At 65.3% G+C, this 61783-nt stretch overlaps 2 protein-coding genes across 6 annotated transcripts; one reads left to right on the forward strand and one right to left on the reverse strand.

The window, feature by feature from the left end:
* The first annotated feature begins 694 nt into the window (after nt 1–694).
* Nucleotides 695–16462, forward strand: PANK4 (pantothenate kinase 4 (inactive)). Of its 5 annotated transcripts, none has more exons than XM_047725905.1 (19): nt 695–836; nt 4575–4657; nt 4971–5185; nt 5671–5854; nt 6091–6183; nt 6530–6683; nt 6771–6952; nt 7510–7591; nt 8093–8193; nt 10260–10415; nt 11074–11186; nt 11376–11463; nt 13268–13419; nt 14240–14295; nt 14417–14466; nt 14837–14941; nt 15261–15361; nt 15444–15512; nt 15992–16339. In XM_047725905.1, exons 1-19 carry the CDS (start codon nt 713–715, stop codon nt 16203–16205), a joined length of 2322 nt encoding a protein of 773 aa, XP_047581861.1. In that variant the 5' UTR covers nt 695–712; the 3' UTR covers nt 16206–16339. The 5 variants fall into 5 exon arrangements, with proteins under 5 accessions (XP_047581861.1, XP_047581857.1, XP_047581858.1 ...); XM_047725901.1 differs by having other exon boundaries at nt 703–836; nt 14837–15026; nt 15992–16462; XM_047725902.1 differs by lacking the exon at nt 14417–14466 and having other exon boundaries at nt 703–836; nt 14871–15026; nt 15992–16462.
* A 2065-nt stretch (nt 16463–18527) lies between these two features.
* On the reverse strand, nt 18528–52223 carry PLCH2 (phospholipase C eta 2). The gene is given in 24 exon segments (XM_047725900.1): nt 18528–20149; nt 21686–21983; nt 23881–23960; nt 24405–24551; nt 24766–24850; nt 24929–25053; nt 25611–25718; nt 26068–26250; nt 26331–26428; nt 26808–26890; nt 27291–27377; nt 29641–29799; nt 30943–31050; nt 31419–31590; nt 33108–33228; nt 33439–33642; nt 33847–33940; nt 36196–36366; nt 39446–39575; nt 39770–40013; nt 41970–41987; nt 41990–42038; nt 42040–42116; nt 52060–52223. Coding segments are annotated over 24 exon segments (4107 nt in total). The 5' UTR covers nt 52103–52223; the 3' UTR covers nt 18528–18926.
* Nucleotides 52224–61783: the final 9560 nt, after the last annotated feature.

Below are 61783 nucleotides of genomic sequence, written 5' to 3' on the forward strand. Positions count from 1 at the left end.
CCCTGAGGGACACGCATCCCTCAAGGGTCTCCCAGCCATCAGAAGCTTCCCAGCGACTGGCCCTGAAACCTGTCCTGACCACCATCTGCAACCGCACTCCAGCTTCAGGAACCGTTTCAGCTAGTTCTCTGCAAATGCCTGTAGACTCTCCACTTTGCCAAAAGGCAGCCTCCTCCAGGCAGGCTGCAGTGCTTTCTGCTGCACTCTCTGCAGACCTCACCATCAGAGTGAGTGTCCTCCCCAGCGGTGCGCAGGTGTGCCATCCACCCTGCACTGGTGGCGCCTGGACAGCAGGGCCCCCCACACCCCCATTTCCATGGGGCTCTCGCAGCCCACAATCCTTCGCTCCTAGACAGCCGGGCTGGTGGGTCACACGCGCCTTGATTACAGCGGTGCTCATGGACGGAGGCAGGTCTTTGGAGCCCCAGGGACCTCCTCTGCACTAGCTCACAGCACTGGACGTCAGCATCTGGCCAGCTCGCCGAAAGGGCAACAAAGACAATAGTCCAGACGTTTTTTGTTGGGCCAACGGCCTTGGGGACCCTGGCTCAGGCGAGCCCAGTGGCCTTCCAGCCGCGAGGACCATAGGGGCGGGCGGGGAGGGGCAGGCCCGGACGTCTCATTAGCATAATATATGCGCGGAGGGCGTTTAGCAGTCAAATATATGCGCATATATCTCCATAGATGATTAGGTTGGCCGGGCACATTCAAAATGGCGGAGTGTGGAGCGAGCGGCAGCGGGAGCAGCGGGGACAGCCTGGACAAGAGCATCACGCTGCCCCCCGACGAGATCTTCCGCAACCTGGAGAACGCCAAGCGCTTCGCCATTGACATTGGTAGCCGCGGGCGGGCGCCGGGAGCCGGGCGGCGCGCAGCGGGCGTGGGCGCCGGTGGCGGAGCCGGCGGGCCGGGGGCGGTGGCAAGGACGAAGGGCGGGGCGCGGGCCGCCGGCGCGCACAGCCTTTCGGACCTTGTAGTCCGCGGCCCGCCGGCGCCCGCGTTCGCCGTGGCGGCGGGACTACCACTCCCGGCAGGCGCTGCGCGGCCGCAGCGGGGCACGCCGGGCGTCGTAGTCCGGTGCGGAGAGGCGGGCGGCCCGGCAGCCCCTCGGTGGTCCATCTCCGTAGGGTCGGGCGCCGGGCGGGGCCTGTGCGGGCCGTGAGAGAGGCCCGGGGCCCGCCGTCTGGGGCCGCGCCGAGTGTGGACGGCGGCCAGGCCTCGGGGCGCGGGAGTCCTCTGCGGGCTGCCCGCCCGGGCCCAGCCCGAACCCTCCCGCGGCCGCCTCAGCTCCCGGACGGCTGACATTTGGCGGGAGTTTGGAGGACCTGGACGTGGACCTGGGGGCCCTGGCTGGCGGCCTTCAGAAGCCTCCCTGTGCCGCGCGGCCCGCGGCGGTGCCCCAGGGCCCCGCCCAGCCTCCGCCCTACCTTCCTGCGCCGGCCAGCCCCAGACCCTTACCCCGCCCTGGCGCCCCACACCTCCCAGCCGCCCCTGTCACAGCCGACACGAAGTTGTTTCAGGTCACCGGCTGTAAGCGGCCAGGTGGGCATGGCTCCTGGGCAGCGTGGCGCTCGGCGGCCCCGCCCGGGTCCACCCAGGGATGGAAGGCTGTGTCCTGCTGCGGAGGACACCCGGAGCAGGCCAGGGCGGGCGCAGGCTCAGATCCCTGCGGCGGCCTCAGCTGGCTTGTGCCTGCCAGCAGCCAAGAGTGGACGCTTGCCCGCCGTCCCAGCCACTGGTCACACGCCGACCTGGGGGAGCTGGGCAAGTGTGCTCCTCTCCTGGAAGGAGCTGGGGCGCCCTGGCAGCCGTGTGCATGGGATCGCTCTGCTGTCTGGGACTTGGGTGGGGGAGGGCGTCCTCCAGGAGGTGGGAGCCGTGGGGAGGTGGGGCTGGATCCCCTGTTCTTAGCCTGCAGACTGCCGGGGTGGTGAGCGGCGCTGCTGTGGGGCCCTGACCTGGCGGCAGGTGTGCCAACGAGCCCATGTGGAGCCCGGCACAGGAGGAGCGTGGGACCTGATGAAACGTCGTGCCCGGGTGCATGTTGGGCTGGCGAGGGGAAGCTTAGAGGCCCGGCTTGGGGGGTCCTCCACAGCCAGGCTTCCCAGAAGGCCCCTCAGGGCCCTGCTCTGTGTGTCTTCGGAGACCCGCCCGTGCCTCCAGGTGACCGGGCCATCGGGTGTGAGCCCTCGGGCACCCACCCGGTTTTCCGGCACGTACGCTGGGGTGCTGCTGCTTGGGAGCGAGGCGGTGCTTAGCGTTTCTGAGGTGCAGCCAGAATTGGCTGGCCGCAGGGTTTACCTTTGATCTTCTGTGTGGCCCCCAGGGGCAGCTTATAGCCATAGGGCAGTCCAGGAAGGTGTCCTCTGGCGCCAGCCCAGGCGGGGCTCCTGGGCAGAGGACACTCGGGATATTTTTAGTGTCCGTGTTCATTTCCCCTCTTGGGAGATTTCCTGGGTCTGGGTCCCGTGTCTGTGTTTCTCCAAAGGACACAATCATTGTTCCGAAGGACAGACCTCGCGTGCATTCCCAGGGCTGGTAGGAGGTCACTGCTCAGGTGTGGGTCCTCAGCCCTGAGTGCATCAGTCACCGTGCACGTCTACAGTCTGCTTTAAAAACAGGCTTCTCCCGCTTCCCCTGGCCTCTCCCAGGCCTCTTGGTCCAGCAAAGCTCGGCTGCTCTGTGTTCTCGGCCAGCCTTTTTCTCTCTCGGACACTCGTGTCAGCCAAGTGGATTCCTCACTTGGAAAGCACTGGGGACATTTTGTCAACACAGATTGGGGTGTCCCGTGCCCCTTGTTGCCCAAAATAGAAGGACAGGCCAAGAAGGCAGAGGAGGGGATGGCCCTGAGTCAGGCCCCGTAGGTCTGGATGAGTGCGGGGGTCTTGGCTCAGGGGCTGGAGAAGGGACACAGGGAGGCTGCTCTCACGGTCCGGTGCTCCTGGCCCTGGACCAGGGAGGCTGCAGTGAGCACAGGGCTGCATGCACTGACCCTCTTAGGCTTGACGTGCCACGACCTGTGGCTGGGAGCTGGGTTGGTGTTCACTAAATCCAGGGGATCTGAGCTCTCCTGCTCTGCCTGCCCCCCCTGCCCCTGTTCTGCTCTGTGAGCTCAGTCCAGTTCAGGCTGACGGCCCTGCTCCGCACGTTCACACTCACCTCGCAGACCCCTGACTCTTCCCTCCCCAGGGGGTGTGGAGAGACGTGTCCGGGCTGCTGGGCATTGCCCCATGGGGGGCGCGTGGCGTGGGGCACACAGACCTGACTTCCCTCCCCCCAAACCCCAGCACTCATATTTGCTTGGATTTAAAGCGCATCCAGAGAACACACAGCCTGAAACTGGGTTTCCGCAGCAGGTGAGGGGGGCTCGCGTAGGGTCGCTTTTTGGAAAGTCTCTCAAAGTGTATCTTCATCCCTTTGCATTGCTGGCCTTTTTAGGAAACCGTTAATTCAGAGTGGAGGATGCTCTGGCCAGGCGGGGATTGGGGGCAGGGAGGACGGATAAGGAGGCTTAAGACCAAGTTCTCCCGCTAAAGCCCACGGCCTAGGGATGAGGGTAAGCCTGTGCCTGTGCCGGGGTGGCCTGAACAGGGCCCGCCAAGGGCAGGTCACCGCCATCCTTGCAGGCCCGTCCACACTGCGGCGGGCTCCCAGCGGGTGCTCTTGACAGTGGGTTTCTCGTCCCTGGACCAGCTTCAGCCCTCAGATGCTTCCCGCCTTGCGTGTTTCTTATATGTTCCCTCGGGATCGTGTCACAAAGCACTGGTCAGAGATGAGCCTCAGCCTCCCCCTCACATAGGGCTCGGCCTCACCTGGGCCAGCCCACGGAACCGGGCAGGTTTCCAAGCGGCTCTCGGCCCCGAGCCTCCCGCCCCTCCTCCTCCTCGTCATCACCAGCTGTCGCGCACGGACCCACTGGCCGCCTCACTCCGCACACTCGGAAGTGACCGCCCAGGACGGCTTTTTAAGTGGCCCTGAAACGTGTTTTAGGCAAATAAAGCCTCTTCTGCTTCCCGGTGCTGGGCTTCCCAGGGCGCGCACAAGGCTGGCTGGGAGGAGGAGACCCTGCTGCCCCCAGTGTGGCCTCCCGGCCCAGAGCCGTGAGAGGGTGCGCTGGTGACAGCAGCCCCTCCTCTGCCCGTCCGCTCTGGGAAAATACTTCTTTTATTGCTTTCCCTGCGCCATCACGGCTAGCTGGGTGCTGGTCAGTGAAAGCTGTGTACTCGCCGGCCTCCTCTGTCGGGTCATTTTCACGATCAGAGTCTGAAATGGAATTTTTCTGAACCACTCATGATCGCTGAGGCTTCCCGGAAACAGGACGATTTCCTTCCCCCCCCCAGGACTGGATGCGGAGGGGAGGTGGACAGGCTCAGGCCTCGTGTGGTCTCAAAGACAGCGGAGTGTCTGGGTCTCCCAGTCGATGCCCTTCCTCTGCCCAGGGCCCTGCAGAGTTTTGGGCTCAAGTTACACCAAGTGCCTCATGCACAGGACAGTGTGGCAGAGACCGTGCATGGAAGAGCCTCGGGCCCTCCCGTCCGGCTCCTGACTTTGCCTGTCTGTGTCTCCCCTGCCAGGGGGCTCGCTGACCAAGCTGGCCTACTACTCCACCGTGCAGCACAAAGTGGCCAGAGTGCGGTCCTTCGACTACTCGGGCAAGGTGAGCTGCCTGGTGGGCTGGGTGGGTAGGCAACGCGGTGCCCCCGCCACGCGGTGCTCTCGTGCTCTCCTGGCCCCCCGCCCCCACCGCTCACCCCATCGGCTTAGCTTCCTGGATGTTCCTCACGCGAAAATCCCTCCCTGCTCCCTCGCTCGGCCCCCCTTCCGCCAGGGACCCCAGCAGGGCACCTGCTCCCTCCCCGCCCTCCCACCTGAACTCCCCGGAGAGCTGTGCCTGTTCAGGGCCCTCATGTCCACGTCCTTCCCTCCCCGAGGGCAGCACGCGCACCCAGACCCCCGCCCTCTACCCGCAGGACGCAGAGCAGGACCACGAGCCGCCCTACGAGGTCTCTGTGCAGGAGGAAGTCACTGCCCGGCTGCACTTCGTCAAGTTCGAGAACACCTACATCGAAGCCTGCCTGGACTTCATCAAAGACCACCTCGTCAGCACGGAGACCAAGGTCATCCAGGCCACCGGGGGCGGGGCCTACAGGTTCAAGGACCTCATCGAAGAAAAGCTGCAGCTGAGGTTGGTGGGGCCGCAGGGCCTGGGGGAGCGCAGGGGCCGCTGGCCTTGGGTCTTGGGTCGGGCTCTGAAGGGGCTAGGGTGTGAGCTGGGCTGGCATCAGGCTTCTGGTAGCCGAAGCCTAGGACGGCCTGGGCGGCCGAGGAGAGAAGGGGGCCCTGCTCCTGCGGCAGCGCTCCCCGTCCTGCTGGGGCAGAGGTCCCTGACGTCTTCACCCACACGGGGAGTGAGGCTGGGGCCACGCACGCAGCAGAGTTCTGGGTCTTCGGGTGCGTGTGGCTGGCCCGTCCAAAGCCATTTGCAGGGCAGAGGGGAAGGGGTCGGTCTGAGTTGTGTCCGGTGCGTGTCTGGGAGCCACGCGTCCCTCGCAAGTGGGCGGCTGAGCGTGGCCAGGAGGGAGCCCTGGAGGGAGGGAGCCCGGGGCCGGCCCAGCCCGAGCCGCCACGTACAGCAGAGGCGCTATAGCGTCCAGGCTCTGTCCCTTGCAGAGTGGACAAGGAGGACGTGATGACATGCTTGATAAAAGGCTGCAACTTCGTGCTGAAGAACATCCCCCACGAGGCCTTTGTGTATCAGAAAGATTCCGACCCCGAGTTCCGATTCCAGACCAATCATCCCAACATCTTCCCGTATCTGCTGGTTAACATCGGTTCTGGAGTCTCTATTGTGAAGGTGACGCACGCTGTGGGGGTCACACTTGTGGCAGCCGGGCAGGGGTTGCCGTCTGCTGGGGCTAACCGGGTGCAGCTGGGGGGCAAGCTTGGGCTGTCGGGGGCACGGCAGGCAGCCCAGGGGTGGCCCTCAGGAATGGAGTTGCCCGTGTCTGGGCCGCCCCGAGCCCCCACGCCCCATGAGCCACAGGGTAGGGCAGGGCCCCTGCTGACCGGCCTCCCGCGCTGTGCGTGCAGGTGGAGACCGAGGACAGATTCGAGTGGATCGGTGGCAGCTCCATCGGGGGCGGCACCTTCTGGGGACTTGGGGCTCTGCTCACCAAAACAAAGGTACTGCAGGGGCCGCAGGGAGATGCCGTGGGCTCTGCTCCGGGTCCTGGGTCCCAGACCATCTCAGGAGGGGGGTGGCAGCTCCGAGGCTAGTGGCTGGGGGACCGGCCAGGGACCCCGGGCCTCGTCCTGGCCGTGGTTCTTGGTCGCTGCAGGATGGCCCTCCGTACTGCCAGTGTCGTCCGGGGCAGTGGGCGGCCAGCAGAGCCCTGACTGCCTCTCCGATGCTCAGCTTGACCCCCTTCCCGGACTCAGGAGGGCCTCCTGGCCCACCGCGTGCTGCCCCGCGGGCTGTGGCAACGCCGGCAGTTCCCACAGCCCCCCCTCCTGGCCCCCGTCCCCGCAGAAGTTCGACGAGCTGCTGCACTTGGCCTCCAAGGGCCAGCACAGGAACGTGGACATGCTGGTGCAGGACATCTACGGCGGGGCCCACCAGACCCTGGGGCTGGGCGGCAGCCTCATCGCCAGCAGCTTCGGGAAGTCGGCCATGGCCGACAGAGGTACCTGCTCCCTTAAACGCCCTCTGCGCACCGCCAGCCCCCTCGCGGCCTGGCCTTGCCCAGCAGCGCCCGCCTGTGCCCCCCCAGAGTTCTCCAAGGAGGACATGGCCAAGAGCCTGCTGCACATGATCAGCAACGACATCGGGCAGCTCGCCTGCCTCTACGCCAGGCTGCACGCCCTCGACAGGGTGTACTTCGGCGGCTTCTTCATCCGCGGCCACCCCGTCACCATGCGCACCATCACCTACAGCATCAACTTCTTCTCCAAGGTGACCCCCGCGGGCCCCTGGAGCTGCCGCTCCTCCCGACCCTCCCTGATGCTCACTAGCTCGCCCTCCTGCCCTCCCCGATGCTCTGGCGCCAGCCCTCCGTGTCCTCAGAACCTGTCGACCAAAGGGCAAGGGGGCCCAGGGCAGGCTTTTCCCGGGCCCCTGCCTCTTTGCCCTGGCGGGTTCCAGCACCGGGCGCCGCGGCCGTCTTAGAGTTGGTTGCGGTGGCAGCGGTGGGCACGCGGGTGCCGTCTCCCCCGTGGATGAGCTGAGCTCAGAGACGTCCTTCATTCCCCAGGACACTCTGGGCTGGGCCTGCGAGTGGGGTGGTTGGGTGGGTGTTAATTTTGTGGAAGAAGCTGGTCACTCTCTGATTTCTCCAAATGCCAAGCTTTTAACTTCAGACCTGAATGTGGTTTTGTGGACGAGTGCATCGCGGACTTTTCGGGAAGCCCTGCCGCATAGGGAGGCGGACAGCAGGCGGTGGGTCAGTTCAGAGCTGCCCAGACTCCCCCTGTGGCGGTGAGGCCAGCTCAGGCGGGGTCTTGCTGTGGCAGGGGGAGGTCCAGGCGCTGTTTCTGAGACACGAGGGCTACCTGGGAGCCATCGGAGCGTTTCTTAAAGGAGCAGAACAAGACAGTGAGTCCAGCGGCCGGGGTGACGTTGCGTCCCGGCAGTGCAGGGCACATGGGGAGCAAGAAGGAGTAGAGACTGTAGAAGTGGGTCTCTAATCTTCTCGGGAGGTGCCGGCCCACTGCCTTCACACTCCCCCTGGAGTCCAGCACCTGTGTGGCGGTCTCGGTGGGTCAGGTGGGGGCGGGGGCGGGGGCTGGCCCTCAGCAGCAGTCCTTCCTTCTTCCGAGGGGTCATCTGTGCGTGACGAGGGCGAGGAACGTGCCTTGGCGGCCTGCCCGTTGAAGTCCACTTGGAGGGTGTGATGGGGAGGGCAGGCAGGCTGCTTTAAGACGCTTGGAAAGGTCCAAGTATTCATACAAGGGTTCAGTACTAGCGAGAGAGACCACGGTGCCACGGCCCCAGGCTCCCTTGGTATTGTGGGGACCTTCTGTGGCGGTCGGGCCATGCTGGGGTGTGGGTGCAGAGTGGTACCTCTGGGGTGACCCCTGGTTTTCTCCTGTCCAGACCCTAACCAGTACAGCTGGGGAGAGAACTACGCAGGCAGCTCTGGGCTGATGAGCTCGTCCCCAGAGCTCTGCCCGACACAGCGGGCCAGGAGCGGCACCGTAAGTGCGGGGTCCTTGGTGGGGTCAGGTTCCGAGACCCCCTGTCCTGGGGCAGACTGGCCACTGACCGACCATGGACATCAGGACGATAAGAACAGGGGTGCTGGCTTCCCTCCTCAGGCCCCAGCATTTCTGTGTTTTCCAAAAGTTCCACGGGACCCCCAAGACCATGCAGTCCAGGCCCCCGTTTGCAGGGAGAATACAGTGTATGCTTCCGCAGGACCGTGGAGCCACTGACAGCAGAGCTGGGGTCTGCACCAACCCGGGCCCCTCCCCTTAGACTACGTTCTCTGCCTCATGGTTTCAAACCTGACAGAGGCACAGAGCCTCTTGCCCTGGGAAGTTTCCTACCCATTGCTTGACCCCCAGCTGGGGAGACACCTGTGTGACTGGGCAGGGGCTCCTCTGTCCTGCTGAGTGGGCACAGAGGGCCTCCCACCAGGACCAGTGTCAGCCGGACATAGGACGCTGTCACCATGGCCCATACTGGGGGACTCACAGGCTTACTGAGGACGTCCCCCCAACTGGCATGTCACTCTTGTAAGTCTCTGAGCACTTGGCAGAGCTCGGGCACCGGGCTGGAGAACCAGCTGGACCAGTCCAGGCGGCCAGTCTGGGCACACGGGTCAGATTGCCTCCTTCAGGACCAGCCTGCTGGCTTTTCGGATGCAAAGCTGGTTTTCAGTTGTAGACGCAGGTTCCCTCACAAGTCGGTGTAAGCACCGCAAGAACACGGGATCTGACCACGACTTCCCTACGAGAGCCCCTCCCAGGGCCCCGCGTGCCGGGCCCGGCCGTGCAAGTAGGTGGCATGCGCAGGGTCTCCGCATCTTTGATCCCCACTTCTGATCTGTGGAGGTGCGATGTGGATTCCTGCCTCAGGGATCGCAAAGCCAAACGGATACATGAGCGAGGAGGGCGAGTGTCGGAGCTGGCGTGCGTGCCGGCTTGCTCTGCGCCACACGCACCCGTCCTGCCGGGTCTCTGTGCGGCCTGTAAGGCAGGAGCAGAGGCTCCCTCCACACACGGGCGTGCAGAGCCTACATGAGGCAAAGCTGAGGTTTGAACTGCTTGTCGGCCGGGCGGGGTGCCCCTGAACACCGGGCCGAGGCCCCAGAGATGGGCGACCGTCCACTTTCTTTCATCGCGTGGAAATGCACCAGCCGTTTCCTGGCTGAGCGCCCGGTCATTCGGGCACCCTGAGAGCCAGGGCGTCCCCAGGCGCAGGCGCCACAGCCCAGAGCACGCCTGCCTTTTGCCTTCCGAGCTTGCCGGTCCGGCCGCCGGCAGACGAGCGGAGTCAGGTACGCGGCCACAAGCAGAAAGAGGGCTGCCGGGCTCGTGCCGAGTGAGGTGTGAGCATGTCTCCGGGGACCAGGGCTAGTGGGACACCAGCCTCGTCTGAACGACAGAAAACTTAAACGCGCCAGGTGCCGAAGGACGGCTCCTCCTGAAACGACCGGAGCACGTGCTTGTGGCTGGTGGTCCCAGGTAGCACGTCGGGCGGCAAGGGGTCCTACCCCTCGGCCTAGCCAGGGAGTTGCTTCCGGACGGCATGTGTGGTGGGCACCCATGCTGTGGAGAGAAAGGAGCCAATGTGGAAGCCTGGACTGCCTGCCCCACGGGGTCTCCGTGGCCTTGCTGTGGGCACAGTACCCCGGGAGTCACGGAACAAGGGCCGACTGGGCAGAGAGGGGACCACGCCCGTGGGGGCTGGAGCAGCAGAGACGGGGCCAGAAGTGCAGCCCGCGTGTGTGGGGAGAGCAGCACGAGCTGGTGCAGGCGTCCCCGGCCACGGGGCCACCCCGTGACAGGAGCACCAGCAGAGTCACTGGGAGGGAGGGGGCCTCTGTGGGGTTGGACGGACTCAGGATCCGGGGAGCCTTGCTCTGGGCACCGAGGCCGGGAAGGGCTGCGAGGTGGGCGGGCGGGGCCTGGGAAGAAGGGGCCTATCTACCCCGTCCTCGTCCGCTCCCCCCAAGGAGCTGCTTCTCAGACTGGCACGAGGGGGTCTCGGTCTTCCAGAACCGCCCGGCTGACGCACATGTCGCCTCCTGCCCTCCCAGTTTGACTTGCTGGAGATGGACCGGCTGGAGCGGCCACTGGTCAACCTGCCCCTCCTTCTGGACCCTTCTTCCTACGTGCCTGACACGGTTGACTTGACAGACGACGCGCCAGCCCGCAAGTACTGGCTCACCTGCTTCGAGGAGGCCCTGGATGGGGTGAGGGCTTGGGGTGGGCCGGGAGCCCCCGGGGACGAGAGACGGGCATCTCTGGACACTGTGGGGCTCCCAAGGAGCAAGCGACAGTTGTGGGGGGTTGCTCAGTGGCCGTGGGGTCTGTGTCGGACTTTGAGGGTTGATTCCTTCCTGTTCCTTGGGTGTAAGTGCGACCCCAAGGGCTTCGTGGGTCCGCACCTGGGGCTGTGCCAGGTCGCCGCGCTGGTCATGTGTTTGGGCAGAGGCACATGGTTGACGTGGGGTCGGGGGCCATGGCGGTGCGATTCCAGGCCCCGGTGGGTTGCTTCTCGGGCCTTCCAGGCCCCTGCGAACGTGTGTCTCTCTTCTGTCCTCATAGACCTCCAGGCTCTGTCCTCTGAGTGAGGGGCCTCCAGGCCGGGACCTCGCCATGGCCTCCGAGGATGGTCCCAGGCCACCTGTCCCCCTCCCCCCCCCCGCCCCCGGTGCCACAGGAGCTCGTCCTGGCCGATGTGGCTCTGAGCCCCGGGTGGGGGCCAGCAGTGACCCCATTCCCACCCCACAGGGGAGAGCCCGGGACCCCGATCGCCAGCGGCCGTGGGCCTGTGTGTGGGGACGTGCTCAGACCACGGCCCTGGCTGCGCGGAGGCCGGGGCCTTGCTAAGCGGCCTGTGCCCGGCAGGTGGTGAAGCGTGCCGTGGCCAGCCAGCCGGGCTCAGCAGACGCGGCCGAGAGGGCCGAGAAGTTCCGGCAAAAGTACTGGGGCAAACTGCAGACGCTGCGGCATCAGCCGTTGTGAGTGTCCGCGCTGGGGTCCCGATAGCCGCCCTGGGCGCTGTGTACCTCTGCCTGGCCTCCCCGCGCGCCTGCTCCATGGCCACTCTGTCGCGAGGACACCCTTCAAGGGCAGAGGCGGCAGGGGGGCGGGGAGGCGTGTGCTTGGCGGTCGACCCCCTGAGCTGCCTTCTTCCGCCTCTTCCCCAGTGCCTACGGGACCCTAACCGTGCGCAGCCTTTTGGACACGAGGGAGCACTGTTTGAACGAGTTCAACTTCCCAGACCCCTACTCCAAAGTGAGTGCCGCCTCCCTGCTCGGGGTTGGTGCCTGTGAGGGGGCGCGGGCAACAGGGGGCAGGGGCACGGCCTGGCCTGCCTGGCACAGCGTGGGTGGTCTCTCAGTGGGCGGTACCTGTCTCTGGCCTGGTGGGGTCGGCGTCCGGCCTCAGGGTTGGCGTTTGTGGACACCAGTCCTGCTCTCGCAGGTGACAAGCTCCCTGGCTCACCAGCGGCCGAGAGGTACCACCCTCCTCCTTGGACTGTGGTGCCCAGGAGGCCGTGTGCCCGGGGATGGCGGCCAGGGCTCCAAGCCAGTGCCGCATACCCTGCCTCCTGCCTCCCCTGCCCTCAGAGTGTCTGGGGATAGGGCGTGGGGCGCCTGCCAGGGTCTGATTCTCCCACCGTGGCCCATCTCTGCCCTGCCTGGGGCCATGGCATAAGCTCCCCGCGGCCACGTGTGAGTGTGCCCGTGGCCGTGTCTGAGCGTGCCCGTGGCCGCGTCTGAGCGTGCCCGTGGCCGTGTCTGAGTGTGCCCCGCGGCCGCGTGTGAGTGTGCCCGTGGCCGTGTCTGAGTGTGCCCCGCGGCCGCGTGTGAGTGTGCCCGTGGCCGCGTGTGAGTGTGCCCCGCGGCCGTGTCTGAGTGTGCGCCCGCGGCCGCGTGTGAGTGTGTGCCCGTGGCCGCGTGTGAGTGTGCCCCGCGGCCGTGTCTGAGTGTGCGCCCGCGGCCGTGTCTGAGTGTGCGCCCGCGGCCGCGTGTGAGTGTGCCCGTGGCCGCGTGTGTGTGCCCCTGGCCGTGTCTGAGCGTGCCCGTGGCCGCGTCTGAGCGTGCCCGTGGCCGTGTCTGAGTGTGCCCCGCGGCCGCGTGTGAGTGTGCCCGTGGCCGCGTGTGTGTGCCCCTGGCCGTGTCTGAGCGTGCCCGTGGCCGCGTCTGAGCGTGCCCGTGGCCGTGTCTGAGTGTGCCCCGCGGCCGCGTGTGAGTATGCCCGTGGCCGTGTCTGAGTGTGCGCCCGTGGCCGCGTGTGAGTGTGGCCGCGTGTGAGTGTGCCCCGCGGCCGTGTCTGAGTGTGCGCCCGCGGCCGCGTGTGAGTGTGCGGCCGCGTGTGTGTGCCCGTGGCCGCGTGTGAGTGTGTGCCCGTGGCCGCGTGTGTGCCCGTGGCCGCGTGTGAGTGTGCCCCGCGGCCGCGTCTGAGTGTGCGCCCGCGGCCGCGTGTGAGTGTGCGGCCGCGTGTGAGTGTGTGCCCGTGGCCGCGTGTGAGTGTGCGCCCGTGGCCGCGTGTGAGTGTGCCCGTGGCCGTGTCTGAGCGTGCCCCGCGGCCGCGTCTGAACGTGCCCGTGGCCGTGTCTGAGCGTGCCCCGCGGCCGCGTCTGAGTGTGTGCCCGTGGCCGTGTCTGAGTGTGCCCGCGGCCGCGTCTGAGTGTGCCCCGTGGCCGTGTCTGTGCCCCGCGGCCGTGTCTGAGTGTGCCCCGTGGCCGTGTCTGAGCGTGCCCGTGGCCGCGTCTGAGTGTGCCCCGTGGCCGTGTCTGAGCGTGCCCGTGGCCGTGTCTGAGCGTGCCCGTGGCCGCGTCTGAGCGTGCCCCGTGGCCGTGTCTGTGCCCCGCGGCCGTGTCTGAGTGCACCCGCGTCCATGCTGTTGTCAGTCAGTAGGTGTCAGCATCCGGGTTTGCTGGAGCGCCTGTGACAGCGTGCTGGGCGTCCGTCCCTTAGGGCGGCCTCGTGGGGACGTCCGCAGCAGGGCTCCCTGCCTCTGCCTGGTCCGCCGAGCGCCTGAGGGAGGCAGGGCCATGCCTTCACGCCCACCAGCGACTCACCTCTCCCCGCAGGTCAAGCAGAAGGAAAATGGAGTCGCGCTAAAGTGTTTCCCGAGGGTGATCCGCTGTCTGGACGCCTTGGGCTGGGAGGAGAGGCAGCTGGCCCTGGTGAAGGGGTTGCTGGCGGGGAACGTCTTCGACTGGGGAGCGAAAGCCGTCTCTGAGTAGGTGCTGCTGCCTTCATGGCGCCTCCACGCTTCAGTCCTGCCCCTGCCTGCTCACTCCGTCTCGGGCTCAGGGCCAGGGCCCGACCTGTCCCCCTCGGCCACGTGTACTGCCCCAGCAAAGTCCCCGAGGAGGTGGCAATGGGGGGATGGGGTCCCGGTGCCTGGCCCCAGGAGTGGGTGGCGGCTCTCTTTCCTGGCTGCCCCGATCCTGTTCAGAGCAGGCACGTGGAGGGCTGGCTGTGGGTTTGGGGCATGATGTTTTCAGACATAGAAACCCAGATCTGGGCTTTGCATGTTACGGTGGGAATCAAACCATACTTAACGGTTGAAATTGGGAGATGGAGGTGCTTTTCGAAGGAGCTTGCAGACGTGGGTGGGAGCAGGTGGCCCAGGGGCCCTGAGGGCGTGGCACCCCCAGCCCAGCCCTGAGCCTCTCCCCTTGCTGGATGCTGGTCTTCTGCCTGGTGTCCTGTCCTTGCCCTCGCTGGGTCTATGTTGAGAAGAGCCCTCGTGTCCTCCTTACCCTTGTCACTGGCTGTCCCTTTGAGTGTCATGTTGGGGCGTGTGCCAGGCGAGGCTGAGGCTGACCCAGCGCCTTGCCGGAAGCTGCCACACACTCGGGACTCTCACCCCTCACTCCGCCCCCAGCTCCCCACCACGCCCCATGTCCTGGAGTGGGCTCATCCAGACCGCCACGGCTCCGGGGCCTGTGAGGCTTGCGCACTCCGGATCCTAGCGGGCTCAGCCCATGTGGGCTCCACAGTGAATGCCGGAAGCTGAGGTTGGGGTTTTGTGACTTGCTTTCTCCCCCGTGCAGCGTTCTCGAATCTGACCCCCAGTTCGGCTTCGAGGAAGCGAAGATGAAGCTGCAAGGTAGGGGCTCCCGTCCTGTGCTGGGACTTTGCCCTGCAGGGGAGGGAAGTCGAGGGCACGGCTGCGGGAGGGGAGCGGGCCTGCCGGGGCTGGGGCGGCTGACTGGCTCTGTGTCCCACAGAGCGGCCGTGGCTCGTGGACTCCTACAGCAAGTGGCTTCAGAGGCTGAAGGTACACACCACCGCCCCCGCCTCTGCCCCAGGGCCAGGCCATGCTCTCCAGGCCCCAGGGGAGGGGGTGGACACAGGAGGTGGCACGGGGCCACTCCAGGGCGGTGCACCGAGGGCCCCCCAGAGCCGCGGCCCCGCTCCCCCAGCTACTGCCCCCTGCAGGCTCTGCTGGTTAGGTCGGTGGCCACGGCTCAGAGGTCGCTGGGGACACAGTTCTGGAAGAGCCACAGGCGCGGCCCGCCCCCCGCACCCCAGCACCTGCGGGAGCCAGCAGCCCTCGGCCTCGGCCTGCGGGGAGCATGGAGTACTGAGGTGTCTGCAGCGCTTGGACGCGCCTGTTCCCGACTGAACGTCATGGTTTTGTCTTACAGGGGCCCCCTCACAAATGTGCCTTAATTTTCGCAGATAACAGTGGAATAGACGTCATTTTGGGAGTCTTCCCCTTTGTCAGGGAGCTTCTCTCTAGAGGGACGGAGGTGAGCGTCCAGGCCGCGGCGGGACCCCTGCCCTGGGCCCTCCACTCGCAGTGGGGTTGGCGCCGTCGTGGCCTCTGTGGGGCAGGTAGGTTCGGGTGAGGCTCCTCGCACCACGGACCTTGGGTCAGCCCGACCACAGTGTTCTGGGGCCGTCTTCGTCCCAACCCAGGAGCCGGCCCTCCTGGAGGCCAGCGAGCAGTGAGAGGTCGTTGGGGTCGCGCCGCTCAGCCGGCAGCCCCGGGTGGGTGGGCAGACAAGCGCTGGCTCGGCGCCGGGCGGCCGCTGAGGTCCCTACAAAGCTCGGGGCATCCCGCCGCAGGTCATCCTGGCGTGCAACTCGGGACCTGCCTTGAACGACGTCACCTACTGCGAGTCCCTCATCGTGGCCGAGCGCATCGCGGCCATGGACCCCGTCGTCCAGTAAGTAGCCAGGAGCCCGGGGTCTGCGTGGAGAGGTGGGGGTACAGCGGGAGGGGTGCTGACCGGTCCCTGTGCTCTGCAGCTCGGCGCTCAGGGAGGAGAGGCTGCTGCTGACGCAGACGGGTTCCAGCTCCCCGTGTCTGGACCTCAGGTACCCCGAGGCACCTCTGTACCCACCCCTGGCCTCCCTGTGTGCCCCAGAAGGCAGCAGCCCCTCGGTGGGGCCCCGGGCGGATGGGCTCGGGACCCCGGGCTGCACTGTGGGTCGGGTGGGCCCCATCTGGTGAGAGAGGCAGACGCCCCTGAGGCCCCTTGGCGCTGATGACCCGGTCGCCGCACTGGTGTTTCAGGCCCTAGGGATCCTAGAGCAGGAGAACCGGGCACCGGGAGCCGGCTGGGGCCAGAACAATTCCCAGGGCCGACCTCCTCCCTTTTCGGGGCTCCTGTCAACCAGGAAAGGGGATTTCATCACGGAGAGAAGCGGCGTTAGGGCCAGGGGTCGGGGGCTCCCCAGGCATCCCTGCCAGTCACTGCCCTTCAGGGACACAGGGCATGGCGTCTCCCTGGGGACAGCTCAGTGCAGGGGTAAGGCACCGCCATCCCCCCCTCATAGCCCCTCCCTCCCCGCAGCCGCCTGGACAAGGGACTGGCCGTGCTGGTCCGGGAGCGAGGCGCGGACCTGGTGGTGATCGAGGGCATGGGCCGTGCCGTCCACACCAACTACCACGCGGCCCTGTGCTGCGAGAGCCTCAAGCTGGCCGTCATCAAGAACTCCTGGCTGGCCGAGCGGCTGGGCGGCCGGCTCTTCAGCGTCATCTTCAAGTACGAGGTCCCGGCCGAGTGAGGCGCCGGCCCCGCCGGGCAGCTCTGCTCAGCGCTTGTCAGGGACGTGCTCCGACCGCAGCAGGGAAACCGAGTTCCAAGCAGAGCGTTCGTGTCGCACACCTGGGACAGGAGCAGGAGCCAGGCGTGCCCCGGTGCGAGCGTGTGCCGTCAGGTCTCTGTGATGCTGCCACGTTCGTGCTGGGAGACGCGACTTTTGTCCAGTGAGACATGCGTATTGGAATATATTTAACTGTGAAATAATCTTTTATACACACACGTGTACAGATGTAAATCCGCGCTCACGCCTCCGGCAGGCCAGCGGGAGCTCGGGGCGCCCAGATAGAGCCCGCGGTGACGTCCGGCTGCGCCAGGTGCTCTCAGACAGTGGCCCCACGAGCCTCTCCCTGGGTGGCCGCAAGCGGGGTCTTCCCTCCACTTACTGCTGGAGCCCCTGATCGTATGTGGGCTGTGGGCTGTGGGCCGCAGCCGTCCCGTGACACCCCATGTCCTTGCCAGCCCTGTCACCAGCACGTCTTGTCAGGGGGCCATCCTATGTGTCCGCAGCCCCACTGCACCCAAGACGGATCAGGGGGCCAGGCCAGGCTGGGCCATGCTCCTGACTGGAGGCAGCAGCCGCAGGAGGGTCTTCAAGGGCTCTCGGGCTTGGTGGCCGCACACACTCCTGCTCGGACCCGACCCCGTCACGGGGCCGTACACCCAAGCCCAGAGCCCTGTCCCCGGCCCTCAGAGGGCTGCGCGCTGCCCTTTCCCGCAGGGTGTGGGCCTGAGCCACAGCCACCGCTGCGGGACTGCCGCCACGTGCACATGGATGGGGCTCGGCTGAGTCACCCGGGAGCCGGCCTCAGGAGGCGGCCGGCCCCATCCTTGATGCTGCAGCTACCGCCAGGGGCCGTGGCACTCCTGCACCTTCCTTCCAGGCCCCCGGCGAGCCACGCATGCATCAACCCTAGCGCCACGGGCTTGTGGCTGCTTGGGCCAAGCCGGGTCTGTGCCCCCAGTGGCAGCCATTCTCAGGGCCCCTAGGCCAGGTTGGCCCAGCAGGGGTTCCCCATGAACCCCCGCCACCCACAAGGGTCCCCCTCCCTCAACCCCACCACAGTCTGACCTGCATCTCCCCAGCCGACACCCCTGCACAGCTCAGCAGGCTGGGGCCCTCTTTGTGTGGCTGGGGGCCCTTGGCCCAGTGACCCTCTGCCCCCTGCTTCCTGGTGCAGGGAGAGCCCAGCATGGATGCCCAGGAGGCCCCAAAATGTCTGGCCAGAGCCTGGCTCAGCCCAATATCCAGACGCCCCACAGTCCCTTCCACCTGCCCAGCTTTGCCGTCAGGGGCTGCGGTGCTCCCGCCCTGGCGTCAGCTGGGCAGAGCCGCTCAGGCAAGACCCGCCCTGCTGCCAGCACCCTCTGGGACAGACCCAGGCTCCCCAGGTGTGATGGCAGGTGGCTCCCAACCGGGGCCGGATGGGAATTGGCCCTGCTTCTCAGCTCCAGGAGCCCCAGCAGCCAGCCTGGCCCAGAAGCCCCTGGCTGATGCCCCCAGGTGCCCTCTTTCAACACAGCACAGATTCTAGGGACCCCAGAGGCCAGGCACACCTCCTAAATGCTCTGCTCTGAGGCTCCTCTTGGTCTCGGGGCACCGCTTCCCACGGAAGTGTTCCCCGTACCTGAGAAGTGGCGTGGTGGGTTTGGGGGCGGTGTGGGGCCAGCAGGCACCCTCCACCCGGCCTTTGCTAAGACTGGGTGAGTGGCTGGCACAGGCCTCTGGAGTCTGCAAAGGGGACACCTCGAGGGAGACCGTGCCCGCCCACCAGCACCCAGCCTCGTGTTGGTGCCCACCTTCTCGCCAGCCTTATCGGGAAGACAGCAGGGCTTATCCTGGTAGTTGGACGCAAGACCTCCCTGGCCAGACCCACCACCTGCTGCATAACGGGCACTCTCGTCGCGGAGGTCTTTGGTGGCCCACGTGGCTCCCGTGGAGGTCAGATGCCAGAGGCCGGGCTGGGGGCCAAGCCCAGACACAGACAGTCTGCTGTCCTGGCTGTCATCCTGCCACTCCAGGGGAGGGGTAGTGTATGCATTTAGCCAGTTGGGGGTCCTCTGGCTTGGGATCCCTGCCCAGGGCCAAGGTTGCCCCCTCCCCCCACACCACACACAGGAGTGGGACCACAAGGCTGGGAGGGAGGGAGCCGGGGCTGCATCCTGGAGGCTGGAGGTGTCCGCCAAGCCTCTGTGGAAAGGGGTCAGGGTGTCCTCACACAGACCCCGGCCCAGGAACGTGTGGCAGGTGGTCACAGGGCACAGGGGTGGCTTTTGACAACCAGCGAGCAAGAGCGTGTTTATTGGAGTTGCGCCCACAAGTCTGGGGTCTACAGTGTCCCGTGCGAAGGGGCCTTTGTGCAGAACAAGCGAAGTGCCGTCAGGCGGGGAGTGGGCACAGGACGAGCCCCGGGAGCCCGCGCACAGCCGTGCACTGCGCTGCGGAAAAGCAGCTACGACGGGGAAAGGACTGGGCACCATTTTAATGTGGTAGAAGCTTTGTCTCTAAAAATTTAAATACTTGTCATATATATCTTAACATCATGGAAAATCTGTCCCGACCGCGGGCAGCCTCCCTTCCTCCCCGGAGAGAGGTGGGGGCTGAGGGTCGGGGCTTCCACGGGACCACAGTGCAGGGCCAGGGGTCAGGGGGAGGGGCTGGGGACCTCCCATCCTGGGGAGCCCGTCAGAGTCTGAGCAGGAGCCCAGTGGCAGCAGAGCCCTTGGTGGGGACAGGCACATCCCCACAGCTCCCTGGGCCCCCGGAGCAGGCACCCTCGGGGGTGCCCCTCTCCTCCCCTGGGGGTCCCCTGGAGCCCTGCAGCCGCTGCTGCCGTTCCTGGGCCTGCCGGGCCCGGCTGGCGATGGAACGCACGCGGCTCTGGCTGCGGGAGGAAGAGCGCCGCAGGAAGCCGGAGGGACCAGGCGCCCCTTCCCCCGCGGCAGTCAGGCTCGTGGGCGAGGTGATGTCACCCGCCTGCTGGAAGCCGGTGAGCCAGCGCAGCTGCTCTGTCAGGGCGTCCCGCCGTGCCCCCTGCCCTGCCCGCCCCTCCCTTGCCAGGCCCAGGCTCCGGCCCAGGATCCCCACTTGGGGGGCAAAGTCGTCAGCAGTCAGGTCCCCGAGGCTCTTGGACTTGGCAGCCGCAGGGCAGTCCCGGAGGCCCGCCAGGGGGAGGCGACCCCAGGGGGGCCTGGGGGCCAGGGGACGCGGCGAAAGCTCTTCCAGTGCGGTAGGCAGCTGGCCGGCAGCCCGCAGGTTGGGGCTGGACTTGCTCTTGGTCACGGCCGACAGGTCCAGGCGGGCAGCTGTGGCCAAGCAGGGCCGCAGGGGCAGACGTCCGGCTAGAGCCCCTGCGACGCTCTCACGGCCCAGGCCCAGGCCCGGCAGGGAGAGGTCGATGACCGTGTCGCTGGACGACACACTAGAGGATGAGGACACGCTGTCACGATGGCCCCCTGGTTCCAGCCGCCGCCATAGCCGGTCTCCACTCGTGGCATCGGAGTACACGGTGGGGCAGGGCCCAGCCAGGGGCCGCCATCCACCCAGGAGCTCCGAGGGCATCTGCCCCTCACTCATGGCCTTTCTGACCATCTGGCTGCTGGGGGTCCCCTCGCACGCCCCCCCGGGGCCCCCACCATTGTACACCCTCCGCCGGCCTTCCAGGGCCGGCTCCGTGTCCCCTCTGCTCCGGGTCCTGGGCTGGAAGGGCATGGAAGCTCCCAGAGCTACTGCTGCGGGGCTCGCCACTTTGGCGCCGGGTCCCGAGGTGCACAGGGCCCCTCCCGGGGAGGGGCTGGGGGGAGCAGCCACCAGAGGTGGGGGGCCAGGACCCAGGGATGGCTCCTCAGCAATGGTTTCCAGGCCACACAGGGAGGAGCCCGTCCTCTGCATGGAGAAGGGGCGGGTATCTGTGGGTGAGAGGAGAGGAGCGTGTCGGGCACGTCCCCTGTGGACAGGGCCTGTGGGGCCCTCAGCGGCCAGGCCCCTCCCTGTGCACACGGCTGCCCCCACCCTGCCCTCCAGCTCTGCTGCCGCTGGGGCTGGGGGAGCAGAGGGTCTGTGCCCACAGGCAGGGTCCACAGGGCCCCCTGGAAGGCCAGGGCTGGGGACGACACAGGGCACACGGGCTGGGCCCCATTACCTGGCACGCAGCTGCTCTCAGTCCCTAACTATGGAGGCAGCGTGGGGACAGAAAGGAGAACAGGCTGGTCAGCGTGTGGGTGCGACTGGCAGGTGGACAGACAAACAGCGAGGCTGGGCGGGGTGCAAGGAGGGACCGGGGTCTGGGTGGGCGGGAGGGGGTGGGGACAGGCTCAGCTTCCAGCTCCTCCCAAGGCTGAGGTTCCCTGACGAGGTGCCCTCGGGCTGTTGTCTGTCACAACCGAAGCTCAGCTCAATTCAGGCCATAAAGCAATGCCCAGGGCCGGGGGGTGGGTGCCGTCTCCTCCAACCCCTGCAAACGCGGGGGCCCTGGGCACCGTCAGCAGTCTCAGGGCGTCAGGGGCCACCTTGCAGAGCATCACCAACACGCTCCAGGCTTCCCAGAGGACTGCGGTACAGGGCCAGGGGCCGAACACCTGCAGCCTGGCCCTGGGGGGAGAGGGCGGGGGACAGGAAGCTGCCCCCAGCTCTTAGCAAAAGCGCCAGGAGAGCACAGGGCCGGCCAGCAAAGAAGGCCGACTGGGGCTGCTGGCCGGGGACGTCAGGTCAGTGCACGCAGCAGCTGGAGTCAGACCTGCTCTCACTTAGGAGCTCATGGGGAATCTCTGAGGGCAAGAGGGGGTTGGCACCATCCGCTGGGGAAGGGGTGCTGGGGTGGCAGGGGACGCCAGGCAAGCCAGCGGAGCAACAGAGAAGCAGCCAGGACGAGCACACGGAGGCAGGTTCTGAACACAGAAGCACAGGGAGGGTGCCTGGCCCAGGCCATGCCGAAGGGGGCGTGGGGGGCAGCACAGAGGACGCCGGCCAGGAGCATCTGGTCTTACCAGTGGACAGCATGGAGGAATTACTCCTAATCTCCTCCAGCTTTTGAACGAACAAGGCATTCATCTCCCTCTGCAGGGCCCCTGCCTGCCTGCGGGCGCCCTCGGGCCAGTGGGGGGCCACCTCGGGACTGCCCAGGCCGCCGGAGTCCGTGGACACAGAGCCGCCTCCCGGACCTTGCCGCAGGGCCCCTCTGCCTCTCCCCGTGCCGGCACAGGGAGCCCCCAGCGAGTCCGCCCTGGCCCGGGGCTGCTGGCTGATGGCCTCATGCATGGCCAGGGACCCGGGGCTTGGCAGCCGTCCCCGCCGGAGACCCTCGGCGTCCTCACCGGCGCAGGAGCCCACCACACACTTCATGCAGGTGGCGGCCATCCCGGCAGGCCCAGGGCCCTCAGGGGCACAAGGGGGCGGCTCCTGGCTCAGATTCTGGGGCATCAGGCTCTTCCCCACCGGCGCCTTACCTCGGGGGCTGCGGCTGCCAGGCTCCTCGGGGGCGGGGGCCTCCAGGGTGGGGCCGGGGCTGGGAGCGGCCACGTCACGGGCTTCCCCCTCGGAGCCTGTGTCCTGCGTGCCCAGGACCAGCTCCGGGAAGGCCTTGCGGCCCGGCTTCTGGCTCTTAGTCGGGGCACTGGCCGTGCGCCGCAGGAGCCTCTGGCTAACGGAGGGCCGAGGTGGGGGCCGCCCAGCAGCATGACTGTCCAGCGACCCAGGCTTTGGACCTCTGAGGAACAGGCCTTTTAGGCCCAGAGCCTGCTTGACCTGCAAGAGAAGGAGCCCACATAGCCGGCAGCCAGGCCCAGGGACCAGGGACAGCAGCCGCTACGACCTCGGCACAGACCGGGAATGCTGCCTTCCTTGAACGCAAGGGGAGGGTCTGCGGGTCTCAGGACAGTGGGTCCTGTGAGGGCTGGAAGGAGGAGCCCCCTGGGCTTCCCAGACAGAACCTGTGCCCACCAGGTACCCCTCACAGATTCTCCAGCAGAGCGGGCTGGCACAGGGCACCCAGGGGTGCCGGCAGGGAGAGAGAGAGGAGAGAAGACCCCGTGAGAGCGGCACCCCCCACTCACGCTCACCCTGTCTTCAGGTACACAGGCCGAGGAAGCAAGCCAAGCCGGGCGCAGGCCGTGGCCCACTCCCCCACACCCCTGCCCGCTCCCCCGACGTGCTGCCTCTTCTGGGAAGCCTTCCAGACTGCTACCGGCCTCACCGTGCTCTCCGCGAAGCAGCCCCAAGGGCAGGGCCCAGGCTGCCTCAGCATTCCCTGAACTGCTGCTGGCCTCGGCCTTCCTGGACAGCCAGGCCTCTCCCCGCCACCTCCCTGTCTGAGCAGGGCAGCTGGGGGTCCCCGGGACCAGCTGGCAAGGGCCCAGGTCACTGCCAGAGAAGCTGACAGCTGCGTCTCCGGAGTGCAGAGCCCAGAAGGGTCCTCGCATGCAGAGGCCCTGACCACAGCCATGACTGCCCAGGGACAAGGGGGTGCTTCCACGCAGGGCGGTTCACGTGGCCCGCACTTGAATCGGCTTCCCGATTCAAGATCCCAAATCCAGAGCAATTTGGTCAAAGTTGGCGGCAAAGTCATTTAGAAGAAGGTCCAGGATTCAAGCTCAAAGCACCTGGTCCCTGGGGCCTCCCCACCCCACAGTGGGCGTCATGGGCCACACACAGAGCCAGGGAGCACACGGGGGGGCAGAGGGGCCGAGAGGAAGGGCAAGGGCAGGGAGGGCAAGGAGTGCAGGGGAGCCGGCGGCGCTCTGAGCTAGAGGACAGGACACGGGGTGGGGGTGGGGGGGCACGGAGTGTCAGACAGAGGAGGGACAGAAGGCCAGGAGGGGTCCCCACACAGGAGGCCTCGCCGGAGTCCTGGACCTGCCTCGTAAATGCTGCTCTGTGGCTGGACATGGCCCAAGGGACCCCAGAACCACACCACAATCATGTCGCATGAGCTGACAGGCTCCAAAATGCTACCAGGAACCACAGATGCTAGTGGGGTGGCCTGAGCATGCAGGTGGGGGGCTGGGTGGGCTCTGCCGCCCTGGCGCTGGGATACCTTCGAGCTCCTAACGGGACTGTCCTTCTAAAAGTAGACTTTGGACATGGGGAAGGCCACTGCAAGACCAAAGAGACAGAGTGACGGCTGTGAGACGCAGACAGCCGGGCGAGGAGCCCGCGGACACAGGCAGACGCAGGACAGACAGGCAGCTGGACGGTGGGCAACAGCGGAGCGGCCTGCGGCACCGCACATGGCAGCACCGTGGGGCCGTGGAGGTGGCAGGAGAGAGACAATGGGAGCCAGGACCACGCCGGCCCCCGTGCGTGCCTGACACACCGCCACACGCCGGCCCCCGCCTGGGCCCGGAGCTCCAAAAGGGGGAGACAGGGGAGGTCCCCATCCAGGGATGCGGGGGACAGGGAGCAAAGCGAGACAGACCCTTTCAGGGACAGACGGAGGACCAGAGATCCTGAGACGCAGAAGGACTGGGGAGGCCCGAGAGAGATGGGGAGCGGGGGCTGCAGCGGCCACGGTGCCCCCACCACCCACCACCACCCGGGGGAGAAACAGTCCCAGCAAGGTACCAGGAGGCCCAGCAGCCCTGGCAGCGTGGCTGGGGTGGGGCTGGGAGGGGGCGAGGCCGGGGGTCCTGCAGGCGGCTCCTACCTTACCACTGATGTCACTGACAGCCACGTGGACAAAGATGGAAGCTTCTTCTGTCCCCTCCAGGTACACGTGCCGGTAGCCTGCAATACCGGTCACCCGCCCACTCTGCTCAAAGGCCCTGAATACGGCCGGTGAGCCCAGCTCTGGGGACACCTCCTCCAGGAAGCCCGCTGATATCATGGGCTCCTCCCTTTCCTGGGGGCCAGTTGATGCGCAGCCTGAGCTCTCCTCCCCTCCCCCATCCTCAAAGCGCCCTTGGCCCCATACCTTCCTCCTCGGTCCCCACTGCGTCCCTAGACCCACCCATGGCAGGAGCCGACCCACAGAGGGGAGCTTAGCCCTGGTGCCCTCCACTGACCTACGGGAGGCACTGGCCTGTGGTGTGGGGGACACACTAGGTGTGGGGGAGGGACTGTTCTCTGTGGGGTGTGCTGGCCTCCGTGGCAGACGCCTGCCTGAGCAGGGGACATTGGTCTCTATTATGGGGGACGCTGCCCCTCCCCACACTGCCAGCCCCCGCCTACCTGGCATCATGCTGCTGAAGGCCAGCGTCCTCTGGCCAATGAAGTCACGCCCAATGGGGTCATGGTCCCAGACGAGGAAGCGCACCAGTGCGATCTCAGGCATATGCACGGTGAACACCAGGGTCTCCTCCCACATGGGGTTGAATCCTAGAGGCCACCGGGAGGAGGTGTCACCTCTCACCCTAGTCCCTAGCCAGGAGGCCACTTGGGCCCACACCCTCTTCTGGTGCCTCTGCCTAGGCTGGCCGCCCAGCGGAGAAAACCAGCCCCTGTGGACCAGGCTCCCCCACGGGCTCCTGCGAGGGGGCAGCGGCGGGGTCACAGGATCGTCCCCCGCCCCGCCCTCCCCTGTGAGCCTCACCGTTGTCGTCCACCACACGCGTCTGCTCCTTGTTGCAGTCCACGGGGAGCCCAATGACCTCCACCTCCACGAAGGGGTCGATGATCTGGGCGGGTAGGGCAGGGGTGGCACCGGGCCTGGCGTGGCGGCCCAGCCCAACCCGCCCCCGCCGGGCCCCTCCTACCTCGCCTCGGTCCCCCAGCATGGAGTCCCGCGGCTTGGGGAGCTGCTGTCCGCTGATGATGCGGAGCACCAGCTGCTTCTTGAGCTGTCCGGGCAGAGGGTCCTCGGAGTTGGGGTTGAAGACGCCTGGGGGGGCCAGGACGCCAGGCTGAGGGGTTTGTGGTGGCACGGGGCACTCCACTGCACCCCGTTGACCAGCCAGGAGCCCCAGGCCGGGGACAGGGGCAGAGGAGCAGGGTTCCAGCACGGGCGCACCAGTGGTCTGCGTGCCGGTCTCCCCTGGGACCGTCCTCACCACCCTCCACACGCCGGGCTCCCCGGTGATGGGGCTCTGCAGGCCCGTGCCCCCAGGCGGTACAGTGAAGGTGGCCAAGGCCGGCCAGGAGGGCTGGGAAGGATCCAAGTTAAAAGGGGGACAGCTCCACTGGCGGCTGGCAGTGAGAAAGCTGGAGGGTCCGGGAAGGGATTGGGAAGCTCTGATGCCCCATGGGCAGTCGCCCCAGACCTTTCCTCTTGGGGGCCTTATGGGGGCCAGGTGTGTGAAGGGTCTCCCTTATTCATCCCTGCCGACCCCTGGTAGTATGGGGCCCTCTGCCGCACCCCCACTTCTGGCACCCCTACTTTGGAGGTGAGCCTGTGGCAGCCGCCCCTGCCCGCCCCGCGTCCCGGGCCGTGGGCCTCACCCTGGCACATGCACTCGGGCTTGAGCACGTAGCCACAGCTCCCGTTGGCACTGAACTTGGCCCGGTTCAGCTGCAGCATCCGCCCCTCCGACTGGTAGTTCAGGGCGACTATGGGGGGGACACGAGGTGGCCTGTCAGCGCCCAGCCCGCACCCCACCCCCACCCGCCCTGCTCAGCTGCCCCTGAGTCCAGCGTTCACCTACGGGAACCGGCCCCGGGCTCACCCTCATGCACAACCCAGGCCAGGCATCCCGGCGGAAGGCCCCTGGAGCCCAGCACAGCCAGACCCCACCATCCCGAGAAGCACGTGGCCGATGTGCCTCAGTCTTTCCCACCTCGTCCCGGGGTCCCCAGGACCCCACCCCAGTGCCAGCCACTGGCAGGGTGTGGCGGAGGCCCTCCGAGCCCAGCCTCCTGGAGCGCCGAGCCCTCCCACTGCGCGGTGCCGCACGCGCACCCATCTGGCAGCCGGCGTTCCAGAAGGGCTGGGGGTTGTAGTTGCTGGAGTCCACACGGTAGGGGGAGGGGTAGATGCGGGAGAGCTGGTGCTGGTTGAAGCGGAGGTACTGGGCCGGCTTCTGTTGCAGGATCTGCTGGGCCCTGGTCTCGCTGAAGGACGACACCTGCCAGCTGGACACCACTGCGGGGTGGGGGGAAGGCCTCAGAGGCCCGCCAGGCTGCAGCGCGCCCGCTCCCACTCCCGGGGCCCGGGGCCCTCACCCTCTGCCTCCACGTCGCGCATGCCTACAGACTTGGTGTACTTCACCAGGTCCGAGAGGGCCCGGGACAGCTTCATGGTCTTTTTCTGCCGGGCCGCCCTGCAGGGAGGAGGGGCGATAGCGGTCAGGACGCCAGCGTGGGTGCCTCTGCGGACTCAGGGCAGCCTGGGCAGCACGGTTCGTGAGCCAGGCTCCCTGGTCCACATAGAACGTGCACCCAACGCCTATACGCCCCGGGGCGGGTGCCGGGATGGGCAGGGGACCCCGAGGAAGGACGGGGGGGAGGGACGGGTGTGGGCGCCAAGCCCACCCAACCACAGCGGTCTCTGGGAGCAGGCGCAGGTGTCCGTGTTGGCCCGTCCGGCCCCACGACCCTGAGGTCCACACGCTGGGCTCCCCCTCACCCAGCCCACTGTGACTTCACGAGGCCACGCCAGGGCCGGCCTGTCCAGGGTCCAGGCTGGGGCAGGGCACTGACCCTCGGCTCTGGCTGCCCTGGGAGTCCAGGTCCTCGTCTCCCTCCTCTACGCTGGCCACCTTCTTCAGCTTGCGGGTCTTCTTCTATGGAGGGAGAGTGGAGTCAGGCCCGGTGGAGCCCCCGGATCAGCCACGGCCCTGCACAGGCCGGAGGGTGCGGGAGGCAGGCCTGTCGTCGGGGGCTGGTACCAGGGCTGCCCGGCTGGCCTGCCTGTCCTCGGCAGTATGCTGGGCGGCCAGGGCCCGAGTGAGCCAGGGGCTTTGGCTGGTGTGCACCGGGGGAGGGCCATCGAGGCACCTGCCCCCAGCAACCCCTGGCAGACGATGTAGCGAGCAACCCAGGGGGGATTCCAGGAGGCGGGCCAGGGGCCCTGGGGGCTGGAGGGGAGGCCAAGGCCGGCTGGCACAGGGACAGCTGGGCCCGTGCGCAAGTGGAGCACAGAGGGCTCCAGAAAGGTGCCCCCACCTGGGAGCCCTGCCCAACCTTGCGCTTGGAGAAGCCGCTCATAAGGATCCGGTTGTTCCGTCGGCCAGCCCCGGCGTCCTCCCCCGACTCCACGTCCTCCTCCGCCTGGGGGAGAGGGAGACAAGGGCAGCGGGGGAGCCCAGCCTCAGGCCCAGAGCTCCGGGTGTCCTCCCCGGAACAAGCCGGAGGGAGCAGGAGCAAGAGCAGGAGGGGCTGGTGCCACCCCAGGCCCATGGAAGCCCAGTCCACTGCCGCCCGGTGGGCGCTGAGGCCGCTGCCAGGGACCGGGCTCCAAGAGGGGCGTGGAGGGCTCAGCGGGCCCCCCCGGACGTGTTGCTCTAAACCCATTCAGGCCCCAGTTCTGCCTTTTCTCCCCACAGAGGGTGAGTGTGTGAGAAACGCCATTCATTGTCTGGAAGTTTCCTCGACCTCGCGCTCATGTTAGGTGCATGCAAGGCTCCCCGTGGCTCTGGTGTCCTGTCCTGCTTCTTGAGGAGACAAACACGGTCTGCGCCCCCCGAAGCTGCCCTTGCTCACCTCAGGGCTACCGTGAGGCTTCCTCACCACTGCTTACAGAGTACCTCCCCTGCCCCTGCCCGAGGGGTTCCCCAGGCCTGGTCCTGCACATGCGTCTGCACACCCGTGGACGCACCTTCCCCACTAGGAGTGCCCCGGCCTGGACCACCGGCCGCAGCCAGGAGGGGAGCAAGGCCCCCTCCGTTGTGGACTGTGGAGCTCAAGGGGGACCCCACTGGACCCCACTATCGGGACAGGGAGCACATGCTGGCCAGCTCCACCCCAGGGACACGGGGGACAAGACCTCATGCTCTGGAGTGGGCCCCCGGAGTGCCTGCCCCTCGGCCTGAACACCCCTGTGGCTCACACACGGGAAAAGGAGTGTGTGGCCCAAGACACCGCTGGGCAGCTGCCCCCAGCTCCAGCTGCTGCCCTGGGCTGCCCACACTGGCTCAGGGGAGAAGCCTGGGCGCATGGGGAGTCAGGACGCTCCCATCTCCGCCCTGGGCCCTGGGCCTGTCCTGCTCGCGCCCTGCTAGTCCACGGCTGCCATCAGCTAGGGTCCGGTCGCTCTCAGAAGCGTTTCTCTTTCTCTGCCCCGGCCCCAGCAACACCAGCCCATCTCCCTCCTAATTTACTGATGGCTCCACGGCCCACTGCCAGAGGCGCAGGGGGCCGTGTGCCTGGTGTGCTAGGAGCCAGGGGAGGCCGACACGCATCGCAGCTCTGCAAACACTGTCTGAAACGGCACACACCGTGGCTCTAAATCTGGGCACAGCCAAGGATGGGCGCGCGTCACCCCGCGTCCTGGAGGGGCAGCGCAGCCTCAGCCAGAATCTGCTGTCACCCACCCCCCAGCGCCCACATGTCTGAGCTTGGCTGGGTCACAGCACGGGCCCTAGCTCCGACCGCCTTCAGGGATGCTGTGGGCAGCAGAGGGCCCACCCTGGGCCAATCCTGCCCCCAGACACAGCCTAGTGACCCCAGAGAGCTCAGCAGGGTGGGGTGGGGCGCTCAGGACAGCAGGAGAAAGTGTTTCTGTGCCTTGGACAGAGCACAGACGGCAGGGCCCAGCCTGGCCGGCCCCCTCTGATCAAGAAGGTCCAGTCCCGGCCCCTCTAGATGTCAGGGAAGGCGGTGCTGGGTCCCTCCTAGAGAATCAGGCCTGTCCTTGGCCAGCGCGGCCCCCACTAGAGCTGCACCCAGCTCTGCAGACCGGGGTCCCGACCGGGGTCCCCTCCTTGCTCCTCTGATGGCACCCGAGCCACCTGCCCTCTCCCACACGGGGACCTCCCAAGGGATGGGGGACCGCAGCCTCGGGCCTCCCAGCAAAGGGGACAGAGAGGTGTGTTGGGGGCACGTGCATAACCCCACTACCCAGATGTCCCCCTTGCCTAGACCCCCTCAGAGAGCTCTGTGCCCCACACCTCCCCATTGTCCCCCTACCCATGTCCCAGCAGGGACTGGCCTGGCCACTCAGCCTAAGCAGCTTCTCCGGCTCTTCCTCTTCCTACTCCTCCTCCAGGAAGCCCTCCCTGAGTTCCAACCCCCCCCCCCACACACACACAGAAAATCACACATAGGTAAGTTTCCCAGGTCCAAATGGCCATCCTGTGTCCCCAACTCCCCAGGTACATGCCCAGACATTGCTTGGTCGAGGGAAAGCAGGGACTTCACGTCGTATTGCCACACCAGACACACTGCCCACCGGCTCACCCACAAGGGCCCAAGGTGCTCTGAGTCCTCCCCACCCAGGAACCCGGGACGGGTTTTGGGGGAGGAGGTGTACGCACAGGTGTACACAGGTGTGTCCTCAGCCGCAGGCTGACCTTGTGGGGTGCACGGCCCTCACCTTTTTGCCCTCTGCCTTGTGCCCAAGCTTTCCAGATGGGGGCAGCGTGGACACGGTGAAGTCATTTGGGTCCTCACAGTCCCGAATCTTCGACTCCTTCATTAACGAGTCTAGTTTCTTCTTGGCAATGTTTTCCACACGCTTCCGATTGGTGGCGACCTGCCAGTGCCAGACGGCCACCCCTGTGCCATCATCCCAGCCCTGCGGCAGCAGCAGTGACAGCCCCCAGGTCCCTGCTAGAGGGGCCTGCTGGAGCTGGGGAGCCCGAGCCCCATCTCGGCTTCTCCCCCTGGCCCCAGCCGCACACTCGCTCCTACACAACATTGCTTATCCGCACGCCACCCCGCCGCAGGGCTACACGGCAGGCATGTCATTCGCCCGGGGCCCCGGACAGTGACCAGCAGGCCCGAAACGAAGACCTCTCTGATTTGAACACCTGCACGTTCAACGCTACCCAAGCAAGCTCAGCAAACAGCTTTCCAGGCGTCAGGCCGGTGGGCCTTGCGGGAGGTCACTGTAGCCGGTGGCCACTCTGGGCTCCAGCAGCCCTAAGCAGCTGGGGATGTGGGATGCCACCACTGGCTCCCAGACACCTCAAGGAGTGGGCAGGGGGCAGGGACGGATGGCCGGCTGGCAGCCTCCAGGTGTCCTCCCTGCCTAGAATAGCCCCCGCCCCCTTACAGCCCTGACACAAGGAACCCCTCCAGGGCAGGGTCTGGGCCGTGGGTATCCGGGCGCCCCAGGGAGTCACTCAAGGTAGACGTCAGACAACCTGGATTCACAGTCACCTGGGGCCAGAGAAATATGCATCCACCTCCAAAGCAGAAAGAATTCTGCTGCTTCAGGGCTTTCTAGAACAATTAGCCTACGTGGCTGGGAACGCTCCTACTCAATTATTTTCCCATCTGATGGCCCCTCAGGGAGAAGTAATGACTTCCTGCCTCACAGCAGTGGCTTAGAACAGTGCCCAGAGGAGAGAAGAAGCTAATTACAGAGTCGCCCCAGCCCCGCTCTGCCGAGCCCTTTTTCACTCCTCAGCCACCCTGTGTGACTCCCCCAGCCCCAGCGCCTCTGGGCGGAGAGCGGGAAGCCCGCTAGCCAGGAGCTCCGGCCGAGTCTCAGGTGGGGAAGGGCACCCCCTCCAGCCGAGCACATGCCCAGCTGTCTAGCCACTGTGCAAAGCACCATCGCACCCTCCCAGCACCCCCTCAGCCACCTGCCTCCTCCCAGCAAGGCTAGGAGCCTGCTGTTCGGGGCTGCAGCTCCCCTCCTTCCCCAAAAGGGCCTCCCAGCCCTACTCACGTCCCCGTTGAGGAGTTTGCAGTCCTCGTCGATCTCATCCGCACTGTCTTCATCAGACACCTCGCCCTCCTCAGCGTCCTCACTGATGCCAGCAGGAAGCTTCTTGCCCTGGGGGGAGGCGGGGACCACGGGAGGTGTCCTGCCTCAAGGGCTGGGAGGCCACCCGAGAAGCAGCAAAGGGAAGGAGCCCTTCGCAAGCTTGCTCGTGGACTTCAGGTCACAGGGTAGAGGCCGGCCCAGCACTCCCTTGCTGTGGCGGCACGGGAGGGAAGCGCTGGGCTGTGCACATGGACTGCCTAGATTGTGGGCCCACCACGGGGGAGACTGAGGCCAGGTCGGGGGTAGGGCCTACCCTGACTCCTCAGCATGGAGCCCCGTACCGTCTAGAGCAGGGCAACTGTCTCTCACGTGGCCCCAGAGCAGCGGTCAGAGGCCCAGCAGGACGCCGGCCCGGGGAGGGGCAGGCAGGGGCTCACCTTCACCAGAATCTTGCCCTTGAGCATCTGCGGGGAAGGAAGCGTGGTGGCGTCCTCTCCACTTATTGATGACAAGTCCAGCTTATCTCCGAGGATATCAGTCAGATACTGGGCCATCTTCTTCTGTTGGATGACACTGCAGTGATTTTCAATGGACAGGATCACTGGGTACCTGTGGGCCCCAACGTGGAAAGAACAGAGTGAAGCCAGGGGAGGGCCAGGCCCCACCTGCCTAAGACCTCAAGTCACCTGCACCAGTGAATGAAAAGATCTTCCCAGCAGCCAGGATAGATGGACCTGCCAGCCACTCTGGGAAGGGGCCCCTCAATGGCTTTGAAAAGCAACTGAGTGGGTGGGAAAGTTGCTGGGACAGATAAAGAAGGCCTACAGTTCATATCCCAGTAAGAAAAAACAAAGGCAATTAGAAACTCCAGGAAAACCAGGGAAGACATTCAAGCAAGTCAGCAAGTCATGGTTTAAAAATGATGGACTCAACGGAGGTGCGACATGGAGTCGCGAACCGACTGAGAAAGACAATCTGGTTGGCCTGGATACAGGACTGTCCTGCGGATAGCTCCAGTGTCCCAACACTGGCCCCATAAGATAGGAGACATCAGCTGGTCCCATGCCATGGGGCAGAACATTGGTGTTACCGTGCCATGCAGAACAGGGAGTGCAACTAGGAATTTTCATTATATGCTCTTCAGCTGTTTCGTTTTTTAACCAAGTGCACATTTTACTTGGATTTTTGCCAATAGGTAACGTGATCTTTTTAGAAAACGTCGGTGGCCCCAACCCAGAGGGCACGAATCAGAGCAAGAGACAAGCCCCGCGATGTGGAGGGCACAGGACTCGGGGCAAAAGTATTTACCTCCCCGTTTCTCAGGCTAGAGACTGAAGCCTGACTCCAAGGCGCTAGGGAAGAACCCTCTGCCGGCAAAGATCATGCTGGTGCCCAGAGCTCGCACTCCCGGCGCTGAGACCCCGGGTTCTCCGCGGCCCCAGACGCCTGTCTGTCCCAGCTCCCCTGCCCTGACGTGCCTCCCTCACCTGCAATTCTGGGCCCAGGCTGTCACTCCGCACCCCCACTCCCTTCTGGCAGCCCCACACGGGGCTTGGGCAAGCTCTTTCGGGAGGCGCCCGTCTATTTCTGTTTCCTAAGTCAATCTTGCTCCTCCGTCCCTCCCTCATAAATTAGTTCTCTCCTTGCCTGAAGCCTTGTTTAGCCAAGACTTGAAGGTGACTGCGAGTATGGGGAGGCGGTCTTCTATCTCCAGAAACAACATTGGATTTTGCTCCACAGTGCCTGTAGCTGCAGCCGAGTGACAGCGAATTGAGTTTGGGCATAGAACAGCTTCTGGGGGTTAATTAGTGCCCGAGCTACCAGTGCTGGAGGAGGCTGACCCAGGGCCCGCAAGTGTGTGTGACAGGGGCTGCGGGCACAGGTAACCCACCAGCCAAAGCTCATCTGCCGTCACCAGCTGCCCCCACCACCCTCCCTCTCCCCAGACCTGCGGCTCCACTGCCTTCCCTGACCCTCAGCCTCAACGAGAGACCCCAGAATCAGTCCTGTGACCTCTGCAAACATGCCTCCTGAGAGAGGATGTGGGGGAGGGACAGGAAGAACCCTATGAGCCCCTTCCCCCCACCCTCCTGCTCAGGGTCCCTTCCCCAGTCCCAGCCACTCACTCATTCTTGACAAAAGCGTATTTGTTGATGGTTTCGATGACATCTTTGAAGAGGATCTTGGAGGTCAGAGTGTAGCCGTGGTGCACGATGGGCTCCCCGTCAGGCCCGTCCCAGCAGTCCACTGTGGGCAGGCAGACCTCGGTCAGGCAGACCCACAGCGCGGGGACCGACCGAAAGCGTCCTCCCGCTCGGTAGCAAACACTAGCAGGAGCCTGTCCCAGCCCCTGCGGCGAGGAGGGCAGTCACCCTGCTCAGAGCCGCCACGGGTGTGTCCCCAAGAGCAGACGCCGGTCCGCAGCCCAGGCCTGGGGCCAGAGCCCCCCACACGCACCCTCCACGCAGCGGCAGCCGGCCTGCAGGACCCAGGCGTACATGTCCACCCGAGACTGGGACATGAGCTGGTCGCCCACGAGGTAGGTGTTGTGGGACGCGGTGATGAAATAGTGGCTCAACGGCCGTGTCATGTCCTGGTGCACGCCGTGGTGCTCGGGGTTGAAGATGTCACCGGCAGGACTCCGAGTATAGTTGGTGAAGCCTGCGTGGGGGGCACGGGGGGCACGGGGGACGCTTAGCCCCGCGTGCTGATCCTGCCCCAAGGCTCATCTCAGCACCACCCACCCCCACACCACATAGGACAGGAAGCTGCCCACTCGGGCCACCTGTCCCGCCCTCGCATTGCTGGCCTGCACCCCCCATGGGCCTGCCAGGATAGCTAGACCGCAGACACGCCCCCACTCACCGTCGATGCCCAGCACCCCCTTCCTCTTGTTTTCCGGGCAGGGCTCGAATTGCTGGACGATGTCCCGGCAGCTCTCAAGGGTCACACCCGCCATCTAGGCCAGAGCAGGGGCTTAAGCCCAGCCTAGCCCATCACTGGCCTGGGCTAGCCTCAGGCAGCAACCCCCCACCACCACCACCACTGCCTCCCCCTGCCTCTGATCGTCACATCAAGACTAACCACGGTGGGTGGAGGCTCAGGCCCCTGTGGTGTGCTTCCTGGACCAGGGGGCACGCTGGCTACCCCCAGTGTCACAAGACTTGGGACTCGGTGGCCAGGGGACTACTGGTGGGTCACATGGCTTCGGAAGAGTTGTCTCCAACTTCAGATCCTTGAAGCCAGGGAAGGGTCTTTGGTTCCATCGGCTGGGCCACCCCTCATCCCCACCGGGCTAGGCATCTCAAGAGCTATGGACCAGGGCTGTCCCGGCAGAAGTCCCCATATGGGAGGAGGTACAGGGGAACCAGGACCCAGGCCGACCTTGGAGGGACCCAGGGACACAGGGAGCCTCCTCTCCCTGCCTCCCCCTGCTGCCTCCCCACATCTCTCACAGGAAAGCTGCACCACAAAGATGAGCCCAAGACAGCCCTGCACATCAGTGACCCCATGGACCCCATGGCCAAGTGACCTCCCAGGGCCCTGTGGTGCGGCAGGCCAGGAGCCCCCAGTTCCCAGATCCAGGCCCACCATTCCCGAGGAACACGGGTGGGGGTGCGTCACTGGTGACAGAAGGGAAAGGGGGGCAACGGGGGTCAGAGCCCAGAGTCCAGAGGCCTGGGTGAGGGCTCAAACGGCCTTCCTGGTGGACAGTTTTTGTCCCAGATATATGTTTTAGAAAGCTTAGGGTGAAGGACAGGGAATAATGAGTCAGAACTGCCCATCCCAGACAGGACCACCCTACCACCTCCACCCCCCCCACCCATGCACACCAGCCACCATGACAGAGAACCCACAGCCTCGTCCCAGGGCTGCCCACGGTGGCTGGGCTGAGGTTAGGGTTAGGGTCAGGGTTAGGGTTAGGGGTTAGGGGATAGGGATAGGGTTGGGGTTAGGGCTAGGGTTAGGGAGAGGGTATGGATAGGGTTAGGGTTAGAGTTAGGGTTAGGAGTTGCCCTGGACATCAGGATCCCGCGAGGCTGGTGCAAGTCTCTCCCGTCCAACCCCAGAGCTTCCCTAGCAGTGCAGCCACAAGAACAGAACCCCATTAATCTGTATATGTTAGGGGAGGTATTCTGGGAGAACCATCCCAGCTGTAGCCCTTTCTCATGTGGGCTTGAGGCAGCCTTGTAGTGCAAGGTAAGGCCGGATGCCTGCCCAGGACTTAAGGGCTGTTGGTGCCTGTGCAAACACCATGTTGACCCAGCCTGGGTCTCTCAGCTGTCCCTGCTGATCCAGCCACCGAGTTTTGGATCTAGCCCAGTGGCTGATACCTATTATCCCTAACCTGGAGTCTGACTCCATCCCACTCTCTGCCCAAAATGAGGTCCTTGAGGGTTTCAGGAAGTTCAAGTCTGGAAGTTGATCCTCAAGGTGGCCTCCCACCGGCCCTGAGGTGGGATCCACAAGCTGTTTGAGCCCTGCCAAAGGAGCGCTCTTTCCCCCAGAAAGAGGGAGCCAGGGGACACTGGCCTTCCCCTCTCCCACTGCAGAGTTCCAGCGTCCTGCCCACCACAGAAAGCAACAGCCAGCTCCTGCCTTGTCCGAGATCAAGGCCCCACCCCTGAGCCTCTGGTCACTGCCTCCCCCATCTGCAGGGCTGTGCTCAGGGAGTCCTCAGCCTCTTAGGATGGGCAGGGGGCATAGAGTCAGCAGAAAGGGGTGCGCATGCCCCTCAGATACCCAGGGCATCCAGGCATCTGCTGGACAAATGGGCGAATGGCGGTAGCGGTGGGCCTGGATCTCAGGGGTACAAGCTAACCAGACCTGTGGCGGGAACAGGAGGGATGGCTGGAGCATGGGACCCCATTCCACGAGGAGTTCCACGCTAAAGGTGCTGTGGCGAGGCACCGGCTCCCTTCAGGAAGCTCGGGGTGTCTGTGGTCAGGGCTGAGCTGCTCAGAGGCCCACAGGGCAGAAACCATGGAAATCCCCAGGGTCCCTCAGGGTCTCCATGGGACACCCCCTCGAAGAGGCTGGCCTGGCCCATGATGGGAACCGAAGCAGGTCAACGGAGTGGAACCCTGATTGCCAGGCTGGCGCCCATCCTTTCACTCCGAAGGGTCCTCAGCCACACTCAGCCGGTTCAAGGGTCCTGGGAGCCCAAGGGAGGCCACGTAGGCTCGGGCCCTGCACCTGCCGCCGGGCCCTCACCTTCTGCTCTACCTCCAGGAAGCGCTGGAGGTCAGTGACGTCCAGGTGGTCCTTGTGGTCGCTGTAGGTCAGCATGAGCAGGTAGAGGTCGCGGCGGGTGGACATCATCTTATAGAAGGCACAGAACTCCTCAAAGCCCAGCGTCCCCTGGTGATCATCTGTGTCTGCTTCCTGCAAGCCAGAAATCTGTGTCCCCCAGTGTCCCTCCCTGATAGCTGCCTGGGATCCTCGCAGCAGAGAACTCACTGGGCCCCCCCGCCCTGACTCTCCCACCAAGAAGCCACTGAGTGACCCTTTAACACAGATCTGACCCTTCCCTCCCCTAGTCCCAGACTTTCAAGGTCAACTTACACCTAAACCTGGCACAGTCACCCCACTTGAGAACCAACACCCCACACTGGAATCAAAACTCCACTCTGGGGGTCAGTGCCCCATCTGGGAGTCAGCACCCCACGTTAGAGCCGACACATCCCTGTGGCAGCTAACAGGCCACTCTGGAGTTAATGCCCACCCTGGGTTCTGAGCCTGTGATGGTACCAGGTTGCCCAGTGGCTAGAAGAGCTCAAGGCCGCAGGGTGTACCGAGTGCCCTGCCTTCAGCAGGGAGAGAGCACCTTGCTGCTGTCTCCCTCTTGCCGACATGGCAGCTCTCACAACACCAGCAGGAACCCGCTGGACGCCAGCGAGACCACAGACTCCTTCATGAACCCACCACTCAGGGAGCAACCCCTGAAGCATCAGAGCCTGGGAACACCAAACACCAGAGCCAGGACAGACCCAGAGGACAAGGGACTGGGCAATGGCAGGCTGGACTGCCCAGAGGAGCCTGAGGTGCCCCGGGGCCATGGCGACCCCTGGGAATGGATCAGAACCCCACAGAAGGTGCCTCTCCCGCCCCGAGTGCTCTGGGGTGTGAGCAGGAACCCCCGGAGGCTGAGGGCACAGCGGGAACGGACATGGGGTCAGCACCACGGATAGCAGTGCTCCCGGCCCTGCCTCCTGTCTGGACAGTCTTTCCTCGTGGACTGACACAACCTGGGGTGACGGGGGTGGGGCGTGGGCGCCAGGTCCCTGAGGCCCTCTCTGAACCGGGAGCGTCACCAGGGAACCAGGGACCACAGACACCCTCACGTCCCCATGCCCAGGGAGAGTACTCCTCTTGGGGGCAGATCTCTAACGCCTGCTCCTAGATGGGCGCTGTGATGGGCACACAGCAGGGCCAGGACCCCAGCACCCATGCCATGGCTGGGACAGGACCAAAGACCATGTGTGTCTGGAGCTGTGTTGGAGCAGCCCTGGGTCTGAGAGCCGGCAGGACGGCCAGGTGGGCAGCCGTCCCGGGGTGTGGGTGGAGCTGCGCAGGGACGCCCATTGCACTGAGTGTCTAGTCCACGGGGTGATTTGCCCTCCCACCCAGTTCTGTGCTGGGCTGTACCGCCAGGAGTCCAGGCTGGGGAGGCTGCCTGCCCTCCGTCCCGCTGCGAGCCCTCAGGGCAAGTGAAAACACATTCCGAGGATGAGACTCAAAAGCACAGCCCCTCAGGCCCAGTCCTTCGGCCGCTCCTTCTGCCCACAGTCACCGGCCAGCCAAGGCCCACTCCGGCTGGAGCCACTCTGCTGGGCACCCTAGGGCCATGCGGGGCCTAGCCACACTGCTGTTACCTCAGACTTCACGAAACTATGTTCAAGGCACCCTTTGCCCTATGCAGATCTCCCCTTTGGTCAGGCACTTCTAGGTATTGGAAATAATCTTGAAATTTCTTGGCAACCAAATTGACTCTACTGATCAGAGCTGTTTGGCCTGGTGGGAAGTCAGTGCTCCTATCCTGGGCTCCAGAGCACTAGGAGGGAGGCCGTGAAGATGACCCGGGAGGCCCGGGGACTTGGGGACTACTGTGGACACGGTGAAGGGGCACAGGCTCTGGGGTCCACAGCTCTAGGCCAGCGTCCACCCCACACACTTGCTGCGCCCTTCCCTCCGGAGCTAGCCCAGAGCCGCCACCACACACACACACACACACACACACCCGTAGGCTCCAGGCTGCAGGGTCTCCCACTGTACTGGGCTTCCTTGAGGGGATCTGGTCAGAGCCCAGACTCAGCCAAGCCAGAAGCGGGTCAGAGGGTTCTGCGGGGAGTCCCCGTGTCTGAAGCCTGCCTGAGAGGCCCCATGTCCCTACAGGACTGGGTGGGCATGGGCTCCCCAGGGCTCCCAGCCTGGGCACATCTTCAAGCCAGGACTTTGTGCGTGACCTTCAGGCCCTGGGAGCCTGCGCACATTCGTGCCCCATTCTGGGAAGGGAAGATGCTCTCCTCACACCTCAGAGGACAAGCTGGACCCCAAGGTCTAAGCCAGCCCATTGCCCAGCCCCTGACAGCCTCACTGTTCTGGAACAGCCTCTTGCCCCAGAGCGGTCCCCAGAAGCAACATCGGCAGGGTACAGATGGGGAGCTGATCTGCAGGCCTGAGCCGTCTGCCAGTGCTGTCTGCCAGCTCCTTACTGCCCAGGCAGTCTCTGTCCCCTTGGGGACCCCCAGGAGGGGCCCTGGGAGCCCCCTAGTCCTTGGCCAGCAGCCAAGGGCATCCCACTTGCCCCTTCATTTACGCTCGCCTTGCTCAGCCCAGCACCAGCTCCTGTCTGTCATGAGAGCCCAGGGGAAGCCCCAGGGGCCGTTCCCGGTGGAGCAGTTGGCTCTGTGTGTGTGACAAATACAGAGTCAGAGGGACCGAGAGACAGAGAATCATCTTTCCAGGCTGCATCCTAGGAGCTGGGCTTGCCTGTGCTTCAACCCCACAAAGCAGGGACCCACTGATGCCACCTTTCTCCACACCATACCAGCTGGGGTTCGGAAGGAGAGAAACTAACTACGGACAGTAAAGCCTGTGTCTCTGCCGACAGATGCATTTTCTGAACTCCTAACGCGGGGCCCACTGAACCAGCAGGTGGCCCTGGGTGGGGCCCCAGAGCTGCTGCCCACAGGATGGGCCAGTGCCGGGCACTCTGGGGGAGGACGAAGAAAGGGGGTGCAGCCTGCTTTGGGTGGCTTCCCTTGGGGACCTGACTGGGTCCGAATGCCCCCTAGCGAGGGAGGGCCCCCAGGAGCAGCTGCCACCATGCCCCGGGCTTGAGCCACCTCTGCTCCGCCAACGTGAGCTGTCCCCACCCCCGTCCCCCGCAGGCCCCGCCCGGACTTCCTGCAGCTCCATCGGGACGGCTCCTGGGGACGCACCTGCACCGGCCCCACCTCACCTTGAACATCTGCTTCACCCTCTGCCGTGGCAGGTTCACGTTCAGCTTGTGCAGCAGCTGCAGGACCTCGCTGATGCTCAGGCTCCCGTCCCCGTTCTTGTCGGCCTCGTCAAACGTCTGCTTCAGCCACTTCGGGGCCGAGTCAGGGATCAACACAGTCCAGCAGGGCCAGCCGCGCCCACCCCCCCCCCCCCCCCACCACAGGCCGGGAGGAGTGGAGGACGCCAGCCCCAACGCCCCTCCCCTGCTCCCCTTCCCCAGATGTGTGACATCCCCCCAGGAGGCTAGCTCTTCCCTGACACCTGCCCCCCAGACCAAGGATATTGGTCCCTGGTACGCTGGCGGCGGGCCAGGCTGTCCTCGTCGCTGATGCCGGCCATGAGGTAGCGCAGGCCGGTGACCCAGGTGCGCGCCTCGTCCCCACTGGGCGACACCAGGTCCAGGGACTCTCGGTGGCTGCCATGGTAGATGCTGAAGCAGCAGTTGGGGTCGAAAACCCCATCAGGGTAGCGCTGGAAGACCTCAGACTGCCGCCCCTCACTCACCTCCTGGATGGAGTCAATGGAGACTGCGGGGGGCAGGGGCACCGGTCACAGCCCGCCCAGTGCTCGGGGCCCCCACGTGCTGCAGCCGCTCAGCACAAAGGGGCAGGAGAGGCGAGGCTAGGGACAGCCAGGGAAGGGGCATTTCAAGGGACCCTCGAAAATAGACGGGCTCAGGCTGGAGAGCCCACCCCTCCCCGCTCTGCTCTGACCGTAAGGTCTGCTCCCCACTTCCTTTGGGTATGAAAGAGGTTCACACACTCCCCCCGGAGGGAGGGGGCTGCCTCCCCCGCATTAGTAATCCCAGGCATGTGGCCTCTGCCCCAAGCCCAAGGCTGCAAAGCAAGGGAGCCCAGACAAGCCCCTTCTTCTGTCCAGCTCTGGCCAGCTCGTGTTCCCGCCCGGATGCCAGCCTGATGCAGGGCTGCCCCCCTGGTGAGCACTGGCCCCCGCAGGTGGTGGGACCAGGGGTGCAGCGGGGTCCTGCTCTGTGTGCCCCAGCCCAGGTGCCTCCAAAGATATCCTTACTGGACGCATCCCCCAGAGCTCCAGAGCCTCCACGCAAGACCTGAGGAACGCCAAGCCGACACCCCGCCCGCCGCTGAGCTCAAGAAGGCGTCTCTAGGCTCAGCTCCCGCATGTGGGGCAGGGCCCCTCACGGCGCGTGTGCAGGGCACAGGCAACCAGGGTCCCCTCTGGGAGCCAGGCACGCGGGCCGGGCCCCCAGCTCTGTGCCCTCCATCCAGCTTCACTGCCTCCTGTTACTGCCGGCCATTTCTGCTGCTCTGCCCAGCGGGCACTATGCCCTTCTCGGGGGGGTTTATCCTGCCCAGGGCAAGGATGGTGGGCAGCCCCATCAGTGCGGTGAGGGGTGGGCTCACCCCCTCTGTCTTCTGCTCCCACTCCCTGAGCTCCCAGGTGGGCCGAGCCCACCTACCTGGGGGAGCTGCCTACTTCCCCCTCTCCACATGCGTACATGCGCCTGGCAGGGGTGGGGGTTCTGAGCCCCTGGACTGGGAGGGTGACAGTCAGGGAACAGCTGCCCCCCATTCCTCCTCCTGGAGACCTTCCAAGGCCAGAGACAGCTCTAAACAGTGCAATCGGCCTCCCCTCCAATCCTGGCCAGTCTCTGCTCTGTCACCCCTCCCCTCGTGGGACGTCTGTGACCCCATCTACTGGTCCCCTCTCTCTCCATCCTCTGTGTTTTCTTCCATGCTCAGCTGGACATGAAGTTGCCCTATTGTGAGGTGACTGCCCACCTTGCACTCGAACCCAGTGCAGGGAACAGTGCCGCGTGCAAGGAGGAGCCCCTGGGAAAACAGCATCTCCACCCCTCCGGGCCCAGAGGGCAGTGCCAGCCCTCTCCTCCAGGATGCCCTCCAGGGTCCTCCACAGCCCCGCTCTCTCCAGGCCCCACGGCAGCGACAGTGCCCTTGGCAACTGCTGGGCTGAGGCCTAGTCCTGGCCCCCCTGGTCCCTCCCGGACTATGCGGGCTCTAACGTGTCCCTTCCTGCCTCTCAGCCTGGCTCCTGCCATGCCGTGCTCAGAGATCAACTGTGCCCTCCCATCCCTGCACAAACTCTCCCAGCTCAGGACCCCCTCCTGGCCCCAGGCGCTTGAGCTAACCCCGGGCACAGTATGCCTGGCCCTTGGTGTGCCAGCTGGGGCTCTCTCTCTGTATTTCTGGGAGGTCTTGTCCCTCAGCTCCATGGAAGCTCCTTTGGCCCCTCAGCCCATCCCAGATCCCACCTAGGAAAAGGGAGCTGGTCCCCAGAGTCCTCGAGGGCTCTACCAGGCAGGAACAAGGCCAGGGCCCTGAAGGGCATTGGGCTCCGGCCCCTCCCTACCTGGCATCCAAGGTCCCCTCAATCTCCAAATCCACTGGACCCGTGTGCCAGGCCCAGAGCCCCCGACCTTGCTGCCCTCCCAGCTGCCCAAAGCGGGCCCCAACCGCGCCCCTCCCCCCAGCGCCGCCGCTCACTCTTGGCCTTCTCATTTTGCGCGACGGCCGCCAGCGGACGCAGGAGCGATGCTCGTCCAGGAAGTAGAAACCGGACCAGGCCCTTGGAGCTGCCTCGGAGCTTGAGCATCTGGGTTCCCGCCTGCATGGCGCTCATGCACCTTTCCACTGGGCGTCCGCAGACGTGGCAGACAGACGGACGGACACAGAGACAGATGGACGTGGCAGACAGACGGACGACGCAAGAGACAGACAGGACACTGTGAGTGCTGGGCCCCCCACGAGCTTCGGGGGTGCAGAGACCACCCACACGCCCACCTCCAGGCCCACGGAGCCCACCGGAGAGACTGGGGCTGCCCAGCCTGGCAGCCGCCACCTCCCTTCATGAGCCTGGGCCAGGTGCGGTCCCAGGCGGGGCCCAGGTCCACCACGGCTTTGCTTTCCTTTGCTCTGGCCATTTGCCCGCCCTCTGCCAGCCCCAGTGACACCACAACCTGCCCCAAAGCCGACGACGCCCTCTCCAGGCTGTTACGAAGTGTGGCCTCTTGTGCCGGGCACAGGGATGGTCCCTGGCAGGCAGCTGGCAGGCCGGGGGTTCTCCTGAGAGCCTGTACCCCCTTCCTGTTGCCTTCAAGAAAGCCGCCCTCCTCCAGGAGGCGGGGGTGACTCGGCACAGTCGAACCCTGGAGGCCCAGAGGGGACCCTGTGAGGGCCAAGTCTTGCACTGAGGGTAGGGAGACAGCACCAGACTTCAGCTCCAGAACGCAAACCCATCCCCCAGCGCCCCTCCCCTCTTCCCCCTCCTCTGTCTGCCTGGCCTCCTGTCTCTCCAGTCCCGGGGTCGGGGTCTCCTGGCCAAGCCAGCAGCGCCTGGGGCTGGAGAGAGGCCCAGGGATGGGGTCAGTTGTTGCCCCCAGCCCCAGCCCCTGGCCCCCCTCAAACCTACTAACAGAAAGCCGGGCCTCAGAAGCTGCTATCTGTTTAAGCACCGAGGAGTCGCCCGCACGAGACCCACCCAGCGAGGGACCCTCTGCTGGCGTGTGTGGAGGACACCGCCCGCAAGGAGAGCCCAGTCAGGCAGGACCCCCTGGAGGAAGCCAGTCCCTGAACCTGCACTGCAGGGTGGTGGGACACAGCCCACGGGGAGGCCGGGCTCCATGGGGGACATGGGGAGGTGAGGACACAGGTGGTGCTGGTAGCGGGCAGCGGAGTGGAGAGACGAGGCAGGGCCTGGGGCTGGGCGGCCCAGAGGCCAGAACAGGTTCTAGAAGGCAGCCCCTGGACCAGGCCCCATCCTTTGGCCAGAGGCAGACACCCGGGGGCACAGAGCCCAGATGGGGCCATCCACGGGTCCAGTCCTGTCAAAAACAGATATGCAATCTTCCCGTCACAGCCGGGCAGGCGTCGACCCGCACACAGCTGAGTCCTCACATCGCTAAGGGGTGTCCCGGCCACGCCGACGGTTCATGTCCTGCACATGGGGCTTCTACCCCACTGGGGCTGAAGGTGCACTGCCCCCCAGAGTGCCAGGGACCCCCCCAGCAAAAGCTGCAGAGCCACCTGAGTGCCCAGCCACGGTCCTGCCCCCAGGCCCTCCCTGCCCCTGACCCCTCATCCTCCCCACTGCCTGCTTGGCCTGCAGCCTCTAGGCCCCGGGGTGAGGGGAGGGGCGGTTGGGGTGGGCAGACCGGGCGCTGCAGGAGTCTCCCAGAAGCAGACCGGAGGGGCAGGAGGCTACAGTTCACACCCCTGGGAGCAGCCCCCACCCTCCTGACGCCAGGGGCTGGGGGACTGGGTGGGGCTCGCTGGGCAAGCACCCCACGGCCAAGCAGGGCTGCCCCCTTACCTAGTGGGCCAAGCTGCCACGGTGGGGACACAGTCACACTCGCTCCGACCCAGAGGAGGGCCTCTGCCAGGCAGGCCACCGCTCCCCCAGGCCGGCTGGGGTCAGACGGCCTGGGGACCGACATGCCGGGACAAGAGCCAGGGTGGCTCCTGGAGGCCAGAGAGGGCCCGCGTCCGCCCACCTCAGCAGCAGGTCAGGGAATGGCAGGGGTCACGGAAGCCCCACGGGTCCCCTCCTCTCTTCTGCCTCCTCCTCCTGACAGCGCTTCCTTCAAGGCCCCCCGGGGCTGCTCCCGGACACCTCTGGCATTGGCCCAACTGTCCCCCACGGTCCGACAGGGCCCCTAGGCCAGCCTGCCCACCCCGCAGGGCCACAAAAGGATCCCCGAAGAAGCAGCGCCTGGAGTCTGAGGGCAGGGGAGCGGCTGCACCTCTGCCCACACCGCCCAGCCTCTGCCCAATCCCCTGTGCTAATCCAGCCTGGGTCCAGCCCAGCTGGCCAGAGGATTTAGGCCAAGGGAACTCCCAGCTGGAGACCAGGAGGGCACTAGGCAGCTGGCAGTGTCGAGGAGGGCCCAGGCCACCAGCCCCCACGTCCTGGCCAAGCAGTGACAGCCAAGACAGAGGTGGTCACCCTGGGACCCGAAGAACACGGCTGTAAGGCCTGGGGTGACCGTCCTCGTGGGACCACCCACCGTTGCTCACCATCCTCCCCATGCTGGATGCAAAGGCTGCTGTCCCCACCCCATTCTGGCCTGAGCCCCAGGAGAGGACCCTACTCCCCACCCCACATGTCTTGCACTTGCCAGAGACTCTGAGGGGTTCCCACAGTCCCCAGGGGGAGGGGGTAAAATGGGACAAGAGGAGCAACATCCTGTCCCCCAGCCCCCAGCCCTCTGTGGACTGATCCGGAGCTGGGCATGAAGGGAGGGTGGGAGTCCGAGGGCCCGGATCTAGTGCTCCCGCTCCCGCGCCTGCTCCCTCAGTCAGCTCCAGACCCTGGGTGTACAGCCTCAGGTCCCAAGGACCAGCCCTGAGGCCTGACCCCTCTGGGCTGCGGCAGCCCACTGCCCCGCGTGCGCTCACCACTGAGTCCAGCCCAGAGGCTGGGCTGCTCTGGGCCTCCTCATGACAGACCCGGCCTTGGGGAGAAGGACCCAGCCCAGGGAAGACCCGCCTGCCCATCTGCCGACCGGATAGGAAGCCCAGACTGGGACGGTCCCCCTGCCACCGGCTTGTCACTGCCCTCCATCAGCTGTCCCTCCCGACACGGGCCGCTCCCTCCTGCCTCAGAGCCTACAGCTCTTCAAACCCAGGCTACCCTGCTCTGTCCGGCTCCTCTCTCCTCCCCCATGCCTGGCCCCACTCTGGGGGGTTCCCACCTCCTCGCCCCCCCGCCCCCCGCCCCTGAGCCAGCCACACCTGTCATCCTAGGTCATGCCCCCACGCTCTCAGCCACCAGCTGATCAGTGGTCTTTTGCCATCAGCCGGGGGAGCTCAGGTGCCCTGATCTGCCCGTGTAGGGGTGCGCTTGGGGACACAGGTTGAGTGGGTCCAGCCCCTGGCACCCCAGACAACCCTAAGTCCTCCTCAGCCCCCCCAAGGGCGTGGTCCTCCTCTGCCCAACCAGACGAAGGTCCCGCTAACCCAGCCTGACGCAGGGCTCTGCCCGAGAAGGCCGTCTGGCACCCGGAGGCCCCAGTCGCCCACCCCCGCTCTGAGACTCCGTGAGGTGGCAGACGCAGAGCCGGGGGTCCTCCGGGCCATAGGACACCGTGGGGAGCTCCCGGCTCTGGGGGTGGCCCATGTTACCCCACAGTGCAGCTGAGCACGCTGGATACGTGCAAAGGCAAGGCCCCCAGGTGACTGCAGGCTGGGCTTGAACCCAAAGACAGGCCCTAAGCCCTGAGGCCCCATCCCCTAATCAGGAGCAAGGTCCCTCCTTTCCCCACCCTCCCCACAGCAAGAGCTGAGCACTTGCTCTCACAGGGAAGGGATAGCAGCACCCAGGAGAACCAAGCACAGGGCAGGGGGGCCACACCAACCCCCAAGTCTACACGTGGCCCCTGAGCCAGTCCCCACCTGCTCCCTCAGGGTCCCCTGAGAAAACCCCTGGGAACACACCTGGGCCCACACCCAGGGGGACAAGAGCCCAGCCCACCCCGACAAGGAGGTCACAGCGGGGCCCAGGATGGACTCACTCTTCGCCCAGCACCTGGCCCGGCTCCCACCCCGCCTTCCCCTGCAAGCACTAGCCGCCCCAAGCACCCTGACCCCAGCCTCAGTCCATGCCTGGGTTCAGTCCCAGTAGCCAGCCCCCGCAGGGCAGCAGGTGGGCCTCCGGGCCCTCGAGCCAGCGCACACCTGTCTGACAGGCACAAGCCGGGGCAGAGGGGGCAGCTGGGGGCCAGCAGCCCTGGCCAGGAAGGGGCAGCAGGGCTCCCTCCTGCCCCTTCCTCCTCAGGCCCGCCCCACACACCTCTCCATGGTTCTCAGTCCTGGAAGCTCAGCCGTTCCCTCCGGGACCCTCACGGCTGCCTGATAAGACCACACATGCTGGTCTGCATGCCCCCAAACCCCCAGGGCCCTCTGGGGCAGGACCACCCTGTCCTGTCCTGTTCTGTCCCTGTGTTACCTGGGTCAGGCCCCAATCAGGCCCTCAAAAGTGGGCAGCTGGGCCCCCAGTGCCAAGACCACCAAGCCAGCGCCAGTGGGTGACAGGAGCCAGCACCAGCACGGCCATGCAGTCATCTTGGGCTTGGCCACCACCGGGCAGAGCTGGCACCTGCAGTGGCGGTCCTCGTAGAGGCTGGTGCAGGGGTGTGCCCAGCCCAGATGGAGGAACAGGCAGGGCCACCTCCCCAGGGGCCTCCAGCCCACAGTGACACTCCAGACCACAGAAGCCCATGGGTGAACCGCTGACCCGGACGCACACCCTGGGCAGTCGCTGGGAAGCAGACTCTGAGGGCGGCCCCTGTCTCCGTGCCTCAGTCTCCCTATCTGGCAGCAGATCCCCTCAGCCCTTCCCTCCTCTCTTCCTCCAGTGGCCACAGGACCCTGGCTGCAGCTGCTCTAAGGGAAGAGCGTCCCGGCTGAAGTGGGACACCACTGGCTTGGCTCTAAGCTCAGACGCTGACCCCGTCCCCACACAGGAGGCAGCAAGAGGCAGTGGGTGGTCAGCATCTCCACCTCTTCTCTGGGAAGGCTGGAAAAGCAACGCACTCTCTCAACAAAAGCCACAACGACGCTTGAGGTCTTCCCTGGGCGAGCATGCGCACAGGCGGGCAGTGGAGGTGCTGCGGACCCCCTTCCACGGTGGGGGGTGCAGGCACCAGCCCAGGCCTTGCTCGCCTGCCCCCATCTCGAGCAAACGCACCCAGGGGCCGGAGCGTGGGGCACACGCCTCCCAACTCCCTGAGCACCCCCCCCCCCCCCCCCCCCGGCCAGCCCCTCTGCCTGAGCAGCCACGCCCTCCGTGGGGTCCTCAGCCGCCATCGGGTGCCTTGAGCTACACGTCTGCTCTCTGCGGGGGCATCTCCACGTGCAGGAGGCTCCCAACCTTGCGCAGGGAGGGGAGAGGAAGAGGTCAGTGGGCCCCAGCCACCGCACCCGGCGCCCGCGTGCACCCACAGGGACCGGCCCCAGCGCCGGGCAGCGCCTGACAGGAGAGAGGGACAGGCCTCCTGTCCCACACAGGCCTCCTGACAGGCCCACACACATATGGTGGGGATTATTTAAACGTCTGAGAAGCAGCTCGTGTCCCCTCCCCCTGCGCGTCTGGGCGCCTCCTCCCGACTATTTTTATTTTATCAGGGACCGGGAGTCGGCTCCCTCAAGCCCCCCTCCCCCCCGGCAGGACTCCAGGATGACGGTGCCCAGGGCCCAGGGCCACGGAGCCAGTGCCGGCCCGGGGGACCCTGGGGGATGGTCAGCCAGGTTGCAAGGCCCTGGGTGGGTGCCAGACAAGCCCGGAGGAGGGCTCGGGGCCGGGGGGGCGGCGGAGAAGAAGAGGGGGAGGTCCGTGCCAGACACCACCCACCACCACCATGATGTGCCTTTTTTTCATCCCGCAGCACCCTCCCTGTGGGGCAGGCACTCAGCCTTCCCCTTCCCGCAGGAGCCTGAGAGCTTTGTGGGCGGGGGGCCCAGACCCACAGCATCACCAAGCTCAGAAGCGAGGAGGGCCAGAGGGAGTCCTGGGGGCAGACTGGTCCGAAGTTGCTCTGCCCCTTTGGACTGCTTCTGGCCGACCCCACCCTCTCTGGCCCGGGGATGCAGACCCCGGGGAGCCAGGGCAGCAAGTGTGCGGGCAGTGGGGGGGTGTGTGCGGGGGATGTGCTCCAGCGGCCCCCGTACCCCCTCCACCACACCGACTGACCAGCCCCAGGCCTGGGCCTTCTGCCCTTAGAGGCCCCTGGAAGCTCATGCTTTCGGGCAGGGACAGCAGCCGCATGGCCCCTTCCTAGCTGATGACACGAGCTCCTTTGGGGACCAGGCCTGAGGGAAGGCCAGCAGGAACTTCCTGTGTGATGGACGAGCAGTCCACAGATGGCCCGGGCTCCCGCAGCCGTGGGCACAGTGGACAAGACAGAGTCCAGTGCCCAGCGCCCTCCCACAGAGAAGCCCCTGGCCACACACTGTACCGCCACGCTGTCACCGAGGCTGCCAAGCACCATGGGGACCCGGGGTCTTCAGCACAGTGGGGTCCCAACATCCCACTTTCCTCTGCCTGCCCAGCAGAGCCCAGGACCAGCTCACACCAGCCTCACGGAGGGTCTTTCTCAGAGTCCTGCCCCCTCCCGTCTCGGCAGCCCCCAGCTCAGTTGCAGTGGTGGCCTTAATCACATGGGAGAGTCGTGTGTGGAGGGGACTCTATAAATAGTCAGTCCACAGAGTCCTGCCTTCCCAGGTGCCCTGGCTTGTGTGTCCCCCAGCTCCAGCCCTCAGCGCCTGTGCACTGACCTGGCCAGGGGCTGGGAGGGGGCGTCTGGCTATACACACCCCCCTTGGCCAGGGCTCCCCGGAGGCAGGCACCCAGCTTTGTGGGCTTTGTGTGAGGGATCGGCCCCACGGAGCCCCCCGCGGTGGCCAGGGAAGGAGAGACACACTCGCAGCGGCTCTGGGGGTGGGGGCATGTTCCTGAAAAGTCACCAGATGGAACTGGGCCCACCTGCTGGGAAGAGAGGAAACTCCTGCAGGTTGAGGGAGGGGGTCCCCCCACCGCATGGCCAGCAGGCCCCATCCCCACCCCACACCCACCTGGGCCTGCGCGGGAGGCAGGCGGCAGCTGGCCGGGCTGGACGGCCGCCGGAGAAGCAGGCACAGAGCCACAGGAGCCGACAGGAAACAGAAGAGGGCTGAGCCTGTGGACTCCTCCCCGGGCCGGGTGGCTCCTCCTGGCCAGGGCGGCTTCCTCGACAGCCCGGGGGCCTCAGGCACCTTGAGGACTGTCAGGAAACAGCTGGGCTCTCCCAACGTGACTTCCTACAGTCCCCCCATCTTGTGCAGGACCCCTAGCCCACTCCCCCGCGTGAGCTGGACCCGTGCCCCGCGGAGCCAGGTGGTTACCCTCCCTGAGCGTCACCCTGACTCCCCTTGGCCCTGCTCCCCAACATGCCCACCATGGACCTGGGAGCGAGCTCAGCCAGGGCCACCTGCACCCGCCCTGAGGTCAGATCCACCCATGGCTTGAACCACAGGGAGTTTCCAAAGGTCAGCAGCTCCGATGACTGGGGCCTGCCTGGGCCAGGGTGACTTCCGGTCCATGTGGACCGAGACCACCAGGACTCACGTGGACTCACAGAGGCCTCCTTCTCTCTATAATTGACTGTCAGGCGCACGAAGCCCCATCCTGGGGTCCTGCAGGGCAGTCTGCCCCTGGCTGGTTTGGAGGCCCACTGGAGTCTGCCCAATGGGCAGCTTCCTTCCCTCCAGCTCTCCAAGAGCCAGAAAAAATGCATCCTGCCGGGACGCCTGGGTGGCTCAGTTGGTTAAGCGGCTGCCTTCGGCTCAGGTCATGATCCCAGCGTCCTGGGATCGAGTCCCACATCGGGCTCCTTGCTCTGCAGGGAGCCTGCTTCTCCCTCTGCCTCTGCCTGCCATTCTGTCTGCCTGTGCTCGCTCGCTCTCCCTCTCTCTCTGACAAATAAATAAATAAAATCTTAAAAAAATAAATAAATAAATAAATAAAAATACATCCTGCCCTGAAAAGGGTGTCTGTCTCCCTGCCCGAGGGGCCCGCGCCCACCGGCCTTTCCCACACAGGAAGTCCATCCAGCCGGCAGAAGCCCACGTCTGCTGGAGGCAAAGTCCCAGGAAGGAAAAGATACTTCTGATTACTCATCCCTTCTTGATGCCTCTACCCCCGAGAGCCCTCACGGAGCGTGAAGCTGGCCTCTGCACCCAAGAGGGCCCTCTGCACCCGCCTCACAGACCCCTGCCCCAGGAGAGGGGCACCTCCCCGCAGGGCCCATCCACTGCCTTTCCAGGAGAAGGTGCCAGGAGCGAGGAAACCACGCCCCCGGCTCATTAGCTGGACAGATGGAGGGCCGGACCCAAGACTCCCGCCCATCTGCTCTGTCCTCAGCTGTTCATTTGAGACTGTTTTCTCCGGGGGGGGGCAGCACACTCACCCCAACAGACCACGGCCATGCCACACGTCTCCCCCCTCCCAGACAGGGGGCACAAAGGGTGGGCTCACATCTGCTCCTGCGGCTGCCGCCCTACTCCCCCCCCCCAGGACCAGGGCCCTTCCCTTGCTGGCTGCACCCTGAGTGTGTTCTGCCCCCCGGGCCCTGGGAGCTGCCAGTCCCAACCCTGCTAGCAGGCAGGCATCCTGCACCTCGGGGTTCTGACCAAGGCCAGGTGCTGATTCCACAGAACTCTCTACAGCTCAGGTGGGCAGGAATGTGATGGGCTGGCCTCTCCCCAGGGACCATCCACCTGGAAGCCCTCCCCCACACTGGCATGGGGGTCTGCGGTCATTGGGTGGGTGCACCTATGAGCGACCCAAGCACACAGCCCCATCTCCACCTGCCATCCTGTCCTCCATTCACAGAAGGCATCTCAGGGAGGGAGGGGGGGTGTGGTGGGGACAGGCATTCCCGAAGCCTCCACACAGACTGGACATACTCTGCCCACAGCCACCCTACGAAGACACCTCCATGCTGTCCCTCTCTTGCACAAGAGACTCAGAGAGGGTTGGTGCCTTGCCTGTGGCCACACAGCTCACTGAAGGCCCCTGCAGGAGACGTGCCCTCAGTCCAGCCGGCAGTGATGTCCCTGCTCCCACACATGCTCTCCAGGGCCATGCAGTCCCTCCCCTATGTCCACACCAATCAGAGGGCAGGACACACTGGGTCCAGAACAACCGGGACCTAGCCAGCCAGCCAGAAGGCAAGCTGTACTGCCCTTGGGGTCTCAGCCCTTAATCAGGAAGTCCCTCTGCATCTGCCTGGGGTCACTCCGGGCACAGCTGTGGCTCTGACCCCCTTCCCGCTCGGCTTCTCCCCACTCCTGGCCCAGAGCAAGTGCTGCCCTGGACTGACAGTTGGCCCCGAGAGGCCCTGCCCCATCTGCCCCCACAAGGACAGGGCCTGACCAGGTGCAACCAAGTGCCCTGGATGGCGGCTCTGGGCCGTGTCCCTGTGGGTCCCCGCTGTCCGCCCAAAGTAGTGCCGGGCCCCCAGGTCAGGACAGAGTGTCAGATCTCAGCAAGAAACTCCCACTGGGGTGCCAGGGCTGGAACCCTGAGGGCCCCAGAAGGCGGAAGGCAGAAACGCGGGCCGGCCCCTCCGGGAAAAGCCGCCGCTGACCTGTCCATGGTGCTGACGAGGTTCAGGGCCAACCTGCTGCCCTGGAGGAGTGGGGCGGGAGGGGGCTGGACCGGGCGAGCCCCCAGGGCCCCACAGATCGGACATACCCCAGATCGGACACACACACACACACCCCCCCCCCGAGGCTGGTATCCCATAGGGGCAGACTGAGGTCAGGAGACTGTCAGCTCGGCTGGGGCTCCTCCTCCCCCATCCATGGGGATTGTCTCCACTTTTGGCAGAGAAGCCAGCCCCGTGGGGGATGATGGGGGGGGGCAGGGGGATGTGCAGGTGTTGTGGGAATGGGAGTGTTCCGGAGGCCCCTGGGGGAGGGGGTCAAGCCCTGCCCTAGTGGGCGCAGTGGGTCACCGATGGGCAGTTCTGCACCTGACCCTGGCTGCCTGCAGGGTCGTCTCAGCCTCCTTCCTTGAGTCCCTGCTGCTCCCTCTTACCTTCGTCCCGGCTGAGCCCACCGGGGTCCCCGGGGTCTTCCATGGCCCACAGGTACCACCCCCACCAATACCGGCGTGGCCCAAGGGGGCACGGGTGGTGTACTGGCCCCGAGTGTCCCTGCGCCTGAGCGGGCGCCCATGGCCCATCAGCAAGCGCTGAGCCCGCCGCTGCTGCCAGGACCGCCCCTCCTGTCGGAGCCCCGCCCTCCTTAACCCTTCACAGCCCAGCCCAGCGGTGGGCACCGGAGGAAGTAGGAGCTGGGGTGGGGTGGGGTGTCTCAGAGGGCTCAGCAGCTGGGAGTGGGGTGGGGGGCAGGAGGGGCTCTGGAGACACCCTCAGCTGCGCTGACCTCCTACCACAGAGGGCAGCAGCCCTCTCCCCTCAGGAACAAATTGCTCTCTGGTTGGCAGACCCCCAAGACCACAGGGTCCCTCAGATCACTACAGACAGGCTCCCCTAGACCCCAAGGGCTAGTTCTCTCCAAGGAGGGTCTCCAAGAATGTCCAGGGCTTCAAGGATGGTGAGGGAGACACTTCCTGGGCTGCCCGGTCTGGGTCCGGGTGCAGGATGGATGACAACCTTGAGGATCCAGGTCCCAGCCCCAGCCCCTTGGCATCCAAACCCCTCTATGCTCCTTCTCTGCCTCCCCCCACATGTCCTCAGTGAGGGTCCTGCAGAAGATCCTGGGGCCCAGGGTCCTGCCTAGGCCGAGCAGGGAGCAGTCCAGGGGCAGGGAGTGTGCTGAGCAACCCCCACCCGATCCTGAACGGGCACCCACCTGCCTGATTCAACCTGCTACACTCAGCACCCAGGAGAAATAACGTTTCCCACAGCAACAGGAGATACTTTCGTCCCTCGTCCCTCGGGTGCTGTTTTGAAAGCTGCCGCTTCTACCCCGAGCCATGAGGGTGGCCTGGGGAGGTTTATGGAGATCTGGGAGACTGGGTCAGGGCGGCCTCAGGCAACAGGCCAGAGCAGGAGGACCCGGGGCTCCTCGGAGCTCCCTGAGCTCTCGCTGCCCCAGGGTGTGACTGTCCCCTGCCAGGCCAGGCCCCCAGGTGTGCAGGGGTGAGACACATGAGCTGTTACCACCAGCACCTGGATCCTACCCAGGGATGGCCACAGGGCCACTGTGGGCTCCCTTAAAGGGGCAGCCATTTTTCCTCTGCTGCCGCTGGTGGAACCCCAGCCTTCCAGTCGAAGGGGCCACTGCCTGGGTTCTGGGGAGCTGCCTTCCTGAACTTGACAGGGTGACCCTCGTGTCCACATGAGTCACATGTTCCCTGAGCACAGTCAGGGTCCCTGGGTCTGGGGCCACTGGGCTGGCACAGACCCCAAAGGGAGAGGCAGCGTCCTCCCTCCAGCACCAAGGGTGACTGGGGCTCTCTGCTAGCCGTAGTGGGAGGAGGTCCTACAGCTGAGTGGGAAAGGCTGAGGTGGGGTCTGTCAGGCTAAGAGGAGGGGACCAGGCCAAGCCATGGCGCCAGAGGTGGCCTGAGGCCAGGGAGCAAAGGAGGGAGGGGCCAGTCCAGCACCCCGGCAACCAGGCTTTGCAAATCCCCTCACGCAGTCCCCTCTGGAAACAGGCCTGCAGCCCCAAAGTCTCAGAAGAGGAGAAACTGAGGCAGGGAGAGACAGGAAAAAGGAGAAGAAACAGAAGGGAGAGCGGGTGACAGAGAGGAATACACGGACACAGGGTCCCCGGGGAAGGGGCCAGCTCCCCGGAGTGGACAGAAGGAGGTTCTGGTTCAAGCTCAGGTTCTGATGAATAATCCATCGGCTTGGCCAGCCGCCCCCGCGCAGCCTCTGGAGCTGGTTTCCCTCAAGGGGCGGGGCGGACGGTGATTACCGGCGGGCGGTGATTAAAAGCCGTCTGCCGCACATGTTAATTTGCTTAAGATTCTGATCTCCTAAATCTTCTTTCTGGGCATTTAAGCAAAATTCTGTCTTTGAGAGCATTTGGCCTGGCTGGCAGTGGGTGGGGACGCACGTCTGGAAAAAGGGCTTGCCAGACCCCCCAGGAGTCTCATCATCTTCTTGTGTGAAGAGGGGGCCAGGAAGAAACAAACACTGTCAGGTGTGGGGGAGCAAGCCTGGCCATCCCCCCCGCAAGCCCTGCTCTCTTGGGGTGGGGGTGGCGAGCTCATGCTGGGGGAGTGGCCCTGCTCTTCCTCCCAGTGTCCTGCCCTGAGCTGCGCAGCCCGCCCCCTCACCCCTCCCTGCCTCCCTGCCACCTGCCAGCACCCACTCCCTGCCTGGGGCCCCAGGGTCGCACAGGGGGCTTTGCTCCTGCCCAGGGTTGCAGGGGTGGGGCTTCCTCAGCTCTAGGGCCAGAGCCCAGGCCTAGATATCCAGCACAGGAGGCCTGCATGTCAAAGCACCCCAGGGGTCAGCTCCCCCACCCCCCCAACACTGAGTTCTCGCCTTCCAGACCTTGAGCACTGGGCGGGGTGTCTGCAACTCTGGATCTGGCCATGAGATCCAGCTGCGTCCGTCCTCTGGATCCCAAACATCGCCAGGAGAAGACCATGCTGTGCCCCGACACACAGGGGCCAGCCCTGACCACAGGCCTGGAGCCCTGGGTTCCCAGCCAGGCCTGTAAGTGGCAAAGTCGGTTCCCCTTCGTGCCTCGGTTCCTCATCTGTGCCATGCTCAGGGGACTGGGCTCCCCACCGGGCAGCCACCCGCAGGCTGCTCTCGACAGCTACAGCCAGGGCCCCATCGGGTTCAGCCGAGCCCCTCTCCTTGCGGGGTGAGCCTTGCCACCAGAGCTCACCCTGGAGGGTCCGACTCCATGTTCCATACCCATCCCATGAGCATGTACCATGCAGGGCACCCAGGCCCTTCGGCGCGCCCGTCGAGCTCTGCCTCCGCTGGTGGGGACAGAAGTCAGGCCCCCAGCCCTCCACAGCTCCCCCCGCAGCGCCCCACCACGCCCTGAAGCCTGCTCTCTACCAGGAGTCCAAGGGATGTGACGCAGCCCCTCTCGGAGTCATCTCACCGGAAAGCTCCTACACCTCCGACTTCCCAGAAACAGTGTGTGGGCAGCCCCCGTGATGGGGCAGTGTGCCACCCCAGGCCACGAGCAGGCCAGCGCATGTGGGGACCCCCAAGGGCTGTGTGTGCACGCGCACCTGCACAGCCTGTGGGGACTGAGGGCCACTGGTGGAGACCCAGAGACAGAGGGGCTGAGGCACGGAGCAGGGCCGAGACAGGAAGGGCTACCCTGGCTCTCCACTGCCCCCCCGGGATGGCCTACAGCCAGTTCCCCAAGTCCCCAGCCCCCACCAGCCAAGGGCAGCACTGTAGGCAGTCAGTCAGGGCAGCCGCCCTGGGACAGCAAACAGCAAACCCCGGAGCCTGTGAGCCCAGCCCTGTGTCCCCTCAGCTGACCTGACCGCAGGGCCAGGAGGCGGGCCTGAGGGCAGTCCAGGGAGCACCGTGGAGGGGATGGGCTGTGAAGACCCCTGGGGACAGGAGAATGCCACATGGAGTCATGCCCTGGCCAGGAGACCCCAGTGGAAGTCCTGCTCTGTCCCCCCTCTGTGTGATCCGTGGGGATTCACTGCCCCCTGGACTTAGTGTCCCTGTCTGGAGCCAAGGAAGGGTCAGCAGTTCTGGGGGCCTCCGGTTGGGGCCATGGAGAAAGATCTGGAGGGCGGAAAGGGGGGGCCACTAGGTAAGGGCACAGGTGGGGCCAGGCCTTCTGGTACCCAAGATCCCAGGGCAGTGTCCCCTTTGGTGGCAGCTGTGTGAGGAGGGCCCAGGAACACTGTCTCGCTCTTCTCGGGGCACAGGCCCTGACCTGGGGCAGTGGCCACTCTGGCTCCCAGCCTCCAGGAAGCAGAGGCTGTGAGCAGTCACCTCCCTGCAAGTGGGATGGAGCTGATCCGCAGCCGTAGAAACCTCCACGGGGCCCTCGGATTTCGCCTTTGGACTCCCATCCCACGTGAATCTCCAAGGAGACGCTTCCCCACTGACCTGTTGCAGTAAAGCTACCACCCAGCCCCAGGCGGGCCCCCCCCGAAAGCCCGCCAGCACCAGGGGAGACCAGGGCATAGTGAGGGTCTCTGTATGTTGCCACGCTGCCCCTTAGAACGCCCGAGGCAGAAGGGCCCCCAGAGGCCACCAGGTTCAACCCCTTTGCTTTTCATATAGGGAAACTGAGGCACAGGGGTCTTGCCCGGGGCTCATAGCCAAGCAGGGACAGAACCAAAGCCAGGCCCCAGGCCCTGACCCCAGGCGTGAGTTCCAAAGGGGGCATCTGGGAAGACAGCTAGAAAAAGCAAACCCAAGCGAGTGCCAGACCTGGATAGACGCTCAGGCACAGGGCCCAGGTGGCAGGGCGCTGCTCAAAGCCTGGAGCCCCCACTGCTCCCAGCACCCCCGTGCCGGCCCCAGAGCGGGGCACGCATCAGCGTCGTGGTTCCACAAGCCCAGAGGAGCCAGCAGACAGCCCGCACGCAACTTGGCAGTCCCAGGCCAAAGAGAAGGAGGCCCAAGGACGGCATAGCTGTGACACTGATGGACCTGGTGTCCATGGAGATGGGGGACAGTGGGGAAGGCAGAGGCCACTGGCCTGGGTGGTCATCACCCCCACAGCATCCGGACGGTTGCCAGGGCAGGAGGGAAGCCCCAGCCCCAGTGCTGGTGACTGGCCCCAGTCCCCATGCAAAGCAGAAGGCGGCCAGGGTCCTGGGGCCACAGACTGACCCAGTGGGAGGAGGCAAGGAGGATGTGATGCCTTGGGCAATGACGGGGTAGGTGGGCAGGGAATGAAGGCCCCAGGCAGCAGGAGGGATGGGGGTTTCCGGAAGGTTCCACCTAAAGGGCCACAGCCACACCCCCACATCTAGCCCCCCCACCACAGACAGACCGCAGTCACCCCCCCACCAGTGGCACCCTCAGCCACAGCACCCTGCCTCGTGCCACCCTCCTTGGCCCCCCACAGGACAGAACCCCCACCCCAATGCCCCCCTGCCCCCCCGCCAAGGTGGTCAGATCTGGGTCCTGCCCCTGGCTGCCAGGCTCCCCCGCATGGCCTGGCCTCTCTGCACCAGCCTGACCTAGATTCGGTGCCCACAAGCAGCAGGCACAGCCAGCCTGGCACCAAGACAAGAGGGCCGAGTCCAGGGCCGGCCGCCACGCAGCCACCACCCCAGCCCCCCCGGGGACACCCCCACCCACGAGTGCGGTCTGCCAGGAGCGGCCCCCCCCAACCCACCCCCTCCATGGCCCAAGCCCACCACAGGCCGCACGCCCAGGCGGCCAGTCTGCGCATCGGGTGCCGTCCTGGATGCAGGCACGGGAGGCCCCTCGGTCACTTGCATGGATTAAAACCACAGAAATCCTCGAAATTAAAAGCAGGCGGCTCAGCGGGTGAAGACTCTGCCTTCGGCTCAGGTCATGATCTCGGGGTCCTGGGATGGAGCCCCACATCGGGCTCTTTGCTCAGTCTGGAGCCTGCTTCCTCCTCTCTCTCTCTGCCTGCCTCTCTGCCTGCTTGTGATCTGTCTGTCAAATACATACATACATACATACATACATACATACATACATAAAATCTATAAATAAATAAATAAATGCGCACAGAGGCAGATGCAAATGTATGCAAATGGGCCCCTGCCTTGGGCTCCAGGCCTACAAGCTTTGGGCAAGCTTCTGGGCCAGGGGGCCATTTGGTGCAGCCCCAACCCCAGGGCAGGCTCAGCCCCCTGCGTGTGCCCCGCGCCAGCCTTCCTGCCCTTCCCGCCCCCAGCCTGGGCGCACCCCCAGCGGTCAGTCCCTGTTTGTGGGGCCCCTGCTCTGTCAGGCTTGCACTTGGGGCTCGGAAGGGAGTGGAGAGCGAACCAGAAGCAGCCCCCACTGTCTGAGAAAGGCAGAGTAGTGGGAATGGGCCCAGCTCCTGGATGGCCGGGCGGAGCGTGTCCACCGCCACGCAGTTACCGGGGACAGGAGGGCGCTCAAGCCAGGGCCCGGCTCAGGACGCGGAGGAGAGGGAGCGGCAGGGGGCAGGAGGGGAGCTGGCCCCCCGGCTGTCAGAAACCCCCTCACTGTGCGCAGGACGGACAGCCCCGTCACAGGGTGCACCCCTGAAACCTTCCTCCTGGGCTGCCCCAGGCCCCGGGTCGTCCACCACGTGCCACAAGTGTAAAGTGCTGCTGGACTCGTGCCATCATCACTTCCGACACCGTTGGTAGAACGGAAAGCACGGACGGACCCTGGGGGGCAGCACGCACATCTCCAGCAGCAAACCAAGCAAACAGCTCAGACTCACGGAGCGACCAGCGGAGAATCCCGAAACGCGCCCACAGTCGTGCTGGGCTCCACCTCCAGGTGGGGGCCAGAGCGTGGGGCTGGGGAGGGGGCTTCCGGGCTGACTCCTGACAGGCCTGGGTTCCCGCCAGTAGCTAGGACAGCCTGGGTGACATGGAATGGGGCCAGATGAGCCGGGTGCCACCCAAACCACCAGGAGAAGAGACTGCCAGCCTGCATCGCCACATGCCGCGGCGTCCCCGACCACTTCATCACTCGTCCCGGACAAGCCGTGGCTGTGTGAGCGCACATAGTCAAGGCCACTGAGATGGGGGACACCAGAGGCTGACCAGGAAGTTCAGCTTGGCCTCAAGACCATCTGCTCAGTGACAGGTCTGTGTGGGCCATGGACCCACATGGGGAGTAGTGTGTGCTGGGGCCTCCCTGGGGCAGGGCCAAGCCACCCATTGCTCGCCCTGTGCCCAGAGCCATTCCCGGCACACAGTTTCTCCCTAGGTGTTTACTGAGTAGCCTCCCCAGATCCGACCCTGCAGCAGGGAGGGCCAGGCTGCAGGTGGTGGCAGTGTCCTGGGGACACCCCTACCAAGCCATCATTCCCACAGGATCCAGCTGCTGAGCTGCGAAGGGCAGTCAGTGTGCTGCCTTGCAAGCTGGCTCCCCACGCAGAGTGACTGTCCCTCGAATTCCCCAGGCACCAGAGCCGGGATCTGCGGCTTCTAAGACAGGCAGTACCTTGATCGACTAGCAGGCAGGGGGCAAAGTTCCAGGGAGGCTGACAGCTCAGAGCAGGGGTGTGAACACAGAGCTCAGGGAGGCCGGGGGTGTGAACACACAGCAGAGGGAGGTTGGCGGTGTGAACACACAGTGGGGGGAGTTGGAGGTGTGAACACACAGCTCACGAAGGTCAGGTTATGAACACACAGCAGAGGCAGGTTGGAGGTGTAAACACACGATTGGGGGAGTTGGAGGTGTGAACACAGAGTTCAGGGAGGTCAGGAAGTGTGTACACACCGCTCAGGGCCAGAAGACAAGCAGGTAGCTCAGGGTCAGGTACCTGGAAGACCCATTTTCCTTCAAGACCAGAGAGAGACCCTGAGATCCTAGTGGACCCAGGCATCTGCCCACCAGACAGCTGGGAGTCTTCAGGGCCTGGTGGGAGGTGGAAGGGAGGCCCCTCCCGTCGCCCCAACTCAGCACACAGCTCAGTGGGCTCAGAACTGAAGCAGCTGCCCCGGTCAGTGGGCACTGCATACAGGTGGTCAGTCCTGGGCCCATGGTTTCCATAAGTCCCCTGCTCAGCTCCCCAGACCCCCTCAACCCCGTCCAGTCATCTGCCTTTGCTTTGGGGCCCTCAAGGACCACAGGCCTGGGGTAGCAATAGGCCACACTCCCCACCACACAGTGACCATCCTCCCGACACTCACCTTCACCCACAGCCTGGGGCAAGTCCAGCCAGGGGCAGACACCATGCCGGGAGCCCGGGGCACCTTGGCCCTGGCCTGCCTGACCTCTTGTCACTCTCTGCCCCCCAGCTCCCTGCCTACAGATTGCGTGAGCCCCAGCAGCCATCAAGTGCTACGCACACAAATGTTTATTTTTTTCTCTAGGGCAAAAAAAGAAAAGAAAAGAAAAGAAAAGAAAGAAGAAGCGTGGCTTATCCAGAGAGTGAGTCACTGGGGATGTTCGAGCCCCATGGGCAGGACCGGAACTATCCCTTCCCCACCGCCAAAGCGCAGGATGTGCTCTGGCTGGCCTCCTGGGACATCGTGGTCCTGTGGCTGGGGCTCCAAGGAAAGCCGGTCCCTCTGGGGGTCCTCACTGACCACCTCAGAGTGGGCAGCTGTCCAGCAGCCTTGGCCCCTGCCACACCCCTGGGAGAAGGGGGCTCCCCCATCTCAGCAGATCTTGCTTGTCTGGGGAGCATCTCCACCACCTCATTCATTTTGGGGTGACCAACCAGGAGGGGCAGGAGCACCAGAGAAAAGCCACTGTCAGCTGGAAACCGGGCCAGAGAGTGACCCAGCCTCACAGCCCCTGCAGCTGCTGAGGGGCACAGGTCCCCTGGGCCTCTGGTCCTAGCAGGCCCTGCTCCATGGCCAGGCTCGTCCCCCCACCCCAGACAAGGCAGGGGCCGGTGGTAGTCCTGGTGTGTTGAGCAGAAGCTGGGCCAGAATGGCCACTCAGGGCTGATCTCATTCCTCCCCAACCAGGACGGAGCCTCCCGCCAGTCAGTCCAGGCTGGTTCCCCGAGAGTGGCCATCCTGGGAGCGCCCTCAGTGCCCAAGCCCTGGATGGGGCGGGCCAGCATGACGACGACCATCAAGGCAGGATGGCTAAGCCGATGTGGCCAGACCCAGGTGTTCTAGAAACAGGAGCCCGCTCCTGAGGAAAGGGGTCGGCCTCCGGGCTGCACAGAGAGGACCTAAGCCAAAGGCCAAGAGAAGTTTGCTTCCCACCCAGCTGTGCCCCCATGTGGGAGCACATCCGCCCAGGGGCCTCAAGGAGACCAAGCCGCCCCCATGACCTTCTGCGTCGTCAGGAGCAGTGCTGGCGGTGCGGGCTGAGTCACCACCTGTGTCTTTTTAAGGCACAGCGAGCACAAGGGGGCAATTTAGGTCTTTTCGGCAAGACAGGAGACCATGCGGTGGAGAACACTAGAGAGAGCCCAGTGGGCGCCGTGCATCCTCCGCTGTGATGCCCCCCAGCTCTCACGGGGGGGGGGGGTGCAGCCGCAGTATGAGGGGCTCTGGCCAGATAAGCGCAAGGTGCCCCCTAAGGGGGTGTGCAGTGGACCCCCACTCACTGGCCAGGGGTCGGGGCTGCTCACAGTACGAGGCGGGGTGTCATGTCCATGAGGGGGCTGTGCCCTTCCAGAGACTTCTGAGAATGGAGGACATGGCAGCCCCCGTCCCGTCCTGTCTGGGGAGAAGCCGGAGTCGGGGCGAATGGGTAGAGGCCAGAAGAAAATGCCCTGTGCCGGGGTCCCAGACAGACTGTCTGACATGGGCTCTGGTTCTAGAGGCTCGATGACCCCAGCTACGGGCAGGGAGGTCCCATGGGTTCACCTGACCCCCCAACACCCTCTGTGTGTGTCTGCTTTCCTGGGCTGCACCCCAGTGAGCCCAGCCTCGCCCAGCTGCTCCGAGGCCCAGCACAAGCCTGTAGGCCTCTGGGGGTACCTCCTGCGAATAGGGTCTGGGGCCATCTGAAGCCCCGGGGGGTGGGGCAGGTGGCCGTGTCCTCCCCCATGACGGCGCCCTCCTCGCTCCGGGCCCACATCCCGCAGTGCATCGAGCACCCCCCACCTCAGCCTGAGGACCCCCAGGCAGCCGCGCATCTCCTTGCAGACGCGGAATATAATAATTCCCAAAATAGCCCCACAAGGCACTGCCGGGCTCCTTCAGAATGTGACTGAGTCAGGCACAGCTGTGTGTGGGGTCGCTTTAA

This window comes from Lutra lutra, chromosome 4, assembly GCF_902655055.1.
Source record: "Lutra lutra chromosome 4, mLutLut1.2, whole genome shotgun sequence".
NCBI classification, from domain to species: domain Eukaryota; kingdom Metazoa; phylum Chordata; class Mammalia; order Carnivora; family Mustelidae; genus Lutra; species Lutra lutra.

Bases quoted from the DNA above. Each gene is read 5' to 3' on its own strand.
- PANK4 (XM_047725901.1), top strand. From the start codon at position 713: ATGGCGGAGTGTGGAGCGAGCGGCAGCGGGAGCAGCGGGGACAGCCTG. The intron at 6,184-6,529 runs GTACTGCAGGGG...CCGTCCCCGCAG, and splicing joins CTCTGCTCACCAAAACAAAG to AAGTTCGACGAGCTGCTGCA. The intron at 8,194-10,259 runs GTAAGTGCGGGG...CTGCCCTCCCAG, and splicing joins AGCGGGCCAGGAGCGGCACC to TTTGACTTGCTGGAGATGGA.